The sequence below is a fragment of the Daktulosphaira vitifoliae genome, unplaced genomic scaffold (genome assembly GCF_025091365.1).
Source record: "Daktulosphaira vitifoliae isolate Bord-2020 unplaced genomic scaffold, ASM2509136v1 Scaffold_3, whole genome shotgun sequence".
Taxonomy (NCBI): Eukaryota; Metazoa; Arthropoda; class Insecta; order Hemiptera; family Phylloxeridae; genus Daktulosphaira; species Daktulosphaira vitifoliae.
The window spans coordinates 14073692-14145780 of record NW_026099574.1 but is presented as its reverse complement, the minus strand read 5'-3'; the positions used below and the strand labels follow the sequence as shown (position 1 = coordinate 14145780).

Here is a 72089-nt window from a genome sequence, read left to right as displayed (position 1 = left end):
ACAGCCAAGACAAACTTTGAACCGCGGCGTAAAACGACGCGGGGCTGTGTCAATTACAATAAAAATTTGTTATATATATAATTGAAAGCGCGCGTCTACGGGTTGGAAAATATTGTTGTCTACGAATGGTGAGCGGGGTGGGGCGAATGCGTTACGACAGTCTAGTCTCAAGGTCATACACAACGGGATACGCGATATAATAACACGTGCCGCGTGGAGTTACAAACTTACAAACAACAACAAACGACAAACATACAAGTGAAACTAATATAAGCGTGTTAAAAAGTGAGCAGCGTTGATGGCGATGTTGCGCGGGTGTTAATCGGTTCGATGAGTCTGGTCGTGCGATACGTTCGGAGCCGGTGGCGTACATCCTTGACGTTGTCACTTATACAACGGGAAGAAGACTTAACATATTAATTGCGGTGGGTCGTAGTAGGTCATGTGGTACTCGCTTTACATTTTACCGTAGCGAATGACACGTGGTGTTGGTCAGTCAAATACTCATGACACAAGTCGCGAGGCATAGTGTATGGCTAAGCGACGAAAGGATGTATCAAAGAGTATTTTGATGATAACATCATAAATAATTTTAGTATTTATCAAGATAGCAATATGTTTTATGTAATTATAGTAGTATTGCTACCAATAATATCTTTTTAGCCGTTCAACATAGCAACGATATCCGAATAATATTGAAAAGTAATTACATGAATAATATTACTTTGTTATATGCAAAAAATAAATTCTAATATTATACAAAATAGTTCTACTATCGTGTATTATTATATTGGATCACCTCAATATTTATAATAATGTTGTATTAAGAGTATTTATTTTATTTTTAATATAAATTTTATTATATTTCCAAAATAAACTTTTTTGTAAATTAGCAACATATACAAAAAAAATATTTATAACTAAAGAAAATAAAGATGGGCTAAAATTCAAGCATCCTATACACTTGATTACATAATTTTAAGTAATCTAATTAAATTTGAATATAACAATAAAAATTCAATTAATATGCTCATTTAGGTATTTTAAATAAAGATTTGAGTGGAAAAAAAATATGCCCATTTGAAAAAGGTACCACAAAAAAAGCTGCTAGAAATGGTGACATTGAAACATTAAAACTAGCTTACGAGAATGGTTGTGAATGGGATGAATATACGACTGCTGAAGCTGCTGCAAATGGACATTTAGAATGCTTAAAATATGCACATGAAAAAGGATGTCCATGGAATGAAAGGACAACGATATATGCTGCAACAAATGGTCACTTCGAATGTTTAAAATATGCACGCGAAAATCGATGCCACTGGGTAAAAGACATAACTAGATATGCTGCTATAGGAGGTAATTTAAATTGTTTAAAAATTGTTCATGAAATTGATTGTACATGGGATACAAGCATAACGGTTGCAGCAGCAGTATATGGGCGTTTAGAATGTTTAAAATATGCACATGAAAATGGATGTCCATGGGATGTAAGGACAACGATACATGCTGCAACAAATGGTCACTTCGAATGTTTAAAATATGCACGCGAAAATCGATGCCACTGGGTAAAAGACATAACTAGATATGCTGCTATAGGAGGTAATTTAAATTGTTTAAAAATTGTTCATGAAATTGATTGTACATGGGATACAAGCATAACGGTTGCAGCAGCAGTATATGGGCGTTTAGAATGTTTAAAATATGCACATGAAAATGGATGTCCATGGGATGTAAGGACAACGATACATGCTGCAACAAATGGTCACTTCGAATGTTTAAAATATGCACGCGAAAATCGATGCCACTGGGTAAAAGACATAACTAGATATGCTGCTATAGGAGGTAATTTAAATTGTTTAAAAATTGTTCATGAAATTGATTGTACATGGGATACAAGCATAACGGTTGCAGCAGCAGTATATGGGCGTTTAGAATGTTTAAAATATGCACATGAAAATGGATGTCCATGGGATGTAAGGACAACGATACATGCTGCAACAAATGGGCATTTAGAATGTTTAATCTGCGCACATGAAAATGACTGCAGTTGGAATGCAGAAATAACAAAAAACGCTGCTGAAAATGGACATTTCGAATGTTTAAAATATGCGCATGAAAATGGATGTCCGTGGGATGTAAGCATAACTATAAGTGCAGCAGCAAATGGGCATTTAGAATGTTAAATCTATGCACATGAAAATGACTGCAGTTGGAATGAAGAAACAACAAGATATGCTGCTGAATATGGACATTTCGAATGCTTAAAATATGCGTATGAAAATGGATGTCCGTGGGATGAAGACATTACTAGATATGCTGCTATAGGTGGTAATTTAAATTGTGTAAATTTTGCTAGCGAAAATGGATATCCAATTGACGATGACATAATTATAGATGCTATTATAAGAGGTAATTTAGAAATTTTAAAATATGCACACAAAAAGGGCTTTCCATGGCATGAAAGAACAACAAAACCCGGCACAGTGGTGACGTGGCATAGTTGGATCAAGTATAATGGTATCTGACAGTGATTAAAATCACTATAAAAAAAAAACGCTTCGATGCAAATCTTTAGATAGTGTTTAATTTTAAAAAATTTGGTGGATTATTCCAAAAGCTTCATAAACTGATAGTTCCTTATTAATATCCTGATTAAGATAAAGTATGTCGAATGAAAAAGGGATTATTAAAAAATAGTATTTCCCATAAAAAAATTATATTGATCAATACACTTTTCAATAAGTTATAGCATTATAATGTTAAAAATGTAAAAAATAAAATTGAGAATTTTCACACAATAATAGCATTTGGTAGCCATTTTCACCTTGAAGATAAAATAAAGTCCGAAATTTTTTTTTTCCATGATAAAGTATATTACATTAGCTTTAATTTAAGATATATATAAAAGTGTCAGACTTTCCGGAACACTTTCAAAATTTAAGTTGAAAAAGTCAATTTTTTGTGAAAAAGTTGTCATTTTGAATCCCCCCCTGTAGGCAGGTAAAAAGTCAGATTTATAAAAAAAATATACCAAATGATAGGTAAAGACATCATGCATCTACAAAAAAAAGAATTATATTGATCCATACATCTTTCGAGAAGTTATAGCATTATAAAGTTAAAAATATAAAAAAGAATTTTTTTACAAAAATCGTATTTTTTTTATTAAGTTTAATGTCTGTTTTCACCATGAAGATAAAATAAAGTCCGAAATTTTTTTTTACCATGATAAAGTATATTACATTAGCTTTAATTTAAGATATATATAAAAGTGTCAGACCTTCCGGTGTTAGTCAATGTTGTAAGTTAAAAAAATTAATTTTTTGTGAAAAAGTTGTCATTTTAAATCCCCCCTTGTGGGCAGGTTAAGGGTTAAATTTATGAAAAAAATATACCAAATGAAAGGTAATGATATTATGCATCTATATAAAAAAGAATTATATTGATATGTTCATTTTTGAAAAAGTTATGGCACTTTTAAGTAAAAAAAATTGAAAAAATTTCGAAAATTAGCGATTTTTAAATTTGTCATTTTTTTGGAGGTTTCCCCCTTTTACGGGGAACGAGGGAATTTTTTTCAATTTTTAAGGGTAATGTCTTCGACTAGATACGATTTGTGATCTTTTGACGTATCATTGAAAGAAATCGGTTCGGTGAGAGCTGAGAAAAAGTGGTAACAGACACAAAAAAAAAAAAAAAAAAAAAAAAAAAACACATCTTAGTAAAACCAATTCTCAGCTTCGCATCGAAGCTAAAAGTGGCTGCAAGTTATGGTTATTTAGAATTTTTAAAATATGCTCAAGAAAACGGTTGCAAATGGGATAGAGAGACAATAATTACAGCAGCAACGAAGGGTAATTTTGAAATTTTAAAATATGCACATGAAAATGGATGTCCATTAGATGATAGGATAATTATTCTGGCGATAAAAAAAGGTTATTTTGAAATCTTAAAATATGCACATGAAAACGGATGTCCATTAGATGATAGGATAACTACTGTGGCTGTGGATAATGGATATTTTGAAATTTTAAGATATGCACATGAAAATGGATTTCCATGGCTTGAAGGAACAACAAAAGCAGCTGCAAGTTATGGTGATTTAGAATTTTTAAAATATGCTAATGCAAACGGTTGCAAATGGGATGAAGATACAATAATTACAGCAGCCAAGATTGGTTATTTAGAAATTTTAAAATATGCACATGAAAATGGATGTCCATTAGATGATAGGATAACTACTGTGGCTGTGGATAATGGAGATTTTAAAATTTTAAGATATGCACATGAAAATGGATTTCCATGGCCTGAAGGAACAACAAAAGCAGCTGCAAGTTATGGTAATTTAGAATTCTTAAAATATGCTCATGGAAACGGTTGCAAATGGGATGACGGTACAATAATTACAGCAGCCATGAGAGGTAATTTTGAAATTTTAAAATATGCACATGAAAGTGGATGCCCATTAGATGATAGGATAACTACTGTGGCTATCGAAAATGGTTATTTTAAAATTTTAAAATATGCACATGAAAATGGATTGCAATGGCCTGAAGGAACAACAAAAGTAGCTGCAAATTATGGCAATTTAGAATTTTTAAAATATGCTCATGAAAATGGTTGCAAATGGGATGAAGGTACAATAGTTACAGGAGTCATGAATATTAATTTAGATATTTTAAATTATGCACACAAAAGTGGTTGTCCATGGGATGACGGTATACTTACTGTGGCTATTAAAAGAGGTAGTTTAATAATTTTAAATTATCTAATGGAAAATGGATGTCCATGTGATGAGAAAACAACACAAGCTGCTGCATGTTATGGTAATTTAGAATTATTAAAATATGCTCGTGAAAACAGATGCAAATGGGCAATTGGCACAACTAAATATGCTGCTTTTTATGGTTATTTTGATTGTTTAAAATATGCACATGAAAATGGATGTCCATGGGATTATGACACAACTAGAGCTTCTGCAGCAAGTGGTTGTTTAGACTGTTTAAAGTATGCTCATGAAAAGGAGTGTCCATGGCACGAAGAAACATTAAATACAGCTGCCGCGCATGGTAATTTAAATTGTTTAAAATATGCATATGAACATGGATATAATTGGATGGAAGGTACAATGAGAGGCGCTGCGGCCAATCGACAGTTAGAATGCATCAAATATGCCTATGAAAATGGTTGTAAATGGGATGAGGGTACAACAAGGGTAGCTGTTGCAAGTGGTTGCATTGAATGTCTGAAATTCGCTAATAAAAATGGATGTAATTGGGATGAAGGTACAATAGTTACAGCTGCCATGCGCGGAAATTTAAGTTTCTTAATATACGCCCACGAAAATGGATGTAAATGGGATGAAGGCACCACAAGACTTGCTGCTGCAAATGGTCAGTTTCGTTGTTTAAAATATGCCCATGAACACAATTGTCCATGGAGTATAAATACCATTTATGCAGCTACTCAAAGTAATTATTTTGAGATAATAGACTATGCTAACGAGAATGGCTGTATTAATTAGATTACTTATAAAATATTATTTATATTTTACATTCCATTACATTATATTTTAAATAAATCGTCTTGAGCTAAAATGATAATAATTATATTGAGAGCTATAATTTAATTTTACTTGCTTAATAAATACTATTTTTGAAATTATAACCAAAAATCTTAATAATTTTCCAATCATGTAATTAATGTTCAATACACAATAAAAATGAAAGAAAATGTTTATTCAAATTTATTGTTACAAAAATGGTACATTTCTATACAAATTTTTATAATTTATTTATAAATAACAATAAATGTGTATAAAATTAGTGTGTATATTAAAAATGTATACGGATAATTCTAAAATGACAATAAAATTAATTTTTTATGCAATGCTTTATAAAAGTTTATAGATTAAAATATTATATATTATTTATATAAGGTCAAATTGCGTAAAGATATGGTTTATAAATGATCAATAAATAATAGCAATTTTTAAAAAAAAATGTGCAAAATTAATCGTTTTAAAAAATCGTAATTTTTTAGTGGAATTTCACTATTTACGGAGAACGAGGCCAAAATTTTCAATTTTTGAGAGTAATTTTTTCAATGAGAAACGATGTGATCTTTGATGTATTGTTAAGAAAAATCGGTTAAGTGAAAACTGAGAAAAAGTAGTGACAGACTCAAAAAAAAATAATAATAAACACATTATATTAAAATTAATATTTTCTCAGCATTACATCTAACATAAAATGTTAGATTTTTTTATATTTTTACCTGCCATTAAGTTATCAAATCACGTATTGCACATACTTATTTTAAAAGTATGAAAAATAACGTCAATGTATTTTAAAATAAATATTAATAATTAATTGTTTTAAATTTATTAATAATTACAGTAAATGTGTATAAAATTAACATGTATATAAAAATGTTTACGGATAATTCTAAAATGCCCTTATAATTAATTTTTTATGCAATGCATTATAAATATGTATACTATCATAAATATAATAGTAACTTAATTCAAATAAATTAAGTGGATAGTTTAAATGGGAGCTCATTTAAGTAAAATTAAGAGGTGTAAAATGGAGGTGAGTTAACCTCCATTAGTATCGTTTAAGGGCTATGTCAAATTATCTCCCCTCTTCAAAGGCTAAAAAGGTTATTGATTATAATAAGTAATTATTATTAATTAGTAAAAAAAATTATCTCAATAAAGGAATTAGATTAGTACCTTTTATTATTTCATTAATAGTCATTTAGAAATGAGTATTATTCATACACATCACAAAGTAAATATTAAAATAACAATAATCCCCATACACATAATTAACTATAGTTATTTGTCCAAATATATCAAACATATTTTAACTTCGTTGCGAAGCTGAGAAGGTATTAATTTTACTATGATGAGTTTTTTTTTTATTTATTTTTTTTTGTGTCTTTGAACGCTCAATCACTGCTCTCGCTGGACCGTTTTTGGTCAACAATATGTCAAATGATCACAAATCGTATCTAGTCGAAAACATTACCCTCAAAATATGACAAAATTTCCTCGTTTCCCGTAAATGAGGGAAATCCCCCAAGAAATTACAAATTTAAAAATCGCTAATTTTCGACATTTTTTTCAATTTTGTTTACCTAAAATTGCCATAACTTTTTTAAAAGTAACCGAATGATTATATATTTTTTAGATGCCTTGGGTATTTATCCTCTTACAAGCCCACAGAAAGGGTTTCAAAATGGTGACTTTTTTACAAAAAATTAATTTTTTTAATTAAATTTTTGAAAATGTTCCGGAAAGACTGACATTTTTATATATACCTTAAATTAAAGCTAATATAATATACTTTAATTAGAAAAAAAAGTATCGAAAATTTTGAGATTTTTAATTTTTTGGGGGAATTCCCCCGTTTATGGGGAACGAAGGATTTTTTTTCAAATTTTGAGGGTAATGTCTTCGACTAGATACGATTTTTGATCTTTTGACATATTTTTCATCATAATTGGTTCAGCAAGAACTGAGATAGAGTGTATACAGACACACAAAAAAAAAAACGGTAGCACAGTGGGGTCGAGGCACAGTGTGGACGAGGCATAGATGGGACAAGTATAGATGATATCTGACAGTGATTAAAATCACTATCATAAGAAACGCTTCGATGCAAATCTGTAGATAGTGTTTCCTTTAGAGAAATTGGTGAAATATTTTAAAAGCAACATGAACTCTTATTTCTTTAATTATATCCTGATTAGTAGTTCTTTGATTTTAAAATATAATATATGAATAAATACTAATTATAGTTTTTAAATTTAGTATGAAATTGTGAGGCCAGCTATGATGTATGGTTCATAGTGTTGGGCGGTTGATAAGAAAGTAGAGCAGAGAATAAGTGTAGCAGAGATGAGAATGCTTAGTTGGATGAGTGGAGTGACTAGAGAAGATAGGATAAGGAACGAGCATATAAGAGGAAGTATAGGTGTTGCGTCAATCGTGGATAAGATGACAGAAAATAGACTTAGATTGTTTAGTCATGGTATGAGGAAAGAAGAATCGAAAGCTGTAAGAACAGTTATAGAAATGAATGTTGAAGGAAGAAGAGATAGAGGAAGACCAAAAAAGAGATGGAGGGATGCTATTGAATGCGATTTGAGGACAGCTGATGTGAGCGTAGAAGATGTGGGAGATCGTGTCAAGTGGAAGCTTAGGATAAGGGTGGCCGACCCCAAGTAGTTGGGATTAAGGCAAAGAAAAAGAAAAATATTACCAGAAATTCCGGTGGCAATTGACATAATATGATTGTTGTTTCGGAATGTACAATTTAGCGTTTAGTTGGGTTTAAATAATATAGCGTCAAATCAATTACCTACTCTATCGCTTGTATATTAATATACACTACACTTTAATGATACAATAAATAAATAAACTCACACATACACACATATGCATTTATAACATTGTGTCTAATGTAAGTATAACATGATAAAAAGTATCGTAAAATAAAAAAAATTGGAAAATAAATTTTAGTACTCATATTAAATGTAGTGTAACTCGAAAAATATTTGTTTAAATGAAAAAATATATGATAATTTTTTTGTTAGAATTGTCTTTTAAACATCTTTTGTACGAAACTTTTTTTTGTAAGTTAAATATTTTTTGAGAAAATTTAAAAAGCTCATATTTTTGAACTTTTGCGAAGCTGTAAAAAAAAAAAGCTCAATTCCAATCAATGAGGACTATTAGTATGTCATTATACATATTTTAATTCAACTTTAAAAAAAACAAAATTTTTTCCGCAATTTTTCCTTTGTTGACTGGCCTAGATGTCAATTTTAAACTTGTAATTGAGCTAAAAGTTATGGTAATATATTCAATTTATTTTACTATAAACTTTCATAAATCTTTATCAAAAATTTTTCATCAACTTTAAAGAACCAAAAAAATAGGTTAAAATTGAAAATTTGGACTGATTATTTTTAACATATTAAAAATCAAATCAGTAATAATTTGAAAACAAATTTTTTTTTTCTTTTAATTATTATTTTATATATAATTAGTAATAATAATTAAAAAATTATAAGTGATAGAAAAAGTCTACTTGCAGATTTGAAAACAACGCGAAAAGTTGATTTAGAAAAGTATATTTTTGCTTCTGATGAAAGTTCCTTGTAGTCCAGTGCATTTTTTTATAGTGACAAACAGTTTTTATTAAAAATTATTGTATCAAGCCCTTTAAATTTTAATACACGTAAATGTAAAGCAAAATATAACTTCTTTATTATTTTTATAATTTCTCCGTTTAAATTACAATATTAAATTATTGAATATCAATTCAATAATTCAATTCATACTAAATTTAAAAACTATAATTAGTATTTATTCATATATTATATTATAAAATCAAAGAACTACTAATCAGGATATAATTAAAGAAATAAGAGTTCATGTTGCTTTTAAAATATTTCACCAATTTCTCTAAANTAGAAATGAAAGTTGATGTTGCTTTTGGAATAATCCACCAATTTCCTACTTAATCAATTACGACCTAAAAAAAGTATACATTTTTTTTTTAAATTGTTAAAGTAAAACATCAAATGAGAAAATGAGTTCATTAGTGTTATGAATTAACTACGTTTATTTGTAGATGAAGCTAAACGCTTTACATGTAAATTACACTTTATGTTATTTGATCGCACAACATATTTCAATAATTCATATTAATACTCCGGAACGGTTGGTTCGTCCGTCGCCGGGAGAAAGGGTTGGTGACTCCAATTACCGAACTGATCTCTTAATCGGCTTATGTAGCTGCTTTTGACTGAGTTTCGAACCTAAGCACTGCGGTGTAACCGACTAGGCCATACCGTCCCTCTATAATTATTTGATAATTATTATTTTTGATAACTTTTTTTGATCACCTCATCTAAAAGTAACATTTTGGATCAAACATTTTCTACCAGCGAGAATTTGGGAACTCTTGCCCTTCATAATAAAAAATTGTAATAATCTTATTACCGTGCGTAGATAATTAAGTTGACGGCAACAAGGACATAAAAAACAGACAACTTGCAACTATAGGTAAATGGTAGTATTGAAATAAAATAAATTTACCTAACTCTTAATTATATCTTTAGCGTATCGATTAGAAACCGGACATTTTTCTATCGTGTACACTTAACTTTACTTGATATTTGTTGTTTTGTAAATTTGTGGACAATGAACTGTCCTTCGACAGTAATTCAGATGCAATTGCGAATGGCGAATCAGACAATTGTAGATTGGTCGTCATTTTGTCGAGAGGTTGTGTTTGATGCCATGGTAGTACATAAAAAAAAGTTAGGGGGGCCCGGAAAAACGGTCGAAATCGATGAGTCGAAGTTTGGACGCCGCAAATACCATCGTGGTCACCGGTTAGAAGGGCAGTGGGTTTTCAGCGGCTATGAACGTGAGAGCGGCGAATGCTTCCTTATTCCCGTCGAAAGTCGCACTGCGATTACTTTAGTAGCATTAATAGAAGATTGGATATTACCAGGCACAACAATAATATCCGATTGTTGGAAAGCATGCAAAATAAAAAAAATTTAAAAACACAATTACAAGCTTTAAAAGTATAATTTAAAAATTTTAGGCTTACGATAAACTATCCGATCACGGTTACAACCATCTTACGGTTAACCATTCAATAAATTTCAAAGATCCCGATACCGGCGCTCACTCGAATACCATTGAATGTACTTGGCGCCATGCTAAGTGGCATTGCCCAATTACAGGCGAAAAAAAGAATTCTATGGTGGCTACTTGGCCAAGTACATGTTTTTAAAAAAATGTCAACAACGCAACGTTTATCTCACTGTAGAATTTTTTAAAAATGCCGGCGAACTGTACGATCCAAACAATCCAGAGATAGACTTTGATGAAGTTGAACTGGAGGTAGTAGAAGAGGAGGACGAAAACAATATAACTGATGATGAGATGAATACTAATTATCAGAATTTTTTTTAATAAACATTTAATAATTATTATATAGTCTTATGTATAAGTCCTACATTTTTTAAACAAATGTTCACGAAACATATTAAACTTGCGGCAGCGCCTGTGACGCATTACTATAAACTGTTCTAAATGAGATCGGTCCCGGCGGCCGTAAATACACTACATGGCTACTAAGAAAAACCAGTCGCCACAAATCATACACAATTGAATCACCATACCCTCACTCCCCGCGGTATAGTAATTCGCATTATAAATATTATAATTAAACTTAATCATATGAATTGTTACAAAATATGGACCAATATGTCAATATTTTCTGAATTATATTCATATTAAAATTATCATAGTTAACATATACTATTATTGACACAACTCGTATTACCAACCAGTTGAAGTATTATTCAAGTATGAAAATTATTTTTATTATATTTTTAGTGTCTGATTCATCAATTTCTGTGTATGACTGTCCAAAACTACCTTTGCTTGGTAGTTTTCCAAAAATAAAAAATAAATAAAAAGGCATTTAATTAAAAATTATACAAACATTTCAATTGGATTAAATATTCTATTTTAAAAGATCATTTTTATTATTTGTTTGTCGATATTTTTCGTTATCTAGTTGGCCACAATTTGAATAAACATTTATGAATAAAGGATAAACTGTTAGAGCAAATAAGCAGAATCTTTTAAGTATCATAAATATACTACTATACTTTATAATATACTAAATAGAAGCTGCTTCATAAATTTGAAAAATAACAAAAATTATTCTTTTGTTGCAAATGGCATTGTTCATTCTCAAATAAAAGAGTTTAAAAAAAATTGTCAGCATGTTTTTTACTTATTAAAAACTACATTGTATTTAGCAAAAGAAGGTGTTGCTTTCAAAAGACATAGTGTAAATATAGAATCATTAAACTGTGGAAATCTTATTGAGCTCTTAAATATATTTTGTGATGAAAATGTTAAATGTAAACTAGAATCAAGATACGGACATTATACATCTTCCGAATATCAGAATGATTACATTAAAATAATTGCTTCTATAATAAGATCAAAAATAATAATAAAAAAAAATTTCATTAATTGGAGCCTTTTCTATTCTAGCAGATGAAATAAAAAAAAAACAACGAATCAGGTTTGTAGACAACCAGTTAAATATTTTTGAAAAAGATTTAGGTTGTTACTGTCGTAACACAATAAAAGAAATGGAACAAGTCTAAAATGTAATTGAGATGTGTACGAAGATGATGTGGTGCCTACTGTTTAGGTATTCACGTGCGTGTAGTCGTACAGCAGTCACCGTGCTCGGCTGACACTCCGGGTTAGCTATGGGTGTCGAAAGGCTGTTGTTATAGGAAGGGAATAAGGATAATACCTAGGTATGAGGTGCAGACGAAGTGCAAGACACAAATACCAGGTGTACGCAAAAGGAGCCCAAAGTATGAGGAGCAGACGAAGTGCAAGACACAAATACTCTGAAATGTTTTGGAAGAGAGTAGATAGGTTTAAAAAGGAATAAACAAAGACTTTACTTTAAGCAGTAAGCCGGACAGCGACAACCGAGTACCGAGACTGATGAATGACACAAGGCACTGGAGTCGACTGATCACGATGGTCAGGTCTATTGGGTTTTTATAATAATTAGAACTATTGCCAAATTGGCAATAAATATTATTTGTTAATTCATCAGTCTCAGGCAGCGGATGTGCTGTCTGTATTTTATTAAAATAATTCTCACGATATTAGTAACGTGACACCATCACATTACCATATGGTTGAATGTAATGCGTAAACTGTTAATCAAGAGATACAAAATATTGTTATAGAAAATAATTTGGATATCAACAACTTCATTGCTCAGTGCTACGATGGAACGTCTGTAATGAGTGGGGTGTTTTCAGGAGTACAAAAACGAATTGCTGATATAATACCACAACTTATATATGCTCACTGATTTAAATTTTGTTTAATTGATTAAAATCAATACAACAGTTTTGTGATCAATTTTTTTGATACAATCCAATGTTTTTATAAATTTTTAGTCAATGGACATACTCTTTATGAAATTTCAAGTTGATAAAAACTCATAAGCAATTCGTTTAGAACGGTTTACAGAGCTAAATGGTCTTATTGGCATATTTCTCTACGTGTTACAGAAATATTAGATGTATTGAAAGTTTTGACTATGAAAGATGTATTTAAAAGGATAACATTGTAAATCAGGTCAACTGTTTAGATGAGCGATTAAGTGACCTATTCGTGGTGAGTGTAGAAAAAAAAATTTACTAATATTGACCTAAATGATGCAGTGGATAAATTTGAAAGGTTAAAATATCGAAGACATCCTCTTATATGTTTATTTTATAATAGTTACCAATATTGATGTTATTGTTTATATGAATATACCAGGTATTTTAATAATAATATTGTTATTAGATTGAGTTATTTCATTAAATTATATAAAAAAATGAAAAAGTATAGAAATACAATATAAATTGAAAGTATTGTCCTTTAAAAATTGTTAGCTATAATTTATTATATAAGTTTTTATAGGAATGTAATTAATGCTAAAATTAGGACTTACTAAAATACATAACCCATAGAAAAGTAGTGATATTTGACTATTGATGTTAGCAACATTAATTAAAATATTTTTAAAAAATAGTCTGTTAGTTTAGTTCCACATTGAGGCCTTATAGAAGTTGAGTAATCAAATTTTTCCGGAGACTACATGTAATTTTTCCTCTCAAAAAAATATAAGTTTTTTGAAGGAGACTTCCAAAATAGTTTTACCTCTATAAGATGGCAATAATTATATCTTGGTATATCAGACAAAATAACCTGCCAAAATTTTGGCACCAAAAAAATAAAAAGTTGATTCCCCTGATTTAAAGTAATAACTGAAAGTGATACCTACATACTGCTATTTTTATTACTAGACATTTCTCTTCTTCACTCCTGCTTAGATATAAAAATGTGTGACTAGCGATAATAATAACAATACAGTGCATGATCTTCAATTATTAATAACTTCTGAAATATTCGTCGTAATGAGCAATCATTTTTTCAATTAAATTATCATCTAAATAACGTTAGTAAATTAAGTATGTTTGTTATTTTAAGTTGACACCTTTATAGAGTGTAAGTCACAAATAAAATAAAAATTATACTTAGTACATTTTTTTTATTATATTCATCTATAGTAAAGATTATTGTTCTTTAAAATAGAAATATTAAAAAACCTCTTAGATTTTTTTAATATATTTTGTTGTCTCCCTCATTTGTTATAATCATAAATATTGTTTTAAAGAATGTTTATTATTAAACAAATTATAATATTAAATATTCCACTGCTATTAAATTATTTAAGTAACGACTCTTTCAATTATTTTTATTTTCAATTAGGCCTAAAAATATATTTATATTTATTTTTAATTATATAATATACCATTAAACAATAATAAAAAAGTTGATTATAAGTAACATACAATATAATATATATTAAATATATTTTTCACATTAGTTCAAAAAACTGTGAGTGATTTTTCAAATAAATTACTTAGATCTTCCTCAGATTGTTCTCGAGGAGCTAATTTTGTGATTCTGTGTTGTGGTAAAGTTCCTTTGACTAAATTTGGTATATCATTTTTAGTATAACCAAGAGCTAACAATCCATTATCAATTTTCATGTCTTGCATGTAACCTCTAATAACATCAGCCAAAAACTTACCAGCATCAGCTTCTTTGACATTACTTATATCAGCACCCAGTAGTTTAGCTCCTTCTAAATGGCGTGATGGGCTAGCAGATGATGTAAATTCAAAAACTGCTGGACCAGACATAATGACACTTAATCCATGAGGAATAATAGGATGATCAGTCACATAGTCAGTAGCTTGATATTCTTTTACATTACCAGAGATAGGATATGAAAGAGCATGGCATAAGTGAACACCAGCATTACCAAAACCAACACCAGCCATTGTTGAAGCTAAATGCATGTTTGAACGAGCCTCAAAATCTTCAGGATCATAGACTGCTCTTTTGAAATACTTTTTAATAATATCTAATGCATAACGAGCCCACACATCAGATATAGGATTACGTCCTTGATATGCTGGTCTTAAAATTGGATTAGTTGGTCGTGGCATTCTTTCATTGTAAGGTATAGCTGTAAATGATTCTAGAGCATGACCAAATACATCAAAACCGCTAAATGCACACACTCTTTCTGGCTGACAAAGTGCATGTAGCGGATCGACTATACCTAATGTTGGCCTTAGTGCTCTATTAGCAATACCAGTTTTTGCTTTAAGTTCTTCAAAATCAAAAATAGAAACACCAGTTGTTTCACTACCTGTACCAGTAGTAGTTGGTACAGCAATTAAAGGTTTTAACGGTACAGTAACTGGTTTTCCTTTTCCAATAGGAGGATTGACATAATCCAAAAATTCAGAATTTGGATCTGAATAATATAAATTAGCTGCTTTGCATGTATCCATAACAGAACCTCCACCAACTGCAATAAATGCATCAAACTGTAAATTACGTACATACTCTGTAGCAGCTCTAAGACTTTTTTCGTTAGGCTCAACTCTGACCTTGTCATAAAGGTCATACTGAACACCATATTTTGTAAGTGAGTCAAGAACAGCTTTGACAGGTGACAAGTTAACCAGATTTGAATCAGTCATAACACATACACGTTTAGCATTCATATTAACCATATCCATACCCAATTCTTTGGTAACTCCAGGTCCATAGCGTATTGTAGAACATGCCATTTCAAAAGCATACTCTTTTTGATCAGTGTTAGTACTAAGTCTTGTGGGTAACATACCTAAAGTAGAATGAGTAGGGCATCTACAAGAAATAGAGTTTAATGTGTCCATTAAACTAATTACTCGGGACCTCATTTTTCTTTTACTAAAATTTAAAAATTATCATATAAAATTAAAAATTAATAAACGTTACATGTAGTAATACATACCTTTTGGTAACTATTTTTTTGTTATTTAGTAAACAACCCAGTCGTTCGATGTTAGTTTTTTCAATCAAAGTTCATTAGCTATAAATTTTCTTATTGTTATTACATTTTTAATATATTCATTGACGTACATAATAACGTATTTTTCTAAGATAATAATATTACCTACGTAAATAGATAACATTTTTATCATTATCAACAAGTGTGCTAATTAATCAATTGTGAACACAATGAAAAGGGGGTTACCAAAGTGTCACGAATTTTTCTTTCATTAATTGAACATCCAAATCAGGGGCTATTTTGTGTTTTCTACTACCTTACGAGGGCGCGTATCAATCAGGATTATAATAGAAGGAATGATGATTTTTTTTGTAAAACACTTATTAATGCAGAAATATTGATAGGAACGAAAAAATTAGGTATTGTACTATGGAGGAGTGAGATTACATGGGACAGTATTGTATAGAAATTAACTAATCTCGAAATTTATTACCAAGGAAAATATTTGTCAGAAAAAGTATTATTACGTATCATACTTTTATGGAATATAATATTAAGGAAAATATTTTTTTCAAAAAATGATAACTACATATTATATTTTCACGTAATATATCATGAGGGATAATATTTTCTGGGAAAGTATTTTCCCGTATTATATCATCATGGAATACATTACTTGGGGAAATGCTTTTCCGGAGGAATTATTATAAAACATTATAATATACCGTCCTAATACAATATACTACTATTAAAACTGCCATAATAGATTACAATTTAATTGATTTATATTATTTGTCTCGTGTTATATCTAAATATATGATAAATAAAGGATTTTATGATTTATTAATAAATATAGATTTGCTTGAAAAGTAGTGTTACGGCGAAACTATATAAAAATGGGCCCCCTCCGTCATAACATAATAAAGGGCGGAAAATTTTTAAATGTCTATAGGCAGAAAATATGTGAGTACGCCCCTGCTAATAACTAGTTTATTTATCTACTAAAATAGTAAGATATATACCATATTGTAACAATTTTTTTTTTAATTTAAAACACCAATGTAATATATAATAATAAATAATCCCTTTATTTTTTTGAAGATAGTAAGCTTAAAAACTGAATAATGATTAATACATAAATACATATAGACATTTTTGTTAAATAACAATAATGAAATCAAGAGAAGTTTGCACATGTACTAGAAACTAATAATTAATTAACCAGTACTAACATAGTAATGACTGGCTTTTTGTGCAAGTACAAAATCAAAACAACTAATTTTTTGTTTTAATTTTTGAAAAATAGTAAAAATAACACTCTTATAAAGGATGAATTAAAAAAAGTAATTAATAACTCATAAACAAAGAAATATATTAAATAAAAAAATACGTAAAATAATCTTCTCAAAAGTTACTATTTTAATAGAAATCGAGTGATCGCATATTAAAATAATCGCTTGTATTCATATTAAAAATCAGTGTAATCTGAAATGTAAATAAGAAAATTTGCATAAAATTTGAACTAACGAAAAATTTTTTATTGAGGTGTAATCTCATTTTTCTCTTTTAATTGTAAATTTTCGTTATCCCGTACTCTAATACATCAAATGGCCTTATCCAGTATTCTAACGAAAACGTCTTTTATTTTAGTTTTTCATTAAAACCTTATCGTATTTAAAATTATTTTTTTCTTTTGATCTATGTTACCATAATTTTTAAAATATTTTATCTAATTTACTATTATGTTCAGAAACTTTATTTGTAATCTTTGCTAGATAATTCATATATGAGTAATAATAATTATCTATTCCCGACAAAATAGACTTCATTAACAAAAGTTTGAGGGACACAACTTAATCCAATAGGCACGCGTAAAATTTAAAATGCTCTTTTTGGTTGAAAATCAAACATCGTACTTACTGTTAACTCATTGAAAACACTTTGAAATTAACACTAGATTTTAAAAACGATGACGAAATTTATTAATCTTATACAAAAGATCAGAAACAGTGTTCGGTAATTAAATCCGTTATTAATGTAAATGAATAGTAATTGAATTTTTTTTATCCTTAAATATTTTAAGATAAGAACTTATAAAACACTCTTTATAGATGAAGAAGTCAAATCAACATATTTATTGGTCAGTCGTTCAAGTATTTTTTTTTACTTTTTGTAATAATTTGAGAAGCTTTTGCATGTAGTTATTAAACTGACATTTCATCAAAAGTCTTATGATATTTTCTTACATCTATAGCTTATTGAATTAAAATATTGACCATAAATTATTTCTAAATGTTTAGCAAAAACATAATAGATTTTTAGTATTATCAACACATAAATTGATGATATTTTTATGACATAATAAAGTAATTGCTATATGGAAATTTGAGAAATTATTATAAACATCAGAACTCATAAAATGTTAAAATACAACTACACCAGAGTACAATAATAACATTCTATTCTCAACAGGCTTTACAGTTACAATAATTAAGAAGTTATGGTGGTTTCCTTAGAAATTCTGATGGTATCCTTGGACAATTAATGTTAACCAAAACTTTGAACATTTTCAGCACTGTGCTGTAACTGATTCTCATACTAACTTTTTTTACTTCTCCTAAATTTATCAAATGCATGTATTATACTAAAATACTTTGCACAAAATTTAAATTTGGAATTATTGTTGTTAGTCAAGTTTGATAGTCTTCATCTGCTTGCTGCATAAATTCATCATTAGTACGTAGAGGCGCATCAATGTCACCAATGAACCTTCTACTTTACATATGGTGCAAGAGTAGCCAGTATGATTTTTGATTTGTAAGCAATACACTTTTGCTGGACACATCAGCAATAAAAGTAATAAAATAATAAAAATAAGAATAACTGATCCCTTAATTGGTCATAGTTGGCTGAATGATGATATAAAATTGGCAGACTATCAACGTGGAATTCTATATTAATCGTATCATTATCGAAACAGAAATGTTTAGTCTTTTTAAAATTGAAAAATATCATTTCTAGACCAAAGTGATTATAGAGACTAGTTTCAACTATTCTGGTGACCGTTTTCTTAGAGGTAAATAATAATGTTCTAGCATCAATGGGTATTTTTTTTATATAATTTACATAATTTTCCTATAAGAAAAATAAGTTTAAATATAAAAAATTAATACCATGATCATTATTTATCTGATGATTTGTATAATACACATAACTGAATGAATTTAGGTTTATTAATTCATATGAAGAATAGGCTGACTATTCATCATGGTAAGTTGTACACATTAAAAAATATAGTCAAACTATATGTTTTATTTGTACAGTTAAAAAATAATTAAAAACATGTATGTTTTTGCAGCAAATAATTAGAATCAATTTTTTTTCTGGAATTTTTAAGATATTTTTTATTGTGAAAGTTTTCTAGAATCAGTTTATTATTTCCAATAAGAAATATAAAACTTTTAGATATTTAACGTTTTTATAAAATTAAAGAATGAGAAGTGTTAAAAAAAAATCTTACCTAAATAAAAATTAAAGACTTTAAGTTGTTTTTTTTTTACTAAAAAGTTAACATTTTCTCATTAGACAATATAGATAATAAAATTTAAAATGTTTGTATTTCTAAAAGGACATAATAATAGAATTCATAGGACGTACTTCATCACTGTATGTAATATATTAAAATATTGAAGAAAAAACTCTTTTTATATTAATATATTTAATTAATTGGTTAGAATTATAACACCACTAATAAACTAATCCAACAAAAAATTCATTTTTAATTTTTTTAAGAGTATATGTAAGATGTATAAACACAATCATTATAGTTAGAAATTCGACGAAATTTTAAAGGGTCTAGTATTAATCGATGATTATTTAGTAATTTCAGTTAGTTAAGTAACTTACGGTAGATTTTATAGTATATTCAAGGAGTTGAATATTCACTAATCGCCTCATATGTCGATCTGACATCTAACTCAATGATTTTTGACAATTATTGTCAAAATTGATTCGTTTAGAAATTAAAATAGTTTTAATTACATATTGAAAAATACTAAAAATCATAATCCTGTAGGACTTACAAATTCGCCATTCTATTCATGAAAATTTTCATCTATTCTGTAACCTAACCTAAAAATAGCAGCCATATTTTTTAACATTGTTTACATTATGAAATATGGTTGTGCGACAATTTAAAAAATATCATTGTTTGTTAGTCAATTTCCTTTATTTAAAGTTTATAAACCTTTTTAGACATACATATACGTCTATTGTATTTTCTACACGTATATTTGTCTATGTATACATATAATGCATGAAGTCAAGTTAGTTAATTTTATTTTTAGAATTTTTTATTAATTTGACGGTACCGATGGTTAGCGCAAAGAAATGATATGACCAATAGATGTTCAACTGATTGTAATGGTAATGTTAATTTATTTTATAGTACTAGTTAAACCTGTTTTGATTGCATAATCAATTTTTAAATAAAACTATATTTTAGATATCAAAAGATGAATTTGAAAATTGAGAAAATGTTAAGATTAATTATTGACATAAAATTACGTTTGAAAAATAATGGTAGTCATACTTTCAATTACAGTGATGATTCTATAATTAGTGACTTAAAGAAACAGTATAAAGTATTATTTTCATAAAAAATCTTTAAGGAAACTGAAGACTTATAATTATTGTTTCAAGATGATGATCTCTTCATAACTAATTTGGTAATTTTTAGAACTTATTGTGTATTTATTCAATTATTACAACATAAGTGTATTATTATTTGAATATGTGATTGAATTAGCTTAGATTTATCTAAATTATATTTAAATATTTTTTCTTGCATTTAATTTTTGGGAAATAAACTTTTTTTAAACTTAAAAAAAATTAAAAAAATGTTTAAATTTATCATTTATTAACTGTTGACTGTTAATTTATCGACATTTATCTTACTCTACTAAACTTAACTTAAGTTAATTACTTTCATTAAAGTTTCCATCTTTGCTAATTTTAGCAGCTTTGATGCAAATCTGAGAAGGTATTAATTTTACTATGATGTGTTTATTTTTGTATCTGTTACCACTTTTTCTCAGCTCTCACCAAACCCATTTTTTTCAATGATATGTCAAAAGATCACAAATTGTATCTAATTAAAGGCATTACCTTCAAAAATTGAAAACATTTCCCCTGTTTTCCGAAAATGGAGAAAATCTCAAAAAAAATATTACAATTTTAAAAATTGTATAAGTATTTGCTTTTACGGCTGATTAAATGCTATTGCAACCTTCCCCCTATGAATATGTTTTAACTTTAATATTCCTGATCTGGTGTTAGTTTTTGTTTTCAGAGAAAGTAGGTGGCAACCTCAATTAGCAATCTAATCTCAAACTCAGTAGACATCAAAAATTATAATTTATTAATAGAAAAAAGTGATTATTTGTCATAAACTGTCAAAGCTATTTTCTTAAGTTATCTTGAAAGGTTCTTGCTCTATAGATGTACACAATTATTTTTAATAGTAAATTAAATTATCTAAAATTAAATTTATTTTTGAGATGTTCAAAAAAAAATTTAGAAACACACCACTATCATACTACATGATTATGTACCAAATATTATTATAAGATTTTTTTTTCTTATGAAAAATTAGACTGCAATGAAACACTGAATTTTGAAAGGTACTTAAAGAATTGGTTTACTAAAGCAGTAAAATTGTTTCTTAAGCGTCCATTAAAAACTTTTGATACATTGCAGTAGAATATGATTAAAAAAAAAAAAAATAATTTCCTGATTGCGTTGGTGCAGTAGATGAGAAACATGTTCGAATTGAATGCCCCACTAAGAAGAGAAGTACCTATACTTTAATTTCATACTTTTATATCTAACGTTAATTATCTTTAAAAATAATTTGTATGTTGTTATTAAGGGAGGAAATATAATTAAAGGGTACAAAGAAAATTTTATTATTTGCTAATCATTAGTCTTCAACGATATTGTTAGTTCAATATCGATATCGCCGAATTTTTTCATTTTTCTCACAATATCAATTATTTTTAAAATATCGTAATAATCAAAAAAAAAAATTGTTAATAATAAAAAAAATGTTTGAATTTTGGTCACTTAGTTATAATATATGTATTATTTGATATTAGTCCAAAAACAGTTCATGATAATCTTGTTAATATTTTTTGTATTTAAATATATTATGAAATATAGAATTGAGATAAGACAAAAAATGATATTTATTGATACAAAAGTTTATTTTATGAATAGGTTTTTTTATGACAGTGTTTTTATTCTTATTTTTAACAAAACACAAAGTAATGTATGAGGAAAATTAGAGAAAGAAATTTTAAAATTAGTAGATATACAGGAACAACAGATATTAACAAGTGGTTGCTGTAACTTGTTAATATCTGAAAAATAAAATGTAATTATTAAGAAAAAAGAATCCCTATTAGATGATAGCGTTGAAGGTGATAATGTTTTATTCTGTAAAAGTTAAAATTTTCTTTTTGAATAGAAGAAAATTTGTTTTCAGTTATGACAAAGCAATAAAAAAATATAAACAGTACTTATAATCTTTTTATTATTACTATTATTTAAAACCAAAATACTTAATTATTATAATTATTTCCACTGTTCTGTAATAGTTATTATTTATCAAGAATAAATATAAAATACTGTGTGTGAACTGGAACAAAAATTTTGAGTAAATACTCCAGTTAATTTAATTTTAAATTAACCTTGAAATAATATATCAATTTGCTTTAAAAAACAGTAAAAATGATTTGAGTCTAGTTTCCTCTAATTTATGTTTATTTGCATTTTCTGGAATTATAAAATGTAGAAAAGTTACAGAATACATTATTCATTTAATAATTTAATTAATACTAATATAATTATTAATAGTTATTGGCTATAAAAAAATTAACATATGGTATATAAATATATTTATAAATCAACAGTTTTTATTATCATTTTAATATTTTATTTGATAAGCTAAATAAGTGCAATTATTTTAACTAAAATAATTTTAAAAAGTGATATTTTTATACGAAATATGAATTTTTTAAGAAGATTTAAAAGTAAATATGTTTCCATGGATTTCAATATGATTATTTTTATCGGATTAAAATACGTTAAACGTAAATTTTGTTTTCAGGAGGAACATACAAGTGCTTACGGAAAATAATTCCATGCTTAAGCAAACCCAAAGGTATAGAAACATTGTATTTTTAAGATTTTATTGTTTTAATCCCCAAATGCTAGCACCCATCTTTTTGGATTTCATATAGTTGTCAGTTCTTGGTTTATAGTCCATTTATTACGTGTTAAGATCTCAACTTTTTAGGGGATGTTATTTGGAAAACAGGTTTGATACTGTCTCATGGATATCCTAGTATAATCTCTTTTAGTATCGTACAGTGTTCTACGGTGTCACTATCCATAGTCTATATACCTAGGTTGTAGAGTCTTAGTGCTGTAGCTGAAGCATGAGCTTTAACCTCCAGGTGTAAAGGAGTTATTTCAATTAGTTCTTAACTTAAAGGACAGTTTTTCTTGTATGCCGAAACAATACAATTCTGAAGGTCATTAATGGCCCTTTCAGTACTTTTTGTTCCGACTCTAGTCTAAATTGTAGGTTTTCCAGGTCATAAGAAAGATCTACCCAGTCATTATCCCTGATTTGTTATTTTAGGGTTCCTATAATACTTCATTTAAACTCTGTTTTTTTCAAAGTAAAGCTTATGCGCCAATGATTTGAAAGAGAAGGCTCAGGGAATAATTTTTACCTTTTATCTTCTGGATCAACTCCTTTTTTTGCAAACTTAAAGAACAATGACTTCTTGGTTGTTCCTGATTTTAAAAGTAGACTCGTTATCTCTATTCAGTATATTGAAGTCTGTAGTTATAACTAGATACATTTGTGCCTCCATCTTTAGTTGATGTTACTGCTCCCTTATATAGTATGGTGAGCATTTGCATCCATACCAAGGATAAGTTCTAACTTTTTTTTATTACAATAATTAAGTAGCGCTATTAGGTCCTTGCCTGGATCTAAGTACTCAAATACTAGCTATACTGAGGCTACTATAATTGTTCATCACTTAATGTTACCACAATAGTCTAACATATGTTGTTAAGAAAGGTTTTTATTTTATCATTAACCAAAATACAAGATCTTAATATGTTAACCACATAACTATTCGTAAGGGTGTTGTATGCCTCTCAATGAGGGTCTTTGGCATACACTATTGCTCCCTTTATTGTGATGTAAATTTATCTGCGTGAATTGTATTCATAAATAATTACAATCAGACTTACTATGATAATTATTTAATTAATTAATTATATTTATATAATGGAAATGGTGAAATCTTCATTGTCTGAAACCGGCGAATTTACAATGAGCAGTAAAGACTTTCTAACATTACCTGGTACCTAACCTCTTAATGTAATAACCACTCGTCTTTTGGATCTGTTGTTGAAGACGAGGTGGTTGTTACATTAAGAGGTTGAACAGATCCAAATCAACAATCCATTATTATAACTTCTGACTCAAAAATAAATTTAGTAGATCAAAATGGTATGCATATGTCCAATGGCCATCTAGATCAGAGACCGAACAATCTAAATTGCCAAACAGACAACATACCTCAAGAAAATGAAAATTTAGATAACAAGATAGAAATGAAAACATCCCCTGATGGTTTGTATTAGAGATATTTCGAGTAGTAGTATTAATGTTTATAGATTTCGTCAATTACTGCACATGCACTCAGACCTTTAGATCAAATATGCGCATCTCCTCCTATCATATTATTTTAATTTGGTTTTTTCATATAAATGTTTCCACCAAAGTATTCTTGCTATTTTTAAACACCTAAGACTATAGGGCCTGTCTCTCTAGCAAAATTTAGTATCTCTTTGGGTTTTAGGTTTTTGATATCTTCTTTTTCAAGAAAAGATTTTTCCAAATGTTTAGATCTTAATGTGGCCATGGTATCTGTCACGTTATTATAATGCTAATTCATTATCTCCCTCTCATATTAGACCCGTCTGCATTCTATTCTCTTATCACAAGACGAATATTATTTAGTGAACAGTGTAATGTGCCCTACATTCCAGCACAATACCTTATAGTAAACATTCACCATTCAATTAATTTGATCAGCTGTTCAGTAGTGAGTTATAATTATTAAGTGAGTTAAATCAACCTCTTGATTTAACAATAAACTCATTAGATCAAAATGGTATGCAAATGTCCAATGGCCTTCTAGATGAGACTCCGAACAATCTAAATAGCCAAACAGACAACAATCCTCAAGAAAATGAAAATTTAGATATTATGAAAGAAATGAAAACATCCCCTGATGGTACGTATTAGATATGATCCAAATAGTAGTTTTAGTTGTTATAGATTTGGACAAGTACTGTCTATGCACTCAGACTTTTAGGTAAAATATGCACATCTCTTCCTATCAAATTATGTTAATTCGGTTTCTTTACATAAATGTGTTCTACCCAAGTATTGTTGAACACCTAAATGAATTGTATTATATTGTCATATATATCAGAGAATCTGATGCTAACATTTATATAGACACTTAAAACCTTCCATTCCTTATTCAGCATTGTCCCAAGATTTTTTTTTTTGTTGACATTTTCATTTAGCCACTTAAGAGATATCTCTTGGGCTGTACTGATCTTAAGTGCTATCTTTTGGTTAATTACTCTGTGATAAGTGAGCAACATTTTCACTAGGTATGGCTGAGTTAGGGGGTCTGTTCACTGCTAGGAAGCATATATGCCCAGGCCTACTGGTCCCAATCTACCAAAGACATGACCAGCTAAAAGCAGTGGTACATATGGCCATCTTCATTGAGTTAACTTGCCCCTTTGGTTGTTAAGATTAAAATTTTCACATATACCGCTGTAGGAAATACTGTATTTAGTTTTTGATATCTTCTTTTTTTACGGAAAATGTTTACCTGATGGTAAACATTCACCATTCAATTCATTGGATCAGCTGTTCAGTAGTGAGTTATAATCATTAAGTTAGAGTGGTATTTTATGGTAAAAATAATAAATAGATACAATCAGACTTTTTATGATAATTATTTAATTAATTAATTATATTTATATAGTGGAAATGGTGAAAGCTCCATTGTCTGAAACCGGCGAATTTACAATGAGCAGTAAAGACTTACCCGGCATCCAACCTCTTGATGTTACAATAAACTCATTAGATCAAAATGGTATGCAAATGTCCAATGGCCTTCTAGATGAGACTCCGAACAATCTAAATAGCCAAACAGACAACAATCCTCAAGAAAATGAAAATTTATATATTATGAAGGAAATGAAAACATCCCCTGATGGTACGTATTAGATATGATCCAAATAGTAGTTTTAGTTGTTATAGAGTTGGGCAAGAACTGCACATGCATTCAGACCTATAAGTCAAATGTGCCACAACTACAGAAATTATATTAATTTTGTTTCTTCACATAAATGTTTCCAACAAAGTATTGTTGTTATTGTTGAATACCTAAGACTATTTATAAGACGTCCTACTAGGATACCACCTATATATATATATAATCAAAGAGTCCTGTCTCAACAAAATTAAGTAACTCTTTGGGTTTTCGATATCTTCTTTTTTGGGAAAAGATTTTTCCAAATGTTTAGACCTTAATGTGGCCAGGGTATCACATTCACACATAAAGTGAAAAATTCTGCTACTCCCATTGTGCAATGATGTTTAATAAGTAGATGACCATGTCATTATATATTATTTATGTAATATTTAGTTTTGTAATTCCATATTTTTATAATTTTATTTACATAAAAAAAGCTAGTATTTTTAAGTTTCATGACTCTTATTTAGGGGACAAATCTGAATTTGAAGATGTTTTAGATAATAACACATTGAATTCCAATAAACTGCTGAGTAAAGGTGATGGTACAAAAGTATGTGATTTAAAACAAGAAACTTTTGATATCGAAAACAACAATGATTTAAATGTGGTAAGGAGATAGTGTAGTAGAAGGGTTTTTAATATTAATATTGTTTTTACATATTACTCTTAATATTTATAATGATTTACTATGCACAATGTCAGTAGAGCATGCCCAATGACCTGTGGTGTTTGCAAAAAGTATGTTTTAGATTAATATTAGAGAGATATTATTCCTATTGTAGTAGATGAATCATTAACTTTATTAGATAAAATTACGCATACAATATACATTATATAACATGTATACAGATATAACACTTTTCCCCTTTTATATTACATTCTATATAATTACAATACAATAATAATAATTATACAAAAAAGAACACAATTTAACATTATATAAATTCATCAAACCCATATTGGTATAGTTTTTTAATAGCTATTTAATTTTTTTATATTAATCAAATAGTGATTGTTACTGTTGACGGTGTACTATTATAAGTTTTTATAAATCATAATATTTTTTCTTTCATAAATAGTATTTTTTTACTGTTTGAACACCCCTTTTTGCTTGTGAACCCTCTCATAAGGGTTAATTATCTTTGACCATTTAGATGTTACTACCTCTTTTGGTACGTTACATTTTGAGTTTGTGTGTATATTTTACACCCTTATACTGGTTTTTCAATATCGTGACAATATTTCTCTATCAAAGTGCTCCTCTTGCCTCCATTTTCATTCTTACAATACTATAATGATTTTTATTTAATAGTTTTAGTACTTTTTCTTTTAGACATTCTGGTATTATTTTTTTACTCTAATTAATTTTTCATTTGAAAATCATATTTCCATTTTTCTAACTATCCTTTCCAACCAATTTTTAATATTTTTTTGGTTTATTGAAGGTACTTAAAGTTCAGTAATTATAGTTGGACTAAAGATTTTTTTTAAATGTATTTAAGCCTGAACATATTGCAAATGTATTTCCATTATTTTTTATTTTTTTATAGAACATACTATAGATAAAGCTTCACTTTGTAATTATGAGTAGTTTTTTTACTGCTGGGTGGTAGTGTACTAGATGAAAAAAATATAGGTCTTTATTTTTTATTATATAATTGTACTAAGATTGTAGAAACTCATATTATCTTTTGAATAATTAATCTAATCCTTTTTTACACATTTATTCATCCAATGCTCAAATTAAAATCTCATCCAAATTCCAAAATACATTTTATTTTAATATATTATCATTATTATTTTATTCAGTGGTGCGTACTAATTTTATAACTTTCTTTTAATCTATTTAATTTGGACATAATATTTCAACCATGATCTTCTTCCTAACAATGGACAAATACTTTTTGTACTGTCCAATAAATTCAATTTTTTATACATCATCAAGAGTATTATATTAGCTCACATTTACAGATATTGTTCCAATTAAATGTGTTTTTATTATGATTGCCATTTTTATAATGATATTGTTTACGTATATTAAACTAATTAAGAGGTTTTACTTCAATAAATCTTTCTGTCATTTCCCAGCATATGGCTATTTGGCAAGCACTTGTAAAATTAAATTTACCTTCTTTTAGTAGAATTTCCCTCAATTTGCATTTTCTGATAGGAGAAAGCCCAACATCTTTAATACAGAGTACATAATATGCTCGATGAAGTTAAAAGTTAACTTACCCATAAATATGCCAGAACAAAATATAATTATTTTACAAATATAAATATAATTTTTCAGTAATAATAAAAAAAAACTATTAGTGCGATTTTTACACCGAATATTTATTATATAATAATTTTGAACTTAGGTATCAGAAATTGAATTTGTAAGTGCTATATTACAAAATGTTTTGAAACGTACACTCAAATTTAAAGATAACATCGCACAGCCGACTAAACAAAATGAGGAAATTGATTTTGAAAACGTATCTTCTTCTTTAGAACCAAATAAAAATGATAACAAGAAACGCCGCAAAAGACGTACTGCAAAATTAAAAAAAAAAAATGTCTACAATTGCAATATTGGTGATAGTCATTCCATCTAATCACTGTGCCTTAAATATTATACAGTTTTACTATCATTGTTAAAAAAAAATATTTTTTATTGACTGTATAATAAAAATACATTAATAACATCTTTACTTGTTTTAATATGAATATTGACTGTTTATAGTTAACTATTGAAGTTGAAATAAATATAATTATTATTTATAGTATTAATTTAAAAAAATTCTCTGCGTCATCACATAATTAAATTTACCCTTTGGTAAACATAAGCATAATATATTGAATGTTAATCAATGTAAGACTTCACCTTCAATATAGAATTGTTCTTTGAGATCCATTAACTGCTGTCTCTAAATCTACCATTGAGCGTGCAAAAAAGAAAATTAATCGTCTATGTACTTTTAGATTTAACATTTTATGTCCCATATGATTATACTTTTGTCCTTTTGGTACTTGGTATCCCAAATTTAGCTAATCGAAGATATACTATTAATTTTAGTTTTCTTTCTGGTCTTCTTCAAGGCAATGTATATTCCCCTGAATTATTATCCCTCATTAATTTGAAAACGGCTATGAATCACTCGTTTCTCATTTTCTTTCTTTATTCCTCACTATTGAACATCAAAATTGCTTAATTCTCCTAAAATCCGGTTGATGCGTGCTGCTAATGCTGACACCATTTTTTCATTATAACTCAAAAATTTTAATTATTTTATTCTCAGTATATGCATATTTGTACTATTGGTATAATTTATAAATACTATTTTTATTGTAATATGCACTATATTCAATTTTTTTAATTGATATTTTTCCGTTTAAATATATAATAATAATAAGTAGAACTGATAAATTAAGATAATTACCAATTTTATACTGAAAATTTTAATCTATAGTTTTTAAAATTCAAACTGCACTTGTAGCTTTTAGAGTTATGATTTGCATTGAAAAAAATGATAGAAAAACATAATAAATTGTAAAAGATTTTTAATTACCTCAATAAAAACAAAAAAAAATCTTTTATGCTGACTTTTATAAGTCATATTTTTTTATGACCCATTATAAATTTTTTAGAACTAAGGTAATGAAATACTACGTACTTATATTTTTAAATATAGATTAAATATTTACAAACTAAAATTTTGTTCAGAAACATTAGAATCAAATAAATGCTAGATTTAAATTATTAAAATTACGTGATTGAGGAGAAATAGAATATCGATTAGTAAAAGCAGTATCTTTAAAAGAATTAACAATACCTAAAGATATTTTTAATAAGAGTTTAAGTTAAATTTTACTTATGTTGTTTATTTAAAAAAAAATAAGAAATCTATATTTTAATATATTTATATTTCATGAACTTAATTTATTTTGATGAGAATAAAATGATATTTTTCTCTCTAAAATATGGTATTTAATAATACTTATAAAAATTATACAAGTAGAACAACAGCACATAAAAGCTTATATCTTATTTGGAATCAAGATTTACATTTACAATGACGTCAAATTTGAAACATACTACTAATTAGTATTTACTTTAATAGCAGTACATTATATCTACATTTTTAACATTTTTCACAAGAGACAAAAATTGATAATATATTTTTGACAATTATTTTTAAACGATGTTTTTGTTCAAAAATAATAATAAATTTATATTCAAAAAATATTTGTTTAGATAAAATTCCGATTGCATTCATGTCAAGACATATGATTAAATCACACTTGATACTCTAAAAGATGATTGAGTTTGAGTTAACTGTACACTACCAATTTCATCAATTTTAAATAATTCTTAAATCTGAACTGCTTTTATCATATAAATATAATATTAAGGAAACAATCCAATTGAGGATGTAAATATATTACCTTATTTAATTATTTTGTATCAATTTTATGCTGTACTTAAATGTTCAATATTTTGTATTTAACTTATTATCTTACATTTTTACAATGAATGAATAACATGAAGGTTTTAATTATTATTACATAATCAACTAGCTTATTTAATATGATCTAAAAGCTGTTATTGACCAGTAATTTTCTTAATTATATCATTATATAATAAATAAACTGGATATTTATGTAATAATAGTAAGTAGTTTTTGAATATGAAAATTTATTTAGAATATTAGTCTAAACATTTTTAGAATTTTGTTTATTTTTTAATTTTTATAAGAATAATTTCTAATTATTTTATTTCTTTTAGATTGAAGGGACATTTTAATTGATTACCCCAAAGCATTTATTGAGTTATGAAGGACACATGTGAAGTACTGAAAGTTCTGATTAATTACTAATTTATTTATATAAGAAAAAAATGATAATGTTTATAAATTGTTAAAGCTATTTTCTTGTCATCTTGAAAAGTTCTTGCTATATAGACGAGCACAATAATTTTTAATAGTACAGTAAATTATTTAAAATTAAAAAAAATTAAATTTATTTTTGAGATGTCCAAAAAAAAAATGTTTCTTAAGCGTCCAGTAAAAACTTTTGATACATTGCAGTGGGAAATTGTTAAGAAAAAAAAAACAATATCCTGAATGCGTTGGTGAAGTAGATGGGAAACATGTTCGGATTGAATGTCCCACTAAGAAGATTAAGATCTATACTTTAATTACAAAAATTTTATTTAACATTAAACCGAGAAGATAATTTTGAATAGTATTTACTTATCGTGCATGATTTGATAGATACCTATAAAAATATATATATAATCTTTTGAAATGCATAGTAACTTAGATATAATTACTATTGATAAATATATTTAACTTTAATTATCTAGAAAAATAGTTTTTATATTGATATTAAAGGTATAACCAAACTAATATTATTTGCTAATCATTAGTCTTCAACGATATTGATAGTTCAATTCGATATCGATTATTATATTGTACTTGTTTCTGTTTTTGGAGCCAACGATTTCAAATTATTAATATAGATTCTTTCGGAAGAGATAGCGGCTGTAATATATTTTAAAAACTCAGCATTCGGTAAAAAGCTCTACGCGAATCAAATGTATTTCCTATTTAAAAAAGTATTACTTAAAGACGAGAATGTAATTGTTGGTGATGAAGCTTTTTGCTATAAACAAATATTTGTTGAGGTCTTTTCCAGTAAATTCGTTAAATGACAGAAGGAGGATTTTTAATTATCGTCTATGCAGAGTTGGGTAAAATTTTGAATGCTCATTTCGAATCCTTCCAAAATAAATGGATGACATTCCATACATTTATTTTGGTTTCTCCAGATTTTGCAAAGTCAGCATGTGTTCCACACAATTTTGTGTGTTGCAGAAATATAATTCCGAAGATACCCCAAACTGTAAAATGGAAGATTTTGATGAAAAATAGAAGATGTCATCAGAAGAAAAAGAAGTTCGAAAATTCTTGTTAGATATTTTAACTCAGTAGGACATTCATTATGTTGGCAAAATTAAGTTATAGTTTAAGTATATCTATTAAATTTCTATACTAGCACAATTTGCACAAAATTTCGACGTTTTAAAGAATAAAATTATTTAAAGAAAATTATAGTTAAATTTTTTCTTACTTTGGTTTGTTCTTTTTGACTCCACATATTTGTAAAAAAATATGTAGTTATTTTGTACCAGCTAACATATTTTGCAATTTTATCGCGATACTCTTTAGATTTTTAAAAATAAACCGATTAAATGTCATATTTACAAATAATTATCATTATTATTTTAATTATTAAAAAACGGTAGCACAGTAGGGTCCCCAAAAAGTATTTAAAATACTACTTATATACTTTCATTTGAACGTATTTGAAATATTAGCTTCGATACGAAGCTGAGAAGGTATTGGTTTTACTATGATGTGTTTTTTTTTGTGTCTGTTACCCTTTACTTGCCCACAAGGAGGTATTCAAAATTATAACTATTTCAACTTAACTTTTGAAAGTGTTCCGGAAACTCTGACACTTTTATATATATCTTAAACTAATGCTTATGTAACATACATTATTTTGAAAAAAAATATAATAAATCTAATGGTTTTAGTAGAAAAAAACCCAGCACAGTGAGAACGTGGCATAGTTGGGTCTAGTATAGATTTAATCTGACAGTGATTAAAATCACTATCATAAGAAACGCTTCGATGCAAATCTGTAGATAGTGTTTAATTTGAAGAAATTGGTGGATAATTACAAAAGCAACATCAACTTCTATTAAAATAAAATACAAAACCCATANAGCAACATCATCTTCTTTTTTGGCAAACACCAATTTTCCTTAATTATATCCAGATTAGTAATTTTTTTCCTTATATATTATATAATTTTTATAATTAATTGTTTTCAAATTATTATTGATTTTTAATATGTTAAAAGTAATAATTTTTAACCTAATTGTTTTTGTCCTTTAAAGTGAAAGTTAATAATAATAAAAAAAAAAATGAATTTATTACCATAACTTTTAGCTCAATTTGCAATTTTAAAATTGACATCATTAAATAGAAAAAATGGTTTTGTTAAGATTGATATGCAATCAGGAAATTTTATAAATTACTATTTACAGTAAATTTTTTATTTCATCTATTAAATTCAGGTGAAACTAAGTCATTTTTTTTTTTAGATTTATGATTTATATAGCAACATGTTACGAAAAAATTTGGAATGTTATAGACTGGTAGTAGCACACACAAATAGAGTTAAAAAATTGATAAATTTTAACATAAAATTATATAATATCAAATTTAATTCAACAATATACTTTAAAAATATTAGAAATGAATAATTTTAATTGTTTGTATGGATAAAGCTGGTTAAGCTACTTGTTATTTGATTAAGGATTTTTTTTTTAATTTTTGAGGGTAATATCTTCAGCTAAATACGAATTGTAATCATTTGACGTATCGTTTAAAAAAGTAGGATAAGTAGGGTTGGAAAAATAAATCGCGGCCTCAAAAAAAACGCATAGTAAAATAATATTAACATGAATAAAAAAATTCTTCTCACGAGGGGAGACTATAGAGATAGGATCCTTTATATTTATTGAAGTTATTGAATCTTAATGAGATAAAAATGAAATAATTAAAAAATTTTTTCTAACTCAAAAAAAATGCAATATATTAATTGCCACAGGCGGATACGAATCTCGTACCCTTAACGATTCGGCAACTGTTCGTCGCTTTCGTTACATGATAAAATTAGTAATTTAAGCTAAGCAAAGTTTAAATTTATTTTTTCGACTTTAAAAAAGCAATAAAGTTTAAATAAGTTTAATTTCTTATGTCTTATGAACTTTATTATCTCCAAGAAGAAAATGAATATTTCGAATTTTTTTTTTTCATAGTATATAATATAAGCTTTCATTAAAGATTAAATAAAACTGTGAATATTTCCGTAAAATTTTCAAAAAAAGTTGGAATAGTTAGTTTTTGTAAAAAATTGCTATTTTAAATCCTCCCCTGCGAGTAGAATAAGTTTCAATATAAAAAAATATTATTTTGTTTTTGTTAATATTTCATTAAGTTTTGGTAGTTTTAAATACAAAAAACATCACGATAGGACCTGATTTTTTTTGCAAATATTACATTTTTTGTTTAATTTCGGTGTCAATTTACTCATAGACTATAAGTTGTCGGGACAAATTTTTTTTTCATTTTATAGTACATAAAATAAGCTTTAATTTGATATATATTTAAAGGACGTAGTATTTCCGGAACATTTTCAATAATTAAGTTGAAAAAGTTTGTTTTTGTAAAAAGTTGCTATTTTAAATCCCCCCCAGTGAGCAGGTTGTGTTAGATTTTCAAAAAAATGATATCAAATGAAAGAAAAATATCTAAGCTTTTAGTATAAAAAAAAATTATGTTGATTTTTGAAAAAGTTATGGACATTTTTAGAAAAAAAGTGAAAAAAATGACAAAATTTACCGATTTTTAAATTTGTAATTTTTTTAGAGACTTTCGGTAGCCATTTTTACCATGAAGACAAAATAAAGTCCGAAATGTTTTTTCTATAATAAATTACAATACACTAGCTTTAATTTAAGATATATATAAAAGTGTCAGTCTTTCCGGAACACTTTCAAAAGTTAAGTTGGAAAAGTAAATTTGTTGTGAAAAAGTTGTCATTTTAAATCCCCTCCTGTGGACAGGTAAAAGGTCAGATTTATAAAAAAAATATACCATATAATAGGTAAAGAAATTAAGCATCTGAAAAAAACAAATTATATAGATTTTGTCATTTTTTTAAAAAAATTATGGCAGTTTTAAGTAAAAAAAATTGAAAGTATTTCGAAAATTAGCGATTTTTAAATTTGTAATTTTTTTGGAGGTTTCCCCTATTTACGGGGAACGTGGGAAATTTTTAAAATTTTGAGGTAATGTCTTCCACTAGATACGGTTTGTGATCTTTTGACGTATCGTTGAAAGAAATCGGTTCGGTGAGATCTGAGAAAAAGTAGTCACAAAAAAAAAAAAAAACACATTATAGTAAAATCAATACCTTCTCAGCTTCGCATCGAAGCTAAAAATAACTACTTAATAAAATGATACATGAAGTCATCAAGAATTTTTTTCTTTTAATGGTATATTTAAGTGGACTAAAAGGGCTAAGACCCTCTCGTTGGCTGTACTACACCAACATTTTGGTTAAAAAATTACAAAATTATTCATTATATTTAATCTTCCTGTACCACTTTTACTAAAATCTGGAGTAGCAAAAATAGCGATTTAATAGAAATATCTTAGTGAGGGAGCAATAGTTCCAGAGAGGTGCTTGGGTTAAATATTAGGACAGGTCCAGTTATAATTATTACAATTTGGACATTTAGAATCAGGCTTTAACCTTTCTAAGGGCATTTTGATAACTATTTTTCTTTTTGAGTAATTTATTAGTTCAATATATTTGAAATCAAACATTAAAATATATTATAGTGTAATATACTGAATATATTTACTGGTGAGGACAAAAATTACCTAGTAAAAATCCGCCCCTTCTAGAGGCCTTCTCTGATTCTGGGAAAATATAATAAAAAGTTTATAGGTATCAAATATTTTCTCAAAAACTTATTTTATCCTATTGTTTTTAAATGTTAACAAACAGGTTATAGGAATTTACGGGTAAAACTGTCATGTCCCATTCATACATTATGAAATTTTTTATTTATTAGTAAGATTTAGTTTTTAATTCACTTACAGCAGAATGTATAATTAATAACTCATACAATTTTTTTTGGTGTTAAAATTTTTATTTGTCATGGCATAACATTTACAACTATGTAAAAAAAATTCATCTCATTGCATTTTTATACAAATAAATAACAATATTTGTGTACAGTGTACTTAAGTTAGCTGCACAACAGTATCATAAAAATTACATTTAATGCAAGTAATCTAATAAGTAATAACAACTGTCATTCGATATGACAAAAGGCGCATAGCGTGAAGTGTGTTAAAAAATTATAATTTACACACATTATTAATAACATTATAAAATTCGAAAAATAAAAAGTAACAATTTTTAAGTACAATAAACAATTATTACAATAACATTTAACAACACATTGTTCTTAAAAATAATTAACTTTAAATAAGTAAAAAGCATTCTATTATATGAATTTATTAAATGAATAAGAATAGAAAGTGAATTATGACCAATAATATTACCATTATAATCCAAGATATGCTATTTTCGGATTGTCAACAATAATCTAAGTATATAAGAAGCATTTATCAAATAAGTTATAAGTAATAAGCATAAAAATATGAAAATTTAAAAAGTAGCTTATTACTAAAAGAAAACATTTTAACAATTATATAAAAATTAACATTGTAAATTGAAAAAGTATATATAACAAACAAGTTATTAGTTTAGGCCAAAAGTATGATAAATATATAATTGTGTATTATAAACATATAAACCTATTATATTGAATCTAATAATACTTAGTAGTTAATACTAGGTGGTTATTTACACAAATCACAATGCAAATTGTAAGAAATTCGAGATAATATTAGAATAGAACACAAAATAAGTTAGCGAAAAAACAGTCTATTTCAAATTTATGCAACAACATTTTACTTCAATGAAAATAATTTTACCCTTATACAGAATTCTCAAATTTTTCAATTGTAATAATAATTATAATAAGAAGGTATCAATATAATTCTATATGTTTTATTATAACAATAAAAAGAGTAATCAGTAGTTAAAAATAGATTAATGTCAACTGTAAATTGATAACAATCTATTGAAATTAAGTAAAATGCATTTAAAAAGGGAATGAGATAATGTAGGAATGAAAAATTAGTTACCCTAAATATAATTTTTTTTTTTTTAAATTACAATTTTCTAAAAAGCACTTAATAATATATTCATAACAAAATCATTAAAAAAAAAAATTAGGACGGTGTACAATTTTTTTCTCACTAGTGGTATATCATCATTATGTATTTAATAATAATTCTAAAAACAATGATTTATTCTAAATAATTTAAAGAGCATTAATTACCAAGAGTGTTAAGTTAATTGCAATTAATTTAAATATTGTCGGTATCAATAAAAATGGAAAGTCCGACTGGCTATACTTTCATTCTAATTTTACACAAATTTCAAAAGGAACAAGATATTAAGAGATCAACATTTTTTTTGTTTTTTATCAAACATAACATTTTAAAATAAATTATATATTTTGATAAGTCAACATTAACAAAGCAATTTTATACTTCTTTAAAAAATCATTTAACATTTTTCTAGAAAAACTGACACAGTAACTAAATTTTCATTATTATTTACTTAAATGTGTTTCAATTGAAACGAACATGTAAATATTATTTGATCTTTTTCAACAAAATAAAAATAAAATCAGTCTTTACCTAAAGCATGAGCCAGTTATCAACATGCCATTTGTTCAATACCGTTCCTTTATATATTGTTATAAATATCATACATGTATCTCTTGTTCTTCACATTTTCCAATAGTTGTGTAGTGTATTTTACGTGACGAAGTATTAAAATCAGTTTTGAAATGTTTTAAAACATATCTGAAAACATATAACACTGCACCCAAAAATGCAAATACTGCACAAAAAATAAATAATATCACTAATTTGTGTCCATCGTGGTTACCATGAAGTATTGTGGAATGAATATATTCTGGACATTTATTACCATAATCAATATAGAAATTTGGTATATTTTTAAAAACTTCTTGATTGCATTTAATTGTTTCATTGTTACGAACGTTTACATGAGTAGTTTGTAACCATTTGTACAAAATTTCAATATTACATCCACATGAAAAAGGATTATTTGATAAATCAATGGCTAGATTTTGGTTATTACTATGAATGAGATCTAAAGTTGATAACTGGCTTTCTGAGAGTTTTTGTATGTGGTTATTTTCTAAACCTAAGAATCTTATATGAGGCAAACAGTTAATGAAAAAATCTATACCAGTTAATTGATTATTGCTAAGATGTAAATCAAGTAAGGAAGATAAAGGACAAAATACTTGAGGTTCCAAGATAATACTAATATCATTTTGTTCTAAATGAAGTTTTGCTAGTTGACTTAAGTTGCTATTTAAAAATACTTCATATAAATCTTGTGAAATGTTGTATTTATTTGTGTTGGCAAATGCATCAATCATATGAAGTTCTAGTAGGTTTTCAAAATTTGAAAAAACCCTAAAAATTAAAAGAATACATAAAATTTTTAAAAGTTTTCAATTTTTTATATATATATAGCTGGGTAAAAGGAATAAGGCCAAAAATCAATGATATGTTTATCTATTTTGGAACTATTCCTGTGACCTACTCCCCGTTTATATTTTTTAATTTGAATAAAAGCTATTAGTTGTATTGTTATTTTAAATAGTAAATAAATTAACTATACTACAAAAGTAATAAATTAAGTTTCACATCATTAATTGACTAAGTAATAAAAATTATCAAATTATTAAGATTATAAATAAAATAATTAAATGTAAAACTTGCCTTGGGTGTAAACCAATCCCATTTAATTCAATTTTGTTATGGTTGAGTATAAGACGTTCTACTGAAGATACATGGTGAAAACTCTTTCCTTTAATACTTTGTATGCTGTTATTAGACATATCTAGAAATTTTAGTTTTGGAATACTATTGTTCATACCAAAAATGTTGGATGGTAGGTCTTCCAAAAAGTTCCCAGTAAATATTAACACCTTCAAAAAAGAAATGTCTTTGTAATGTTTCATAAAACATAAAGAGAATAGTTATAAAATTACCTCAATTTCACTAGGTAAATTTTTAAATACATCCAAACTCTCTTTAGTAGACAATAATGTATTTGTACAATTGACAGCATATAATTCTTGCCGATCATATGTTGTTTTACCACAGTAACAATGATTAAGTACTGGTTTATTACATCTGATTAACTCGGACATCACCGCAGAAAAATTAAGCAGTAACAAAAAAATTGTCTTCTTCATTTTCGTAAATTTGTATTTAGTCAATGCCATTTAGTACTAAGAATAAAAAAATGGTATTTAATATTACGTCAATATAATAGTCAGAAAAAAACAATTAAGATTAATGAATGTAAAATAAAAAATCAGCAGTACTACATACAAACTTAAATGGATATTATCCGTAAATCGACGGGTCAATGTAATTACGACTACTAGCTACTACAGTCTTGAATTTTATTAAGATGCATGCAAGATAAGGTGCGTATAACAGTAACTAAACTTGGTAGATCAAAACAAAAAACGGTGTGCAACTGTTCAATTTTTATCGAACAAACGACGACCTAAATACACAAACACTACTAGCACTGCTGTAGTAATAGAAGCAGCTGTACGTGAGACGTGGGTCGAGGTAAAATTATATTATTATATTCTTTTAGACTGTATTTTTGAGGTTATTTAATAAAAGGTCATGGAGGTTGACATCCGCCATATTGTTTTAAATACCGCACTTGTTTAAATTTTGTTGTAATAGTTAAAATACAATAAAAATAATTAATCTTATAAAACAACTGGTAGTATATTTCAAAATATAACTATTTTAACTAACTATTCATTTGTTCGAAAATGTATAAAATGCATAGTGAAAATGTCAATATTATATAAGTAGGTATAATTCGAGGATTTAAAATTTAAGATTCTGTAATGTTGATTTTTTAAGTCCCGTTCTCAAAATAATTTAAAAAGTAGGGTACTAAAAATTAAATTTATTTTCAAGGTGCTTATAAATTCTAAATTATATATATATATATATTTAATAAAAACATTTTGTTTAATATACTGTAACCAAAATATTATAAAGTTATTAGAATATAGATATTAATAAGATTTTATTATGTATTAACGTATACAGTAGATTAGTTTTAACATATAAGTATACTTAATTAAAAAGAGTTATTTATAGCAATAACGAGAAATTGTATACTTTTAAATGAAAAACTGTTAAGAAGCAATCAGACTTGGATGGTAGAATAACTTTAACGAAATTATGTAATAATTATTTAACTTTTTTATGCCAAGTAACTTATAAGTAATTAGATTACATTTACTTAGTAATTTTTATTTATTAACACGTAACTAAAAAAAAGTGATACACCGGTTTTGTTACTTTAGAATAACATTTATTTCATGTGAATGAAATCGCCACCATTAAAAGTTAATTAACAAAAAATATCTTAATTTGCAGAATGCTCATGAAAGTGACAAAGTAATCAATTATGTCAATTTAAAGTTACAAGGGAGGTTTTTAAAAATATTTTCGTATAAATGTTATTCTCTTAATTTTTCTCAGATTAGGTGCGTATATACAAGAGTTAAGCTAAGGAAAATTACTTTTTTTTTATATAAATATAGTAATAAGAGTTATATAATGATACAAGTATTTTTTGATAGATAGATTTTTTGATGTTCAGTCAGTAAAAAATACAAACTAAATGACAAAATAAATATACTGAGCAAAATGTTTGACTACCTATAGTTAGATTAAGAATGATGGTAATTTTCATCAGATTAAGGGTCAACAGTTTAATTTTAAATACATACATTTAAAATTTAACTTTTTTTGATACCAACATCATAATTATGATGTTGTGTCTTATTAATATATTTTCATCGTTTATGTATTAACATAAATCTATAATTAAAAATACAATTCAAATGAACCTTCTCAAACAAACTAATTCATTTAAATTGAAACAAATTGTTGTAAGCAGAGTTTAAGTTTGAAGGTTTATAATGATAAATATAAAACTTCTAAGTTTGTAAAAATTACTATAGTAAAATAAAAACACATTAATTTTTTTTAGTGTTTTATTAAAATAATACACCCAACACAAAAGAAGGTTACTGTTCAACTTCTTGGCCTTGCAACTCTTTAAGATAAGCTGCTTTAGCTTCAGCAACCCGTTGTTTGCGTTCAGCATTTGTTAATTTCTTGGCATTCCAACGTTTCTTTGGTGCCTTGGATGCATCCTTCTTAGATTTCTTTTCTCTCTTCGGATCTGCTCTAATATTTTCATGTGCTTTCTTGTACATATTTTCCAACTAAAAATTAAAAAAACTGTTTACCAATTCAAGTTATCTTATTTTAAATTAAGGGGTAAAATAAATAGATCCATATTCATTCTAAAAGATCTTAGTATATATATATTTGTACTTTTTTTTGAAGAGAAATTTCAAATCTAATATATTCAGTAGTTATCTTAAAATAAAGAGATAATTTACCAATAAGTTTTTTTTTCTGAGAAATGAACGTCTCAAGTGGAAAATAGTATAATAAAATTATTAATTTATCAAAAATATATTAGATAAACATATTAAAATTACTAAATATGAAGTATAATATTATTATTAACTATTATATTGAAAATTTAGGTAACAAATGTATACTTAGGAATTAATTAAAATTAAGGAAAAAATAATAAATTAACATTATAGAGCTTAAATTAATATTTCGCTGTAGATAGGGGCTAAGAATACTTCTACAGCCCCTCTGTCAGTCGTAAGAGGCAACTAATGAGGTTACGTTAGATCAACAGCCAGCCTAAAAATTATTGTCAAAAAAGTATGAGGAGTCCTGAACAAAACTTAGGCGGATTGTCCTATCTTAGATGTATACGGGGACTACAGAAAGTAGTTAAAAAAGGAGAAGGCCAAAGGAATAAAGTGTTACCAGCTGGACATTTTGTGTGGTAGCTGTTTCACCAGTCATGTATACAGGTCTACCCAACACTTGTAGTGTCAACAATGTAGGGACATCACCACTTAACTCAAGGTTGGACTCGTGTACGAGGGAGGAAAATAAGATAGATACAAAGTAAGAATAGGTATTTGGAATGTTGGAACACTAACTGGTAGAAGTATTGAAGAGGAGAAAAATTAACATTGGCCGATTCCAAGTAGTTGGGATTAAGGCGAGGAAGAAGAAGAGCTTAAATTAGTAAGTACACCATGGTATTACATGAAATATAAATAAGGTTTTAATAAATATTTAATCATTTCTGTAAATGAAGAATCAAGAGGATAATTTATAATTTTCAAGTTCATTTTCTATAATAGGAAATTCAAAAAAATATATAAATTTTCAATCAAGTTTACTTTTTTAGATTATATTTTAGAATGTAAATATAATAGTTGTAATATATATATAAAAAAAAAATGATTTAAGAATGAGTAATTATTTTATACCCCTTAAGTTAACTTGCATAACTTAAACAACAAGTCCATTTTTTTTTTTACTTAAAATGAGGTGAAAATGTATTTGAAGTAATCTTTCAAATGATCTAGAAGTTTCTAGGTCAATTTTGAAAAATTTGGACAAAGAAAGTTTTACTTTTATTGTTTTACGATAGTATAATTCAAACTTAAGGTTGTTAATGATAATATTAAATTTAAAGAAATATTTTTGATATGTAGCAAAATATTATTATAATTGTATTGGTATGTCAAGAACATTATGCAACATAAAAATGTAATTCAGGTTGTATCGATAGGGTTTCAATTAACTTTTTATTTGTTAAAAAGTAATTGTGAATTATATCGATTGCATATTATCATATAAGCCAGTTAGAAAACTCGCATAACCCAATATGTATAAGGTATCGAGACAAGCAAACAGGCTAAATATATATGAGCGCAAGTCTGTTCTATAGAAATATCACTTGTTTGCTACAACGTCATAACACAAAGTTATAAATTTTGAATTATTTGCGGATAGAAATAATATTGGTATATTCCTTTTAAATTGGTAAAACGACATAAGTGAACATACAAAAATAATCACTAGATGACTGTTGTGATGTTATTGCGTTATTATTATTATCACAAATTCAAAAGCTTATAATTACTTCTACTTTTAAAATAATATTGTTATGGGTAAAAATTAAAAGCATGAAAGAAGGTTGTTATAATACTCATCATTCATTAAAATAAGTTAGTAAAGGAATATAGATTTTTCACAATTTGTCATCATCTTATGGTAAATCAAATGTTCATATTTATATTATGTAGTCATATTTTTGTATAGTATTGTTGTAGTAAACGAGCAATATATTAATCTAGAAAATCTAGCTTACATCATCAGCAACAATTCCTAATTTGATGTATCTAGAGAATTGACGATTGTAAGCATCTTCATCTTCTTCTTCCAATTTTCGCATGTAGTCAGCTACATGTAATCCTAAGATGTGTTTACGGTGAGTTTCAGCACTGTATTCTTTAGATTCAGCATCATAGCCAGGAAAACGTTTAACACTGTTTATATTAAGATTATTAATTAAAATATTGTAGTTATAGATTCATACTAATAACAATTTTTAATTAATCATACCTGTGAGGAATATTAAAACCACCATCAACAGCACCTTTCATGGCACCAAATACTCTAGCACCAGTGCTGGTTTTCATGAGACCAACATCCAAGTTACACCTGAACGCATTTGGGCCTTCTTCAGCCGGTTCAACATAATATTCTTCTCCATTAGCTTCTTTAAGCCCTTCATACAAATTATCCAAACCCAATTTTTTTAATAACTATATATGAAAAATAAAATATATTAGATAAAAAAAAAAAAAACTAAAAAAACTTATTTACCCTGCGGGCAACCAATAATCCTGTACAGTAAGCAGCAGCATAATTAGTTAAACCAACTTTGACACCATATTTAGGCAATTCATGACTGTAAGCAGCACAAACAATTTTATCCCCTTCAATTCGGGAATGTGCTACCTGTAAATTTACAAATTAAAAGACATTAATTAACCTATTCAAATTATTTACACAACAGTACTAACCTGACATGTAATGTCTGTGTTAGAAAAACGAACGATTAAGCGATACTTGGGAGTATCGTATTTGTTTTTGTCTTGAACAATCAAACGTTTACGGGCATAATAGTCGGTTTTTCCTTCACGACGCCTCTTGAATTTAACTTGATATCGCTTGAAATATTGTTTGTTTTTAACAACTTTAACGAAACCCTAAAAAATTGATTAGTTGTACATTATTTACTATTTAATATAAAGTGACAATACAGATGCGTTAAGTAACCAATTGAGGAAGACTCTTAAAGAACACTTTTTATCTGGTTGAATCCGGAAAATTATAGAGAAAAATTAGAAGTAATGTTTATTCAATATTGAAGTTAATAAATACTTACCATTATGAAACTTAATTAACGCGGATATCGACGTAACCTTCTGGTCTACGTCGAGTAAAGATGGAAAATTAAAGAAGAACGATTGTGTTTTACGAGAAACAACAACCAGTGTATTGATAAGTTAACCTAAAAAGCAGACTAGTTTATTTCATGGCAAAAACAATTTATGAAATGTGTGAAATTTATTTTCTTCCATGAATTAGAATATATGCTAGATAATTGTATTATATAATAATATTTTTTTTGAGAGGAGGATAATTTCTTAACTGAGAGTGCTAAGATCCATGTAGCCCTCTTATGTCTATGAAGGCTTTCCATCTACACATACATTCCCTAAAATCTTAACTGCCTTATTTTCACGCGTATAAAAGAGCATTTTAATTGTTTTTTTAATTTAATCATTTATAAAACTCAAAGTTAAAAACTAGAGTATAAACTAGAAACTCTAGTTTTCAGTCCCCTAAAATGTGGATAAAACTATAAATAGTTATAACCAGTACTATAGAGTGGGTTATTTAAAGTAAGGGAGTTCAACAAACATTTTTTAATTGTAATCATGTTATATTAAAGAGGGTGATGTGTATTCACCCACCCCCTGACATAAATAACATAGAAATAAAGGTGACTTCCTATCTTAGATATTACCAAAATCAGATATATTTTATAATTAAGGTGTTCACTGAAAAAAATCCTCCGATAAGTCAACAAATGTATAAAATATATCCAATAAACTTTTTGTTAAATGAATCATAGTTTATTGTTAATTTAACCATTATTTCTGTCAGAGAACCCAATATTTTGTCAAATCAATTAAAAACAATTATTCAACTAATAAAAAGAATAATATTTATTTCACAAAAATATTATTGATAAAAAAATTGTCAATTTTACAATGAGTTTTTTTAGTGTTTTTCACATCCTTGTCACACCGTTAGTACGCCTATGGATAGGTTACTTGCTCTTCGACTCTATTTCCCTATGTTTTTTTATTAGTCAGTTTCTTTTTCTACTTAAAAGTAAATTTTAGTTGCCATAATTTAGCATATTTTTTTTGTATATTACTTTTAAAGTGCTATGAAAAAATACTTAATTAAATAAAATATTCATATTTAGTCATGTACTAGGTATTTTTTTAACAGAAAAATGTCAGTAATAGCTTAATATGTAGGCTATAATATTATAATAGTAGCTTTATAATAAGAGGATATTTTTAATATATTAAATATAGCAAATAACTTTGAGTATTTTAAATATAAATTACACTGAAAAATAAATTATCAAATTAAGTATCTATATATATTTTCTCCATGATACACAATTATTCAGTAAAATAAAGAAAAGTAAAAGAAGAAAATTTCGAAAAAATGGTTTGATTTTTTAAAATAAAATGTTACTTGTTTTTGATGAATGACTAAAGATTTCAGTAACGCCTACAGACAAACACGAGGATCAAATTTTGGTCCTGTTTATATTGATAAGTGATACTTGTAGCATACTACAAGACAAATTTTCTCAAAATAAGAAATAAGAAATTTTCAATTTGTAGCTTCGATGTAAAGCTAAAGACATTATCTTCAAAAATTGATAAAATTTCCCTCGTTCCCCATAAATGAAGGAAACCTCCAAAAAAATTGATAATTTTTTAATTTTTTTGAATTTAATTTTTATATAACACAGTCATAACTTTTTTAAAAATTACCAAATTAATATATATTTTTTGTTTGTAGATGCTTGATGCATTTACCTATCATTTGGTATTTTTTTTTTATAAATTTGACCCTTTACCCTTGAGAACATGTTTATAAGAAATTAGTATTAACTACATTTGTATATTAAGAAAGGGGTGAAAAGGAATTAATTCCTTAATTTTTTATTGAAAATATTGATTTATTATGACTTTAAACTTATATAACTTAAAAATATATTTTTAAAATTAAATTTTTGAGCTTCGATGCGAAGCTGAGATTTTTTTTTTACTTGAAACTACTATAACTTTTTAAAAATGAACAAATCAATAAAAAATTTTTTTATAGATGCATGATGTCTTTACATTTTATATGGTATACTTGTTTTATGAATTTAACCATTTAACTGCCCACAGAGGGGATCCAACTTTTTCAAAAAAAATTAACTTTTGAAAGTGTTCCTGAAAGTCTGATACTTATATATATATATCTTAAATTAAAGCTAATGTAATGTACTTTATTATGAAAAAAACAAATTTCGGATTTTATTTTGTCTTCTCGGTGAAAATGGCAACCGAATGCTATTTATGTGTGAAAATTCTCAATTTTATATTTTACATTTTTAACTTTATAATGCTATAACATTTTGAAAAATGTATAGATCAATACAGTGTTAAATGAAAGATGTTTATAAATAGTATTTATCATAAACATTTTTATTGATTATATATTTTTCAAAAAGTTATAGCATTATAAAATTAAAAATATAAAATAGAATTTTTTTTTACGAAAATCTTATTTTTTTTATTAATATTGATGTTATTTTTCACCTTGAGAACAGCCTTAAGTTCAAAATTTTTTTTCCATAATAAAGTATAATACATTAGCTTTAATTTAAGATATATATAAAAGTGTCAGTATTTCCAAAACACTTTCAAAAGTTGAAAAAGTTAATTTTTTGTGAAAAAGTTGTCATTTTAAATCCCCTCCTGTGGACAGGTAAAAGGTCAGATTTATAAAAAAAATATACCAAATGATAGTAATGACATCAAGCATCTATAAAAAAATTATATTGATTAGGTCATTTTTGAAAAAGTTATGGCAGTTTTTAGTAAAAAAAATGTTGAAAATTAGCGATTTTTAAATTTATAATTTTTTTGGAGGTTTCTCCCATTTACGGGGAACGAGGGAAATTTTTTCAATTTTTGAGGGTAATGTCTTCGACTAGATACGATTTGTGATCTTTTGACGTATCGTTGAAAGAAATCCGTTCGGTGAGAGCAGAGAAAAAGCGGTAACAGACACACACAAAAAAAAAAAAAAAACACATCATAGTAAAATAATACATTTTTAGCTTTGCATCTTAGCTAATAATATTAAGAACCCCAAGTTCTTTGTGTAATCAGATGGTCCACATTAGCTATACCCCTTTATAATATATGCAATATATAAAAGTATATAATTTGGGTTTGTTGAGATCCTTTGTCTATTGCACTTTTGTTTTAAGAAACTTTGGTTATGTCATCTACTAAAATTTATTACATAATTTAATTGCTAAATTTTTTTGGTGGCAGGTCCACTTTTGCTCATTTTACAGGAAAAATGGAATATGATATTTTTTTAGTAGTAAATTATAATTTTGAAACTACATTCGATTTTTGGTTGATGGATTTTGCAGTAAATTATGTATTATTGACATTAAAAAAAAAAAAAATGATGAAATTTATTTGTAAAAGTCGATTTATCCTCTGCATACAATTAGCGATTTATTAAATGAAGTCTGTTGAATTAATAAAAGCTAATTTTACAAAAATAAGAAAAATCTACTTTTTAACTTTTTTATATTTTTGTAGCTTTTAAACAGTAAAAAATAAATTACAAGAACAATATATGTCTGTATGTTTTATCAATAAATAACTCATAAAATTGAAAATAATGTTTAAAACAATATGTGTTAACGACATTGTTTGTTAATTAAAATCGTTACGTTTTTTAGTCTTTTAGTACAAATTTTGTTTTTTTTTTATCAAACGCACAACTTTTTTTTATGAAATACTACTAATATTTTATTGTTTTTCATAACTCACATGATAATACAATATTATACAAATTGTATTAACAAATTTGCATCACTGTATAGTGTCATTTATATATAAATCAGGAATCTATAAATATCCAAGAAATATATAAATACATTGGCAGAAAATGTAAGTGCGATTATAAGTTGTGGATAAATAGAGAAGTGTAATTATTAGTTTATTTTAAAGGTACCGAATAAAAAGTTTAAACAATTCAAATCGTCCATTCGTCTTTGAAATGAAAAACTCGTTCAGAAAACATTTATTCAAAGCCGAAGAATAATAAATGTTAATCTAAAATTGCATTAAACGACGTTGATTTTATTTTGTATAATGTTTACCTACGAAGCATTGATGTAAAGATACAGTGCATTTAGTTAAACAATATACCGTTCATGGCATATACTTTTTTTTTTTTTGAAAAACTTTTATAAAAATAACTTTCAAATAAGAAATTATTTGAATTTTACGATTCCGTGTCTCGCCGTCCGATTATGCGATTTTTTTGTTTTCTTTAAAGTATTTACATTAATACCCTTATTGCTATTATTTTATCACCTTATAATTTTTATTTTTCTTTCCCATCCTTATTTGTTTAGAAATTAATTTAACGTCACGTCATAAATTAACAAAATATATGTTTTGAATTTTCCGATGTTTATTATATTGAATATTACAATGTTGTGTTTTTTTTGTCTGTCGCTACTTTTTCTCAGCTCTCGCCGAACCGATTTCTTTCAACGATCGTCAAAATATCACAAATCATATCTAGTTGAAGAAATTTCTATTAAAAATTGAAAAACATTCTATCGTTCCATATAAACGGAGGAAATCCCCCAAAAAATTATAATTTTTAAAATCGATAAATGTTGACATTTATTTTTCTTAAAACAGCCATAACTTTTTCAAAAATGAGAATGAATCAACAATTTTTTATATAGAAAGCTAAGGTATTTACCTTTCTTTTGATAAAAGTTTTTTTTAAATTTGAATAACTGACCACGGGGGAGGGGGTGGGATTCAAAATAGCAACTTTTGCACAAAAGCCAATTTTTTCAACTCAACTTTTGAAAATGTTCCGGAAATACTGTGTCCTTTAAACACATGTTAAATTAAAGCTTATGTTGCATACTATAAATAAAAAACAAATTTGTGCCGACGACTTGTCGTCTATTTTTGTGTTAACGTTTACGATATTATATTTTCAACTTTAAATTGCTATCACTTTTTGAAAAATGTGTGAATCAACACAAATTGCTAGTTTCTAAATACTTTATGTATCCGACATATTTATTTTTTAAATCGTACAATTTCCTCTTATACAGAGTGTTCAAAACTTGAAACGTACGTATAAAAAGTAGAACTTTTTCAATTTAAGTTTTGAAAATGTTCCGGAAATACTTTCAAAGTTGAACAAATTTATTAAATATCCTAAAAATTAATTTGCATTTATTCATTATCATAAAACTTGTAATCAGAATATAAATAACGAAACAGGAGTTCATTTTGCTTTCGGAATAATCGGCCGATCTGCTGAGATCAAACGCTGTCTACAGATTTGCATGGAAGTGTTTCTCATGAGTTTATTTGTTTATCTTTTCTTTATTAATTAAATCTCACGACGTCACGTTGTGGGTGGACGTCTTTTGTACTAATCGGTTTGCGCATGTTCGACGGGCACGACGTGCGTTGAGACGATTACGGCAGCACATATTGATCACACGGGCAGGCGGACCTGTGTGTATGTCGCGACGACGGTGCGATCCGGTCAGTCAGCGCGCAGTTACAGCGTTCGGGTAGCGTGCGATCGGTGTGGTCGGTGTGGCACGGACGGTGTGGCGCTACGACGAACTGCGTGCACGATTCCGAACGAGTGGGGTGTGCGCACGGATATCGGCCTAACGACACAGCAGACCGGCAAATGTCGACGGACTCGACGGTGGTCGACCTGAACGTCGGCGGCGTGTTCTATACGACCGCCGTATCCACCTTGATACAGTCCCAACCGTCCCTGCTGGCCGACCGATTCAACGGGCGGCTGGACCCGTTGCCCAAAGACAGCAAAGGCCGGTATTTCATTGACCGCGATGGCGTTTTGTTCCGGTACGTGTTGGATTTCCTACGAGACGGCAAGCTGACGTTGCCCGAGAGTTTCAGGGAAAAGGAACGGCTCCGGCTGGAAGCCGCTTACTTCCAGTTAGACGGTCTGACCGAACGGCTCAAAGAACAAAAACCGGGCTACATCACCGTCGGGTACCGCGGCACGTTCGCGTTCGGTAGGGACGGCCTGTCCGACGTGAATTTTCGCAAGATTCCAAGGATACTCATATGCGGCCGAGTGGCTCTATGCCGGGACGTGTTTGGCGACTCCCTCAATGAGAGTCGGGACCCGGACCACGGGGATACGGACCGATACACGGCTAGGTGAGTTGCTACTGGGAAACCAGCTGGTTGATTCATATTTGATGAGCAGCAACACGTGTGGTTAGTGTTTTTTAAAGCAGTTACGGCACATAACTTCTTATCACATTATACGGATATTAAGTAACTTTACTCGGACGAGTAGGCAACGGATTTATATGTATTAATCAATTTTGTTTTAGCCGACCAAGTTCGTGTCATTTTTTTGTGATATATATTTATATCTTGAATTTTTTTTTGTTTTTTTTTTTCCTGGAATAAATCCCTCTAAAGCCGTTTTCTCCGTAACAATATGTACAGTCGAGGGTTACCTGCAATTACAATGTATCAGTGAGTTTCAAATCAAATGAATTAAAATGTGTACCTATTAGTGATGAGTTAAAAAAACTTTACAAAATGTATTGACGCATTTAATGCAGCTTCCTAATAATAAGAAATAGTAAACTCTTGTAGGAGTGTAGTGGATGAAAAACATTATTTTAATGGTATAAACAATTTCACATACTATCCATTCGTTTACCGGTATTATTGTTATCTGAACATGTATTTCTAGTTCTCTTTAGTATACGGGCATATTTTCACACAAGAAATAAAAAACTTTATTTAAAGCACCCGCAAAACCCATTGGAAACAACTTGAAATTATTATTATTAATGGAATTCAATTCCAAACTAGACGAGATAATTTATTGTTTATTGAATAAAAAATAACTTCATTTATTTTTGCCGATAAAAAGTTATTCAATAAAAGAATCCGTGCAAGAAATATAAAAAAAGTGTATGAATAAGAAAACAATTGGTTTTACGTGAGAGCTTTCAATACTTCCGATACTTTTTTTTTGTAAATTTATATTGTACTTGTTTTACACATAAAGTTGTTTTTTTTGTCTGGAATGACGTACCGAAGTGAGTAAATTTTGGGTAATCGACATTTCATAGGATTAAGCTTATGTAAATATAGTTGGCAACTTAAGATTTCCGTACAGTTAGTAATTAAATCATCTGACGATCGCAAATTAGTGTGTGTTAGGTAAATTAAGTGGTTAATTGAGAGTAATTAGTGTTTTTTTTTTAAATGAAGTTTTACGATTGATGTGTTTCTATATTGTTGTATTTAGAATGTTGTCTTATTAATTTTACTATCAGTTTTTGTAAAGTCAAATAAACATATTTTCAATAAAATATAAATTGTCTTAGAGACTTATCAATATTAAGATGCCTAATCTATTTTTTGTTAAAGATCAGTCACGACTCATGACTAAAAGAAAATAATAATTTCTAATGATCCTAAAACAAAATCGGCCCATATCATATCTGGAATCTAGATACTAGACATACATATATATTACATGAAATGACGTGCTCAGGGTATTTTTTGCGGATGGGTTATACATAAAAAAAAATATAGTACTCTCCAAATGGTATCTTAAACACTTAATTATTCTTGTAAACTCGTATCCTTCTCTCGAGTACGCCCTCGTGTAAATTATCTTTTGATAATATTTCAGCTTACCACTATATTAAATATCAAAATTTTTAAGATTAAAATTTCGTACTAAGATTCCATGAGGTATACGCTACGATTTTAGAAACTTAATATCTTAGAAAGTATCGGTATTTAGATACAAAAAATCAAAGTTTAGTAGCGAGAATTTTTAAGGACTGATGTATTCGAATATTGAATGTCTCGAGTTGCCAAGTGTCTAATCAGCTACTTTCAAGTGGCCATTGACAATTCAATAAAACCGTCCGAATAATAAATTATCTGTCAATGATTCTCACGCTTCTCGAAATTTTAATTCTCATCTTAGACTCTATACAACCAAATGTTCAGAAAAACTATAATGTTTTTGAGGTACACAGTCCTTTTACCTGCTAAGACAGTCAGTACAAATTATTAAAACTGAAATCAGGGGTTCTTTTCACAGGGTAGGGGAATTATAGACACCAAAAATATATTTACTCTTTCTAAAAACTATACAGAGTGTTCAGTAAGTCAGGAAACGGGTTTCTATTGTTCTCATTGTTTGTAACAATGAGAACAATAGAAACCCGTTTCCTGACTTACTGAACACCCTGTATCTTAAAGACGGTTTTATTTTCGTTGAATTATTATGGGGAATTTTTACTCCTAACCTTCCTCTCTAGTTACATACTCGTATTCAAATTATGATCGATAGGTAATCAATTAAGCTCATAAGAATCATTTGATTACGGCGTCTACATGAACCTATACAACTGTGGGTAGATTATTAAGAATTTTGTTTATCCTAATTAAAATAAAACTAACAAGTTACTTTACGACACAATTGGTTGTAAATGTGTGTGTATACGAGTGTTTCTTTTTTGTAAATGTTATAACATAAAACACATTTATTTTTATGCCTCTAAATTTTTGTTTGGAATCTCACTTGAATGTGCGAATTTTCGACTCATCGATAACTTAGGTAATTGACCCGGTTTTGGGAATGGTAAGTGGTCATTACAAATACGGTTCACGCAAAGTACGAAAGAAAAATGATATTTTGTTAAAGAAAAATATTTTTCTAGAAACTATTTGGCGACGGGAAGATATTTATTTAACTTTTCTACGTAAACTTGTAAAAATGACTGTGCGATAAAATTTTCATTTACAATAGTTTTCTTTCGAGGTGACCTAAAATTATCCTTTTGTAAGGAATGAATATACAATTGCTTTGCATTTAAAATAACTTTCGGTTTGTCAATAATATTTTTTATTCATTTTGAATAAAACACAATTTGCAAGTTAACACATTTTTAACTTGTTTTAGTCAAATTAATTTTGAAATTAGAACGTCAAGTTGAGTTACATGTTATAACCTGTGCATATCCTTAACTTGGTTAAATGAAAAGTAACTAGGAAAAATTTAACTTTATTTTCACATTGTTGTAGTGTACTTGAATTTAACACGTTAAAAAGTATTTAGTTGAATAAAAAGTGAAACCTGCCAAAAAAATAACAAGTTACACAAACTCAATTAAATGAACTAACGTTTTAACTGTTGTTAACATGTTAATTCTCAGCCTTGACAATTTCTCCAAATTAATTATTTCGAGTAACACAATAACTGACGGTAAAGGTATTAATGCGTAAAAACACTTTGATCTTAACACGGATAAGTATATACTCCAACATCATTACAATGTGTTGATTATAGGGGTCAAGTTATCGCAATTATTATTTTAGAACTGTGGTAACTATTTCGGGCGAGACGTCACGCCCATAGTGTTCAATACTTTTGTGTATACAGTATCCAAATGAACCATTGTAGACCAGAAATCAACAAGAGTCATCGGTTTGTGACTTTTGTCACGCCATTTGAATGAATTGTGTGTCGGTAATCTATCGATTCATCTCGGATCGAATTTTTATCGTCGTTTTACTATTATAATAACTTCCGGAAAACTTTCTTTGCAATTATATGTGTTTAATGAGCCTAAACATTTCGGAAAATCGTTTTCCCATGTCCATTAAGTTTCATTTCATACGCCGCTAACAAAACTATTTCATTCGACTTAGTTGTATCCAGTGAGTTTCCAACGCGACCCAACGGGCGTATCGTTTTTTCTATGAATCTGATTGTTTTTTTTTGAATCCGCTTTATAACGGTGAGATATGAGTAACGTTGAAAACATTCATTGGTTGTTGGTGTTCCAGAAAACATACGGACGACTTTTCAGTTTTTCGTCAAAAACTATCGTCTCTTGGGATCTAGAAAAATATTTTCACGAGTCTGTTTTTCTGATTATTCTATCCGCTTATATTTTAGTCGCATCAAGCATGTAAATACATTTTTTAATACTATAATTTGATGTGGGTCCAATGGAAACCTAATCCAAACCTTCAATAAATTGTCTTAAATATGCGACATTCAAGGTCGAAAATGTGTAGGAGAGAGGACGACGAATCATCACAAATACTTAATGACTTAATATTAAAAATCAAATTTATGTTTTATATAATCCGTAAAATATTTATAATATTAATACTATGTTATGACATTATATATTTAATATGTAATAAACGGTATTGAAACAATTTAATATGTGAAAAATAATGATAATCAAACATCAATCTCTTTCCTAAACTTCTCTTTTAGTCTTCTTCTTCCTCGTTTTAATCCCAACTACTTGGGGTCGGCCACCCTTATCCTAAACTTCCACTTGACACGATCTCCCACATTATCTACGCTCACATCAGCTGTCCTCATATCTCATAAATTTTTCTTTTAGTATTTCAATAAATCATGATAAAATATCTTATCCACACCACCGTGTGCTATTAAAGGAATAAACATGTTTTTTATTAAATTATTACCATTATAATTTAGGTGAAATACCCAAATAATTCATTCGCAGACTTTTTTCAAAACTTAAGGATATTGAAATCTATAAGATTAGTCATAAGACATCGATATAAGTTAGACTTTGATGAAAAATTGCTAACTTTTTATAATTGTTTGGTACTGAAAAGACACACATTTATTTTCGAATAACGCTAATTTTGAAAGGAATTTAAAAATAAGTTTTTTCCGTTCAAATGCAATTTAATCAAAGTTTATCAGAATTTCAATTGCTCGTGCTATTGAAATTCTCGAAGAAAAAAAACTTATCTTACCCTTAATTTTTCACGAATTGAATTTCCTATGTAAATTCAAGGTTTATCCGACTTTTCTTCTTTTTTTTTGGGTAGTTATTATGGGAAAATAATTATAGATGGTACACTTTTAAATTTAAAAAATTCATATGTTCAATTTTTAATTAAGCATTATTCATTAATCACAATAAATATTCATTAATATAGGGATAATGCATTTTTTTATATAATAATTGACATCGTAATATGAATACAGTTGATTATTTAAAAAAATCATTGTTCGCTTTTATATATTATTTTGTCTGATAATTAATAGCACAATAGTGTATTATTATAACAATAACGTTCACAAAACTAATAAGTAAAATTATTGTGTTATATATTATTGTTATTGCGAATCAATGTTAATTATGGTCAATAAATTAGCACCTTACTGGAAAAGTAATTAGGACTTATTATGAATTATTTTTTCCACAGATTTTTCCTGAAACATACGTCTATCGAGCAGGCGTTTGACATGCTCCAGGAACAAGGATTTTACATGGCCGGAAGTTGTGGTTCCGGTACAGCTGGAGGAACGTCCGCGGCCGAACTCAAGCCAGGGGTGGACTCGGAGGAGAGTCGCTGGAATCATTACAATGAGTTTGTGTTTGTCAGAGATTCCTGAATTCCTCGCCCCTTTGCTGTACCAGACTAAAATACTCTTTTGTAGATATTATTCTTTTGACGGTTTCTTTTCGAGTTTTTAATAATATTACCAATTCATTGTTAATTTTTTATTTTTAAATCATCGTTATTGTCATCGTCATCATTTTTATCGTCGTTATCCTATTATATATTAACATAGTTTTTAGAAATGTTATATTGGAAAAAAATAAATGGTTCTTAAACTCCAAGTCAAATTCATTATGATTTTGACAATTTACGACATTATCATATTAAACGTTTTGGTCTATTTTATAGTATATTATCATAATTATCATCATCAATTATTAATATTATTGTATTTAAGTATTATACGTATCTAATTTTATGATGTATTTATAACAAAATAATATTATTGTATTAAAAAGCGTCGTGCGTTTAGGATCACATATTAATGCGGACAAATTTATCCCTTTTACGTGCCGTTATTTTTTCGACTTACGGTTTTATGATTTTTTTTTTTTAGATGAACATAGTCGTTGACATCAATGTCATGCCAGTTATAAGACTACTGTGTTAATGAATTCATTATTTTTAATTACTTATTTATAAGGCATTATAAAAGACGTGTTCAATACATTTGGAAACACTTAACATATATGAATATTCATACATTTTTTATTCCAAACTTGTTAATTGCTTTTTAATCTATATATTTGTACTTAGATGCTCTAAAATTAACATTTATTTGTGTAAGTATAATGGCTCGTTGTAAAATTACTATACATTAATAATTGTATATCATTGAAAAAATGATATGAATGTTATTACTTATGTTAAACTTTAAAATTTAATGAGTACACGAGGGCCGAGTATTACTCGCGCCTCGTTAAAATCAAACATCTTCTTTTGTCTGTTTATGACCATTTTGTATAAGTGTATTCGATTGGAAATTATAAAATTTTTGAAAACGAGAAAATAAACATTACACATAATATTATTAATTTTCAGGTTTATGTTAATTCGAGTGAAATTTTATTGTCTCCTTTAATCTTAAAAATCCAGTAATTAAATAAATCTATCGACTCAACAGAGTAATCATAATAGTTTTGGTACAAATTGAAAACTATTAAAAATAAACTAATTGGTATCCCTGAAAGTCTTTATGGAACAACTCTGTACTATTTTGCGAAAAAAAATTGCTCTAATAAGGTTTAAATTTGTTTCCATTGTCTCCAGTTGTGGTCCACGAGACTCACACGTGAGACGAAAACAAATTATTTTATAGGTAATATTTTGGTCACGTAAAATTATTTGCTAAATTTTGAATGAAAGTAATAAACTCAAAAACACTAAGCGAGGTGATATTTTAAAATAACGTTTTTATGTTTAATTTGTAGAAGCAATTATTTTGACCAACAAGAAACGTAATCTAACTTACTTGATATTTACTTTATATAATTTGCTAATCTTCAATAGTTAATGAGCTTATGAGTAAGTAGCCAGCAGTAAATTCGCAAAAGTAATTAAAGTAATGTGAGAATTGAGGAGGTCGTTAGAGAGGGTAAATGTATTCTTTTTTCTTAAAAAAATATTTTACATAACAACAAATAAATTTCTTGCGAATAGAAAGGGAGGGATGGAATGAGGTAAGGGACTAATGGTCCTTTCTTCTCCGGTGAGCTCCTTGAGCACGACCTGCGAAAGGGCCTGGACACACCTATGGTCAAGTATATTCTCATATTTTGCCAACAACGGAATTGTATCACATTATCCGTGTAAGTTTTTTGTTAGTTTAACTTGACCGACCGCCTAACTTTTCCTAAGCATGATGTTTATATAAGTATGATGTATCCTTCTAAAAAATATTTACGTCCTATACGGAAGAGTTTGCAATGGAGGTAAAAACAAAAAATAATAGATAAAAATATGCTGAAAATACTTAAAGTTCGATAATCAGAAAGTTTATATTTTAAATAATGTTTTACATTTCCGGTTTATTTAATTGTCTGTCTCAAATTACATTATCTAAACAATGAAATATTAATAATAAATAAAAATGTTTTTAATGATGTTAATACATAGAAGAATTATAATAACAAAAAAATAAATTTATTAAAACGTGTAACATGAAAAATCTTCACAGTTTACATTAGTATATAAAAAAAAAAAACAAAAAATATAAATACAGCGGCTAATTTTTAATAACCTCTGACATGATAAAAGTTTTTCAATGAAAAATTACAATAATGTTCAGATTCAGTGTCGTTTTAATGAACCTTTAGGATTCTTACAACATTTACCGAATATGCCAATATCTTTTTTAATTTAGAACGTTGTTCAATTTAAAGAATTTCCTCGGGGCACTTTTCATTCTTTGCTTCTTCTCTTTAGATCAGCTCTGATTAAATAACGTGTACAGTATACACGTTAAAATTGAATACGTATACACTTTTTACATATTCAATTTTCTTTCATAATATGCTGGAAAATTGTAATATTACATTACGTTACCTAAATTATTTATGAGAGTATTTTTGAATACATAATACCCCAACTTATTATTTTTAATATAATTTGATTATGTGTAAAAAATTTCGTTAAGGAGGTTTGAACACCTAAATCTTTTTGTCAGCATTATCGTTAAAATTTAAAAAAATTTCTCTAAATGAAACTAAACTCATAAAATCAAACAATCGTCGAAGTAGCGAAATTTGAATATTCGTAAATACTATCAAATTTATTTTGTTATAATTGAATTTTGAAATACAGAAGCAAAACTAAGGGGATCAATGGAGATAAATTGTACATCTAAACTTACTTTAGTCGGCCAAATAGACTTCCCCTAAAAAGAGATTTGGATTCTTTTATACATATTATTAAACTAAATTTTTTTTAAATTATATTAATTTTTTTTAACCCAATTTTGTCTATATAAAATAATTTTATTTTCAAATTTTGGAAATCCTGCGTTTTATAGTTTTTATCGAATTCATTATGAGTATTTTATAATAGTTTTTTAAATAATGAATTTGAAACAGGAGCGTCATTTCAGATTATGTTAAAATGGGGTAAATTTATGACCGGAACATCATTTCACTAAGCCGATCGCTTTGTTCGCAATTTATCTCCTATAATTAAACCAATTAAGTAATTTAATATAAAACATTTATTTTTAATGACTTTTAGATTTTTTTACAATTTTAACATAAAATTAATGTATAAAACGTATTTTTTAAAAAGTTTTTGCTAGTTTGTAGACTTATTTGGAAAAATATAACACTTCACAGTCATGTTATTGGACGATGATTTTTAAATTATACAATTTATTAAAAGTTATTGAGGAAAAATTATTTTTCTTTTCCAATAATATTTTTTTTGAATGACTAAAATTTGAATTTTTTCTATACATCATAGGTTATGTTTATATGACCGGTATGGCTTGGCCTAGTATGAGTATAGCTCGGGACCGGTTCGTACAGAAAATTTTAATTTCCTAGTTCCCCCCCACCCACCGAATGACCCAACCCAACTGATTAAAAATAAACAATTATTGTTATAACTAGTCTTCGATTTGTTAGATACATAAATGTATGAAAAATATTAGTATAAAAATGATTTGAAAGTTATTAAAGCATAGTTGTAGTTTTGCAAAAACTTGATTACTAAAATTTTTATAATATATTTTTTGTATACATACATTCTGAAAAGCTCAAACAAATCATCCTAAAAATTAAAAAAAATATCTTGAGTATTGCAGAGACAATACCCAAATCTTTTTTTTTTAATCCTTGTTAATTTTATAAATCGAAGTTAATTTATGTAATTCATTTTTCTTTTTTTGGTATAACATTTTCAATATATTCTTTTAAATTGACAAAAATATTATAATTACAATGATGAAAAAAAATATCTTCATTTTTGCTTACCTTTGACGATTGAAGTTGTTCTACAGCTTTAGGAAATGTATTTATAAAATGATCTTGATAACTTTTTCGTAAATTATGAAAAAATTAGCTATTTTAAAGTATGATTTTGAAACAAATTTCATTCCTTTAAATAAATATGTGTACAAATGACCCATAATTTCTATTAAGAGGCTTCTGATTTTTGGTGTTAATAATTGTTCAATTTGTTTGCTATCTGTAATGTGTGCTAAATTGACTTGTATTTAGTTAATTGGCCAAATCTGATTAAAGTGATTTATTAAAAAAAAATTATCACATATTCTAGTATAAAATTTTTACTCTACATCTAATTATAATTATATTTATTTAAATTAAAAATGTTCATTATTATTAATATTATATAAATTATTTGAACAGTGAAATATTAATTTACTAGGCTCTTCCTCAGATGCGAGGCTTTAGGGGTTGATTACTCATTCCGGTAGGAGTTTCTGGCTGCACCGTAGACAATAAGTGTTTTGTAGGAAAAATATTACTTCAGAATCAGTAAAGTAAACAAAAATATATTAAGGAATTTAATTAGTAAATTAAAGACGCGTGACATCCGTAGGGCCCCGACAGCCTAGGAGATTAATATAAAATAACAGATTGCAAAATAATATTGAGAATTCATACATTTTCTTTGAGGTATCCTTTAATTTTCACATATACATGCAAAAGCTATTTTTATATAAATAATAAATTTATTGTATGAGATATCATGATAAATATTATTGTTGTTACACATTGATGTCATCAATATTTATAATGAAAATCCAACAAAATGAGTTTCTTGAATTATAAACTCTGTTTATATTTATTTAATATTATTTAAATTAAATACCTGCTTGAAACATAATATGTATAACATAATATATTAATTTAATATTATTATTAATATTATTTATAATAATATTATTGATACAAAAATATCAAAATACATAATTGTATAAAATAATAATAGACTACTAAGAATTTAGCAAAATACGAATGAAATAGGTAATTTTCTAATCATAAAATAGAATTTGTAAATACAGCGTTATTTATTTTATTTGATGAACTATCGTAAAATATACACAATATATTTCAATGAGCAGACATAAAATCGTATCCTAATAAAAACTATGTACAATAAAAGCTAATAACTCGATAAAAAATCAACAGATTTCTACGTAATTTTCAAAGTACTCTTGGAACGTCTATAGACAAGATTTGTAAAAATTTCAGGTCTTAAAAACGACAAACTTTGGCGGCAGTGAGCATTTTTCTTTAAAAAATCTGATATTTTTACGATAATGGAGTGCTAAAAAAAAATTTTCTGTTATTCCTGAATAATGGCCCCGGTCTTATACATAAAAAAAATAATTGAAAATCAGAGCTCATTAAGTTATTTTTCCAGTACAAGCTAATTATTTAATGTTTTATTAAATAATAAGATATTACAACAAATCAGAATATTAAATTATCAATACAATGTATTTTTGAAATATTTTATCTTGGACTTTTTACAATACCAATTTTGACGGTTTAAAAAAATAATTTTACACTAGTATTATGTTTTTTATTATTTTAATGAGGGAATATTTCAAATGATTATTGGGATATTTTTTTCTATAAATTTATTATATGGGTATGAATAATACATTGCAAACATGTCAAATTTTCAATATTCATTAAAACTAATAAATTGATATCTCTATCATAAATATTAATACTTAAAAATAATTTATCGCCCTAAATAACTTAATTTTTGTAAGGAACATAATATGATAAATGTATTTTATATAATACATTTATATATTAATTTGATAAACATATTTATCATATTAGTATACTATTCATCAATTTTAGAAAAAGCTGTAAGGAAAAGTTAAAAGGTAACTTATTGATAGTCTTCTTTATATTATATTATTTATATTTATACTGGTTACCCATTTTATTAAATTTAAATTAATTCATAAATTAAATTTAAATAAATCTAAAATCAAAATAATTTTCATTTTTATCTTTATTTTGAATTAGTAGTAAAGATTTTATATGGTGTCGATTTGGCTAATTTTTCTGTCAATTTTACTACCTCATGCCTAAATTGTTCAAAATCCTTTATAAATAAAATAAATATATAAACATACAGTATAATATTTATATAAGTATTTGTATAACTTGTAATCGTCAGATCAATATACCAATCACGAAATATGACTTTATTACGTTTATTTTTAATGATTGAAATAATATTGCGTAGTGATCAATTAAATAAACACTTAAAATAAAAAAAATTTCGTTTAAACATGACACTTTAAATTTATCACGCTGCAGCTTTTTATTTGAAACGATTATTGCTACCATTTATTAATATTAATATATTAAACCTATTGCTACCATAATATACCTATTAACCATTGGAGGTATTATTTATCTTTTAGTGAAACAATTTAATGCATTTGTGATAAGGATTATAAACTTATGCATAAAATCCTATTATTTACAAAAAGACTTTTATAACCTTGATAATTCATATAATTGTTTCATAAATATTAAAATATTTTAATAATTACAAATTGTTTTTATTTTAGTAATAATTTTTAGGTGAAATGTTATGAACATTTTTGGGAATATAACATTTAAATTAGTATATACATCTTTATTATATCAGGAAGAATGTATGATTTACCCGGCAAAAAAAAAAAAAGGGCTAACCATAGCTCACATTTTTAAGTAATTTTTTTTTATGGTGAAAAAACAGTTAAATATTTAAGTTATTTATTAATTATTTTTACCATATGCAATAAAATTACGTTTAAAATAAAAAATAGTTATAAAAAGATATTTGAAAAAACTGAACAAATAAAAGTTATAATAACGTTAAAATATTTTAATTTTTCGATAGAATATATGTAATAATGTTTCAAAGTTTGAGTAATTATTGGTTTTTATTATTTGGTTTTCAAATCTCTAAAACTAAATGAGTTAAACTTAGATATTCATATTTTTTTACAATATATCACATTTTAAATTAGATTATAGATTTATTTAAACCGTTTTCATCGTTACAATACAGTATTTAATTATATATATTTAAATTCATAATTTGACACACAAAAAAAATTATCATATTTACAGGATGTTCAATATTTTGTCGAAATTGAAGAATAGCATTTAATTTTGATCGAATTAAAGTATTAATAATCTAAAAATATTAAAGTATTAGCTGTAATTTTATTTTCAATTTAAATAAAACGTTTATATTATTTAAATGAAATTATTGTTAAAAGTGTTTTATAAAAATTATTCTATAATTATATAAAATAATATAAACTCGAAATATTCAAAAAAACACTCAATCCTTCGATTAACTCCTTTAATCCTAAAGAGTATAAAAATGATCGAAAATTGCAAAAAGAGTGAGCATCTTCATTACAATAGAAACAAAACAAATAATAGAAAAATGTTCTATCAAATACTTAATATACTCAGCAGAAGCAATAGCTGTTCTTAAAGCTATCCAACTTACAGTCGACGAAGAGCACTTACACTATATCATTCTATGCAATTCATTGAGCTCCATCAACAATATAAAAAATATCCATCATCAAAATGACATTTTATCCCTCATTAACAAGAAATTTGAAAAAGCCGACACTAAAAACAAACCCGTCACAATTCTATGGTTATATAGGTATAAAAAGGCCATGAAGACGCCCATAAATACGCTAAAATTGCAGCTAACGATCCAAATGTACCACCTTTACTTAGACTTATACCATCAAAAGCATTAAAAATAATACAATTTAAAAATAGCACAAGCTTTGGAACCAACAAACCAAAAAGTTGAACCCAATTAGGTCAACGGTATTACAACGGACAAATTTTAACCTCAAAAAAAAAAAAGAGAAGTCGTTATAAACAGACTACAAATTAGTCACACAAAACTTACTCACTGATATCTCATGTCAAAGGATGACCTACCAGATATTCCTTTGAACCTCTACATAGCACTCGGCCTCAAGCTCCCAAAAAAAACAAATTAATGTTAATGTTTTTTAAAACACTAGCTGGTACAACACAATTCAATATTATGTAAATACGGTACAACTTGAATATTATGTAACATTGTATTATTAATATTATAACTTATGGCCTTTGCTGTCAAAGTAGTAAGATCAATAATAATGATGACATAATATAGTAAAAATGTTTTTGTAAACAACTAATGTTACACACAGAGAATTTCAATGAGAAAATTTATCAACACAATATGGTGATAATATAATTTACATCCTATAAAAAATTATTTGATTAATAATAAAATAAACCTGTCGTAGGTAAAACATTTATATACTTTATTTATATTGTTTACTAAAAATAAATTATATAAAGAGGAAGACACTTGCATATGCTCATTCTAGATCTACCAAAGTTTTAAACGAGTAATTTTTCATATCGGTATATTTTTACAATGAAATTTTACCCGTTTACTTTAATATCTATTGTAATTTTCATATTAAAACCAGATGAAGGAATTTATTGCAAAACTTATTATGTGGAATATAAACATTACATTAAAATGGTGGTGAATCACATTTATTCACGAATTGAATTATATAAAAAACAAGATTCAAATAATACTATTGATATAATAACAAATTTACAACTAAAGAAGAAACTGCTTAAATTCTCAGTAAAATACAATTATACAATAAATGTACTCAATTACAAGTACAATGAAATAGTACAGAAATTCCTTGCTTTCGTAAATGTTATCCTTAGTAAATGTCAGAAATATCATAAAAATAAATCAACAAAACATTTTATTCCTTATGTAGTTCTGCTCCAAGAAGTAGTGAAAAGTTCCAAAACGTTGTTTGAAAATCTATACAATGCTATGAAATTTATAAGCTACATAGATATTAGATTTTTGTTTTTTGGAAGCGTCGTGCCGCATGGTATAATTGATGAAATCGAATTTATATATCAATACGTCCTAGAAAAAAGTGAAAATACCAGACCTCTTGATCTCAACAAATCACCTTATGAAGTCTGTGAAATGAATTTTGAGAATTTGAAAAAATTTCATTTTGAAGCATCAACAAGAGTAGAAAATTTTTTTAGAAATAGTAATGCCTTGAACTCTTTTATACTATATGATTTAAAAAAAATTCAAACTACAGAAATACCTACTGACACTAGAAATTTAAGAAAAAGTACACTTCAAAAGTTTTTCAACGATATTACAGAAATTTGGTACAAAAACTTAGGTTTTGAACAATTTCTTAATCCCATAATAACTGAGTAAGAATTTCTACATTTAAATTTATTTCCTAAATTCATATTTGTTTATACATAGTTAAATATGTTTTTTGAAAACACAAGAAATTTACTTTTAAATCCTTAGCTAATTATTGATAAGACAATTTGTAAAACGTATTATAAGTAATATTCAATGGCTCTAGTAAAAATTTGAAAAAAAAGAATCATTACGAAATCAACAGACAAGTTAGTTGGTTTGTTGAAAATAAATAATTACTATCGAATAAGATTGAGTAACGACGACCTTATTTTGGTGTTGTGCTTTTGAATAATTTTTAGTGGTATTTTCTTTGGTAAATTGTTTTTTAATGTGGGTTTAAATTATAAGTTTAAAAAATTATTATTATATATGCAATAAATCTTAAACATAACCATGTTATTTATTCAAAAGTATTTATTAGCTCCTAGAAGCTAATAAAACGAATACTCTTAAAATATTATATTTTTAATTTATCAACTCAAAAAAATTCTTTGCCAAATTTCATTTACTTTTATTCTATAATAATTTAACACAAAAATTTTACATTTTTGCATAATTTATCTAAATGAAAATAAAACAATATCTATATATTTAATAATATTTAAACTCATATCATCTATGTATTCATGTAATAATCAAAAACAATTTGTTTGATATAGATTCATACCTCCAATAGATCCAGATACAAATCAAAAATATGGAATTGAAGCTCTTGATATTATTTGTAAGGAACCCGGTTGGAAATCAATGGAGCACATAAGTATAAATTATTGTGAAAAACAAATAAACGTAAATCGTATAATAGAAGACCCAATTAATAACCTAAATTTTCGAATAAAAAAAGAACATGTAACACAATTATTAAGATGCAGGTTTACAGAAATGATGAATATCTATCGTACACTACTATCTGCTATGTTGACTGTATGTCAAAAAGTTGCATTTTACTGTTATTATAACTGTTTGGTTAAAATATTTAACTCATTCAAAGAATCCAAAATAATGCTTGACGGATTTCGTAAAGCTTTAACTACTTTAAATAGATCATCAATATGGAGTGTTAATTTTAAATCTAATTCGAGTTTACAAAACATTTTTAAATGGGTTACAGGTTTTCTCAATTTATTGGGGAACAATGATTTCTGTCAAGATAGCTCTATCATTATATTCGATAATAAAACAATGAAAATAGTTGATAATCTTCTAACGAATTTTCAAATTTATTTTAACAGCTTCAGTGAGCATTTACGTTATGATATGAACAAAACAAACACTAGGTGTTATATAAGTAAACCTTTTAAAAATGATGAGGCTTATATAGAAGAATTTAAGGATTCAGCAAATGTATTAAATAGTCCAAATTCCGAATGGGTACAGAAAATTATTCTTCACGCGTGTAATTATTTTGATAATTTTTGTAAAAATGTTCACAAATCTTGTTATGAAGATCTGGGTTTCGAAAAACTTACACATTGCCAAAACAAAGAATTAGACAGCAAACTTAATTATTTTACTGTAGATTTATCTACTTAGCCTCCATTGTATCGTAAAGGTACGAGTATCAACGAGTTTAATTTGAAAAGTATACTTGATCAAATTATTACTTTAACTAATAATTTTAAATTTCACACGTATAATTTAATAATCATTTTTGAAATCATTATTTTGGTTTAGTTTCATTCTAGTTTTTTTTTTTTTATAAATTTTCTGTTATTGTTACAGTCTTCACTAGCACACTTGATACAATATATTATTAAAAATATTTCACTATGTTATAAAAATATACCGTTTTATAGCTAATAATAATTAAAGCCATTATTTGTTCATACTATTAACAATATTAAAATAAAAAAAAAATAAAAATTTATTATACTTGTATATTGTTTAACGAAAAAATAATTAACATTTTAAAACGTGTTTAAATAGCATTAAGAATGTAATCAAAATTATGATATAGTTAAAGCAAAATTATTTAAAGTTTTGAATATTATTAACTATCTTAAAATTAATACCAATGCCTAATTATGTAAATATTTTTAATGAGCAACCACTAACAAGTTAGTCTTTTCGGCTCTATCGACTTTGGCATCGCCGTTTTGGCGATAATACACAAAATTAATAAATATTATTTTATTTAAACACAATTAATTAAATAAAATAATAATTTGGAACACTAAATAGAATAAATATGAATAATTTTCTATTGAAGTATCAAAATATTGATAATATTTAAAACTTTGAATAAACAAATAATTTTAATTTCAATTACTTTATTAGTTATATAAAAATAAACATTGGTAAAATTTTGAAAAAATAAATAGACGAACATATCATAAAATTTACATATATATCCAATAAAATAAAAGAAAAAATAAATAGATGAATAACTATAAAATTTTTGCTCTTCCGAATAATATTATTTCTGATATTTATTCATAGATGATTTTTGTTGTATTAATATTGTTCCATTACTATTGCATCATTACAAAAGTCCAAAAGTATAGGGTTATACTTTTGTAGAGTATTAGATTTAACCTTGTGCTATTAAATCGATTGGTCTAAGAGTGAATTTAGTTTTTAATTAAAATATCATCAAATTAAAGACTGTAAACATTAATTATTTAAACACATAGATTTAAAACGTATTGATTGAATAAAAAATAAAAAAATAGTGAAATTGTTATAAAATATTGAATGTAGTTTGTTGTTCGGTATAGTCGAAATTACATTTTTTTTTCTTATAAATGTATATGACAAATTAATGTTTTGTTTTCAACTCAAAAATTACAAAGTTTCATATTTTTTTTTAATTATTGACTCATATTCATAGAAGAAATTTAATACATTTTACAAAAAAATTTTTAAAAAATTTGAATGAGTTTCAAACAAACTTTCAAAAACTTTGAATGAGTTCCAAACGTATAAACGTGTAGGAAACAGTATTTATAAAAACAATTTAATAATTTAACAAATGAAGGGTCGGCGGGAATAACGTGCTATGTAACATTTTTTCCCATTTCATTTTTTTGTGGAATAACGTGCTGTGAGTCTATCTCAATATATTTATAGAATTAGATATTTGATTATGTTTAAAGTTGGAAGAACGTGTTACGTGCAGTCCAAATAATATTTAAACGAAATAACATAAGTAATTTTGTTTTTACTTGATACTGAACAATTTACAAATTGTTAGCACGTTATTCCCGCCGACCCTTCAAATGTTATTATTATTATAATAAAATTTTTAATAATAAACTATTACATTTATAACTGCCTTTTTATTGATAAAAATGATGAACGACGTACAACATTCTACGTACATTGTTTTACATTTTCAGATTTTCTCGCACTTCTGCTAAGTACAATTTTATTAATGTTATGAATTTTTTTTCACTATATTTATAATATTGATATAGTGGAAATAATTTCGTGGTATCTTTATGCGTATGAAGATTACAAGTACAATATGTATTAAATAATTCTCAAAGAAAAATGTAGAATATTATTTTTTCGTACGAAAAAATTTTAACTGATATTTAATACCATTCAAAATTATGTATATATCAAAGTTAAAATTTTCGACTATTAACATATTTGTTAGGTTCATTTGTTGTTTTATGAGCAAACAGAAAATTATGCTGCGTAAATCTAATGATAAATAATTAAAGAAAAATCAAATTTGAATAAATGTTGTCAATAATTTAAAAATTGTTTATTGTAACGTTGATATAGACAATATTATAAATATTTTTATATTAAACGTTTAATATATTTTTTTTAAATTAATTTTAAGTACATAATAATTCATTGTTAAATAAATCATTTTATTTTTCAATATAAGAATCAATTATTATATCCTATTATATTTCTCAATGTCATATTCTTTGTTAGTTTTTTTCACCAACTCCTTTAAAATGTATAAAAAAAAATATAAATAATAATGTAATATAAGAATTCAATATTTTTTCTTACTCTTAACCACTTTAGTTGTTTTTCGGCAATATGACATAAATTGATAAAATTTTCTTGATTGTTTTTTGAAAAATTATCAAATACATGATTAGACATTTTCAATAATGATTGAGAAGTGAAACGCGTTCCTTTAATAGCAGTCACGTATAAGTTTTGTGCTACTCCTTTTATTAGATTGTTAATCTCTGGAGTTAAAGAATTTTCTAAGTCTTTTAAAACCTGAAATATGTGTCGAATTAAATAGTGGTCTTTTTTTTTTTTAATTGTATCCAAAATTAATTGTAGTAACACTTAATGAATAAAAAAAAAATCACTTGGATTTTATCCTACTTTAATGTTTTACTATTGCACAAATAATACATTTATAGTACTAAAATATCAATTTAAGTGAAAGCAAAAAAAATGCTTTACATATTTAAGATTTAGTTGAAATTAAAAATTCAAAATCGATTACGAATCTAAAAAAGATGCCACCTTATGTAACTTCATTTTAACAAAAAGCTTATAGCCATCATATTAGTATATTAGTAACCCAACTATGAAAAATCAACGGGAAAATAAAAAGAAACAATCCAGAATACCTTATGTCCTCCATCTTCTATTTTCCTTAATGTATTTTTAATATCATTTTTAACTTCATCTTCATAATGATTTGGCACCAATGATTCTAAGTTGTAACCTATCGATTTTGTTATTTCTTCTATCAAATTCCCTACCGCATGTTTAAGGTCGTCCAAAGATCTTTCAAAAACACTTTCATTCGACCAAACCTTTAATAAATGTATAATTAAATTTTACGTATAAAGAATAATTTAAACAAATGTATTGTACTTGTTTGAGTTGTAATGACAAAATCAATGTAAAAATTATAAAATATGACTTCATTACGTTTGTTTTAGATCAAATAAACTATAACGTCGTGTTCAAACAAATAAATATTTAAAATTAATCGTTATTATAAATATGGTACGTTAATTTTATCAAGCTACAATATTTAATTGTAAACGTTTATTATTGTTATAATATTATATATACTCCAACTAAGAGATATTACTTATCTTAAACACTGACTAATCTTAAAAATTTAATTTATTTTTCATCAAATGAAATTTCCGTGACGTAATTATAAAATCATATTTCTTATTACACCATTTTAACAAATTATTAACCATTGACCATTAAATATCACAGATTTAGACAATTTTTAATTATCTACTAAAATATTGAAATCTGTTTAAAATAATAAGTAACAATTTTATCCTCCAGGATATGTTCGGACATCTTCTGGTAACAGAACCACAAAATTTTATTTATAAAGTTATACTACTTCAAAAAAGGGCATACAAGATGTTCTAAATTCAGTTTACATGCTTTAGTCAGTATATTTGTAACGGAAAGTACATTATCTAAATATTTTCTAATTGCTAGAAATATTTGGACCTAAGTGAAGTATAATTCTTACTTGCTTCTTTGGCAAATTCTCATTCAGGAATGCGAGTGTATTTGGTGTAATATAAATGGAATTAGCGACTCACTAGCTTGGAAATACCTGCACCTATACATTGAAAACTGTGACATCCAAAACGAAAAGGTAAATGTACCACATAGTTTATGTGTCCGCACTGTGAGTTTAATTTCTGAGACAATTTTATTTTTATTTTTTAACGATTTTTAAATATCCAGTATAGTGTTTGGAAAGAACGTCGTTTATAAACGTATCACATTCAAGTTTGGTGAACGTCATTTTTTATTTTCTAATAGAACGTGAATATAAACAAAATTCACATTTTTTGACGAGTTTGATATATTTTAAGGTTGTTCGCATAATTAACAATAATGTATGGTTTCCACCAGCTAATGACGTATTGGTATAATAAAATTATACAAAAAAAAAAAATCTAATTAATAATATATACCCATTATATGATTATGTACTGTATAGAATAAAAGCTTTGTTATCGTAAACAGTCAAATGTGATTTAATGTGAAAAACATTCTTATTCATATGGTCATTTAGAAAAAAACCATCACTGTTTGACTTTTATATACTTTTTGTAAACATTTCAATTTAAATGGTTTGTTTGATAATATAAAAAATTAATTTGATTGTAAACGAGTTTACTGAACGTTCCGAACACTGGTCCAGTAGGAATGAATCAGTTTATTTACCAAAAATGGGTCGTTTATAATTGCGAATGATTCCACGTTCGTGTCTTTGGATATCAAGTATGTCGAACACGTAGGTATCTAGAAAAAATCCTTTCGGACAACACATCCGCTTCGGTGTGTTTGATTTTGTTTTAGGCGAAAACGAGAAACAGAAAAGTTATCCAAATTGACACAATGCAAAAATTAGATGGATACCGACGGTACGCGTAAAAACGTTTACACAGTAAACCCTTTTAATATTTAAATATCATATTTGCACGAGAGGAAATTAATAACTGTTATTAGTTTTCGATTATTTGTATAAAGGTTTTATTTGTTAATTTATAATTCAAAAAATGATTTTTTTTTCGAATCTCTGGTGGTTGGTTTTTATAATTTTTTTTCATATTTATACAAAATTAAATAATATAACATTTATAAATAACATAAATAAAATGTTGTAAAAGGGTGGCACGTGAGTTAATATTTGATATCGAGTTGAACACACATGTGTGTGAAAATTTCAAAAAAGATATCTCTTTTGAAGTATTTCCGTAATAATTTTATAAAAATAGTGGAAATTTAAAAAATATGTTGTGCTTATATCATATTTTTGGCAACTTAAATATTAATTTCTTTTATAAGTAATTTATAGTTTCAACTTAA

At 26.7% G+C, this 72089-nt stretch overlaps 7 protein-coding genes across 19 annotated transcripts; 3 read left to right on the top strand and 4 right to left on the bottom strand.

The window, feature by feature from the left end:
- Positions 1-14475: 14475 nt before the first annotated feature.
- Positions 14476-16160, bottom strand: LOC126902441 (hydroxyacid-oxoacid transhydrogenase, mitochondrial). Its single transcript, XM_050679717.1, has 2 exons — positions 15993-16160; positions 14476-15928 (listed from the first exon to the last, which is right to left on the bottom strand). Exon 2 carries the CDS (start codon positions 15916-15918, stop codon positions 14527-14529), a length of 1392 nt encoding a protein of 463 aa, XP_050535674.1. The 5' UTR covers positions 15919-15928; positions 15993-16160; the 3' UTR covers positions 14476-14526.
- Positions 16161-19047: 2887 nt separating this feature from the next.
- Positions 19048-31364, top strand: LOC126902443 (putative uncharacterized protein DDB_G0286901). 10 transcript variants are annotated; one of them, XM_050679725.1, is made up of 9 exons: positions 19048-19065; positions 20336-20414; positions 20494-20716; positions 23158-23211; positions 24574-24705; positions 25241-25372; positions 26144-26377; positions 26887-27026; positions 28783-29190. In XM_050679725.1, the coding sequence occupies exons 5-9, from the start codon at positions 24585-24587 to the stop codon at positions 29017-29019; spliced, it is 864 nt and encodes a 287-aa protein (XP_050535682.1). In that variant the 5' UTR covers positions 19048-19065; positions 20336-20414; positions 20494-20716; positions 23158-23211; positions 24574-24584; the 3' UTR covers positions 29020-29190. The 10 variants fall into 10 exon arrangements, with proteins under 10 accessions (XP_050535682.1, XP_050535683.1, XP_050535681.1 ...); XM_050679726.1 differs by lacking the exon at positions 19048-19065 and having other exon boundaries at positions 20179-20414; positions 24571-24705; XM_050679724.1 differs by lacking the exon at positions 19048-19065 and having other exon boundaries at positions 20180-20414.
- Positions 31365-36184: 4820 nt separating this feature from the next.
- Positions 36185-39825, bottom strand: LOC126902442 (phospholipase A2 inhibitor). 4 transcript variants are annotated; one of them, XR_007703216.1, is made up of 5 exons: positions 39568-39824; positions 39222-39464; positions 38950-39158; positions 37828-38640; positions 36185-36662 (listed from the first exon to the last, which is right to left on the bottom strand). XR_007703216.1 is itself a non-coding variant. In XM_050679720.1 (5 exons), the coding sequence occupies exons 2-5, from the start codon at positions 39456-39458 to the stop codon at positions 37985-37987; spliced, it is 1017 nt and encodes a 338-aa protein (XP_050535677.1). In that variant the 5' UTR covers positions 39459-39464; positions 39568-39825; the 3' UTR covers positions 37589-37984. The 4 variants fall into 4 exon arrangements, 3 of the variants coding, with proteins under 3 accessions (XP_050535677.1, XP_050535675.1, XP_050535676.1); XM_050679720.1 differs by lacking the exon at positions 36185-36662 and having other exon boundaries at positions 37589-37995; positions 38081-38640; positions 39568-39825; XM_050679718.1 differs by lacking the exon at positions 36185-36662 and having other exon boundaries at positions 37589-38640.
- Positions 39826-41255: 1430 nt separating this feature from the next.
- On the bottom strand, positions 41256-44763 carry LOC126902445 (60S ribosomal protein L5). Its single transcript, XM_050679732.1, has 6 exons — positions 44621-44763; positions 44256-44441; positions 44056-44190; positions 43792-43994; positions 43538-43715; positions 41256-41507 (listed from the first exon to the last, which is right to left on the bottom strand). The coding sequence occupies exons 1-6, from the start codon at positions 44621-44623 to the stop codon at positions 41307-41309; spliced, it is 906 nt and encodes a 301-aa protein (XP_050535689.1). The 5' UTR covers positions 44624-44763; the 3' UTR covers positions 41256-41306.
- A 5321-nt stretch (positions 44764-50084) lies between these two features.
- LOC126902446 (BTB/POZ domain-containing protein KCTD8) lies at positions 50085-57071 on the top strand. The gene is made up of 2 exons (XM_050679733.1): positions 50085-50807; positions 55899-57071. Exons 1-2 carry the CDS (start codon positions 50305-50307, stop codon positions 56086-56088), a joined length of 693 nt encoding a protein of 230 aa, XP_050535690.1. The 5' UTR covers positions 50085-50304; the 3' UTR covers positions 56089-57071.
- Positions 57072-63370: 6299 nt separating this feature from the next.
- On the top strand, positions 63371-67419 carry LOC126902440 (uncharacterized). The gene is made up of 2 exons (XM_050679715.1): positions 63371-65305; positions 65963-67419. Exons 1-2 carry the CDS (start codon positions 64473-64475, stop codon positions 66834-66836), a joined length of 1707 nt encoding a protein of 568 aa, XP_050535672.1. The 5' UTR covers positions 63371-64472; the 3' UTR covers positions 66837-67419.
- Positions 67420-69106: 1687 nt separating this feature from the next.
- LOC126902447 (uncharacterized) lies at positions 69107-70284 on the bottom strand. The gene is made up of 4 exons (XM_050679734.1): positions 70107-70284; positions 69857-70045; positions 69276-69494; positions 69107-69210 (listed from the first exon to the last, which is right to left on the bottom strand). The coding sequence occupies exons 1-4, from the start codon at positions 70158-70160 to the stop codon at positions 69154-69156; spliced, it is 519 nt and encodes a 172-aa protein (XP_050535691.1). The 5' UTR covers positions 70161-70284; the 3' UTR covers positions 69107-69153.
- Between the last annotated feature and the right edge of the window lie 1805 nt (positions 70285-72089).

Bases quoted from the DNA above. Each gene is read 5' to 3' on its own strand.
- LOC126902441 (XM_050679717.1), bottom strand. From the start codon at position 15,918: ATGAGGTCCCGAGTAATTAGTTTAATGGACACATTAAACTCTATTTCT.
- LOC126902443 (XM_050679721.1), top strand. From the start codon at position 23,056: ATGAATTTTTTAAGAAGATTTAAAA. The intron at 24,706-25,240 runs GTTTGTATTAGA...TAAACTCATTAG, and splicing joins AATGAAAACATCCCCTGATG to ATCAAAATGGTATGCAAATG. The intron at 26,378-26,886 runs GTACGTATTAGA...ACTCTTATTTAG, and splicing joins AATGAAAACATCCCCTGATG to GGGACAAATCTGAATTTGAA.
- LOC126902442 (XM_050679719.1), bottom strand. From the start codon at position 39,458: ATGGCATTGACTAAATACAAATTTACGAAAATGAAGAAGACAATTTTT. The intron at 39,159-39,221 runs GTAATTTTATAA...TCTTTTTTGAAG, and splicing joins ATTTACCTAGTGAAATTGAG to GTGTTAATATTTACTGGGAA. The intron at 38,641-38,949 runs GCAAGTTTTACA...TTTAATTTTTAG, and splicing joins GGGATTGGTTTACACCCAAG to GGTTTTTTCAAATTTTGAAA.
- LOC126902445 (XM_050679732.1), bottom strand. The intron at 44,191-44,255 runs GTTAGTACTGTT...GTAAATTTACAG, and splicing joins ACACAGACATTACATGTCAG to GTAGCACATTCCCGAATTGA. The intron at 43,995-44,055 runs GTAAATAAGTTT...TTTCATATATAG, and splicing joins GATTATTGGTTGCCCGCAGG to TTATTAAAAAAATTGGGTTT.
- LOC126902446 (XM_050679733.1), top strand. From the start codon at position 50,305: ATGTCGACGGACTCGACGGTGGTCGACCTGAACGTCGGCGGCGTGTTC. The intron at 50,808-55,898 runs GTGAGTTGCTAC...TTTTTTCCACAG, and splicing joins ACGGACCGATACACGGCTAG to ATTTTTCCTGAAACATACGT.
- LOC126902440 (XM_050679715.1), top strand. From the start codon at position 64,473: ATGAAATTTTACCCGTTTACTTTAATATCTATTGTAATTTTCATATTA. The intron at 65,306-65,962 runs GTAAGAATTTCT...TGTTTGATATAG, and splicing joins CTTAATCCCATAATAACTGA to ATTCATACCTCCAATAGATC.
- LOC126902447 (XM_050679734.1), bottom strand. From the start codon at position 70,160: ATGAAGTCATATTTTATAATTTTTACATTGATTTTGTCATTACAACTC. The intron at 70,046-70,106 runs GTACAATACATT...CATTTATTAAAG, and splicing joins TGTCATTACAACTCAAACAA to GTTTGGTCGAATGAAAGTGT. The intron at 69,211-69,275 runs GTAAGAAAAAAT...TACATTTTAAAG, and splicing joins AACAACTAAAGTGGTTAAGA to GAGTTGGTGAAAAAAACTAA.